The sequence below is a fragment of the Panicum virgatum genome, chromosome 9N (assembly GCF_016808335.1).
Source record: "Panicum virgatum strain AP13 chromosome 9N, P.virgatum_v5, whole genome shotgun sequence".
Taxonomy (NCBI): domain Eukaryota; kingdom Viridiplantae; phylum Streptophyta; class Magnoliopsida; order Poales; family Poaceae; genus Panicum; species Panicum virgatum.
Window position 1 is genome coordinate 53,429,177 of NC_053153.1, and position 71,237 is coordinate 53,500,413.

The 71,237-nt window shown below is 44.3% G+C and overlaps 4 protein-coding genes and 1 long non-coding RNA gene across 7 annotated transcripts; 3 read left to right on the plus strand and 2 right to left on the minus strand.

The window, feature by feature from the left end:
• Positions 1 to 16,403: 16,403 nt before the first annotated feature.
• Positions 16,404 to 18,078, plus strand: LOC120690514 (expansin-B3-like). Its single transcript, XM_039973192.1, has 4 exons — positions 16,404 to 16,710; positions 16,832 to 16,941; positions 17,073 to 17,257; positions 17,472 to 18,078. Exons 1-4 carry the CDS (start codon positions 16,512 to 16,514, stop codon positions 17,791 to 17,793), a joined length of 816 nt encoding a protein of 271 aa, XP_039829126.1. The 5' UTR covers positions 16,404 to 16,511; the 3' UTR covers positions 17,794 to 18,078.
• Positions 18,079 to 25,780: 7,702 nt separating this feature from the next.
• Positions 25,781 to 26,368, minus strand: LOC120690515. Its single transcript, XR_005681794.1, has 3 exons — positions 26,236 to 26,368; positions 26,017 to 26,123; positions 25,781 to 25,915 (listed from the first exon to the last, which is right to left on the minus strand). It is a non-coding gene; the product is annotated as an uncharacterized LOC120690515 (long non-coding RNA).
• A 2,590-nt stretch (positions 26,369 to 28,958) lies between these two features.
• On the minus strand, positions 28,959 to 31,492 carry LOC120689112. The gene is made up of 7 exons (XM_039971447.1): positions 30,787 to 31,492; positions 30,646 to 30,708; positions 30,513 to 30,566; positions 29,783 to 30,424; positions 29,511 to 29,684; positions 29,027 to 29,156; positions 28,959 to 28,984 (listed from the first exon to the last, which is right to left on the minus strand). The coding sequence occupies exons 1-7, from the start codon at positions 30,925 to 30,927 to the stop codon at positions 28,959 to 28,961; spliced, it is 1,230 nt and encodes a 409-aa protein (XP_039827381.1). The 5' UTR covers positions 30,928 to 31,492.
• Positions 31,493 to 39,392: 7,900 nt separating this feature from the next.
• LOC120690512 (expansin-B3-like) lies at positions 39,393 to 56,227 on the plus strand. Of its 3 annotated transcripts, none has more exons than XM_039973190.1 (5): positions 39,393 to 39,716; positions 53,292 to 53,401; positions 53,560 to 53,593; positions 55,124 to 55,274; positions 55,601 to 56,223. In XM_039973190.1, the coding sequence occupies exons 1-5, from the start codon at positions 39,530 to 39,532 to the stop codon at positions 55,920 to 55,922; spliced, it is 804 nt and encodes a 267-aa protein (XP_039829124.1). In that variant the 5' UTR covers positions 39,393 to 39,529; the 3' UTR covers positions 55,923 to 56,223. The 3 variants fall into 3 exon arrangements, with proteins under 3 accessions (XP_039829124.1, XP_039829123.1, XP_039829122.1); XM_039973188.1 differs by lacking the exon at positions 39,393 to 39,716 and adding an exon at positions 52,854 to 53,137 and having other exon boundaries at positions 55,601 to 56,227; XM_039973189.1 differs by lacking the exons at positions 53,292 to 53,401; positions 53,560 to 53,593; positions 55,124 to 55,274; positions 55,601 to 56,223 and adding exons at positions 39,829 to 39,938; positions 40,064 to 40,248; positions 40,603 to 41,243 and having other exon boundaries at positions 39,402 to 39,716.
• A 12,632-nt stretch (positions 56,228 to 68,859) lies between these two features.
• On the plus strand, positions 68,860 to 70,304 carry LOC120690513 (expansin-B2-like). Its single transcript, XM_039973191.1, has 3 exons — positions 68,860 to 69,135; positions 69,254 to 69,363; positions 69,532 to 70,304. The coding sequence occupies exons 1-3, from the start codon at positions 68,937 to 68,939 to the stop codon at positions 70,045 to 70,047; spliced, it is 825 nt and encodes a 274-aa protein (XP_039829125.1). The 5' UTR covers positions 68,860 to 68,936; the 3' UTR covers positions 70,048 to 70,304.
• Positions 70,305 to 71,237: the final 933 nt, after the last annotated feature.

A 71,237-nucleotide genomic window follows, 5' to 3' on the forward strand; every position in this document is an offset into this window, starting at 1 on the left:
TAGCAAAATTAATTAATGTTGTCTGACCCCATTAAATTTTAGTATAACATATTAAGAATAACATAGTTATTCCCGAATTACTAAAATAAATTCCAACATGTCCGCACTTCTACGAGGAGTACATGGGATAAAGAGCGTGGTCATAACCGAGAGCGCAACAATTCGAATTGATTAAAACCTTGCAATGGTGTACTACTTTACCCACACGATGCGAGGACCATGTGACTCACCCAACCCGATCACGCCGGGCAAGGGGTACTCACATCAACTGTTCCCAACAAGGCTCGATCATTGAAATTTTCACACCTAGCTTACACGTAGAGACTTAGTTCCACCGGGGACATCTCTAAACTTTCATACACATAGTTCCACCCGGGGACACACTAAGCCTCTCTGCATAGCCCTTAGCCACGTATCTAAGACTGCACATCAATGATCAAGTCAAAGAAGGTAATTGGCTTATCCGTACTATTATATTGGATATGTGGTAGCACGGAAAGGTGCTCAAAGCCGACGTCATCCACGGACGGTCCTCAAACGATCCAAGCGGACTTGCCCATGTGACTCCATTCACTAGACCCTACCATTCCACTCGAACCTCGAGGCTACCAAACACTTAACAACCAAACCGAACCGGTGCGATCAAGGATAACCGGTAAATGTGATCCTCCAAACTATTCCTGTCTAGCGAGCGATATAAATATTCTAAGCAGGGCTAAGCATCTGGTCAAGTTAAGTGATTAACTGACTAACTAGTGTCAAGAACAAGGATAACAAATCAAGGAAGGATAATGCACGCAGATAGGTACAAGAATGCAATACATACATAATATACATATAACCCCAACATTACCCGGTGAGATAACTATCTAACTCAGATTAAATAGGAGCAAGGAATCATGCTTACCTGCTTGCCTCGGTTAGCTTCGGGCTCGACCGCGAACGGGGCTCTGGGTTCCGGCTCGACGAACTCGGTGGGCTCCACGGGTTCGACCTCCGATGGTTCGGTCACTATGCATGAATGAAATGCATGCGTTAGTGCGATGCTATGCTTATGCATGAAATAAAATGCATGAGATGTTATGTGCGAAAAAATATACATGAAATAACATTTTGAATATGCAACCCTGACAAAACCGGAGGTTCCGGAATTTCAAACCGGACGTTCCGGTTGCAAAACCGGATGTTCCGGTTTTAAGCACTTGTCAGGCCAAAACCAGAAGTTCTGGTTTCTAAAACCGGCGGTTCCGGTTTCAGCCGGTCTTTGCCATGGCGTGCGTGGCGCGGTGTGGACGCGGCCACGGCGCGCGTGCGTGCACGTCGCGCACGGTGATGGCGGCGGCGGCGCGACGAGGTTGGCCGGAGCAGGCCAAGGGAGGCGCGCATAGCGAAGAGGAAGAGGCGGTGGACCTCACCGGCGACGGCGCGGACGGGGAGCGGCGGCGAGCGAGCGGCGTGGCGGCGAACGGCGGCTGCGGGCGGAGGGCGACGCCGGCGGCTCTGCACGGCGAGGGAAGGGGCCGGGTAAGGAAGGAAATCGGAGGAGGACGACGCAAGTAAGCTCCCCATGCGAGGAATTGGCGTGGCACTCACCGAGGACGACGAATCAGCGACGGCAACGGAGCTCGGGGGCGGCGGCTATGGCGGGTTGGGGCTAGGGATAGGGTTAGGGTTTGAGGGGAAGGGGCCGGTCGGGCTTTAAGGCGAGGAGAGGAGTGAGGGGGTGGCATGGCAGCCGAGGATGGCCGGCGCGTGTCGCGAGGATGGCCGGCGGCGGTGGCGACGTGCGGCGCGCCGCGATTCGTGCTCTGCCCACTGGAGCAGAGTAAAATTGGAGGTTCCGGTTTTTGAACCCGGAGCTTCCGGAATTTCAATTTTTCAACCCGGGATGTTACACACATGAACAGATCTGCTAACAGCTCTATGCACTTAACATAATACATGAAAATTACCACAAAATGGACATACATATTTAGGACAGGTAACCATAGTTTCAAATTTCACAAGTGTCAAGGATGCTCCCAGCGAACATGCAAGGATACATGTGTCTCATGTAGCTTTCACTTAGGACTTTCAGAGCACATATTAAGGACAGTTTAGGTATACACAAATTTGCAAAAGCATGAGCTAATCTTGAGACCCTACGGTTCAGCGCTTGCGTCGTCTTATCGCTCTACTGCCTGGAGTGTACTTGTTGGGTCGCTTCTGAGGCCTCACTGGCCGCCCACTCCCTGCACTTGCATCTGAAGGAGCATACGAAACTGATGTTAGAATAGGTTTCAGTATTTTACAAGACCAATTATTAATTGGACACGCCATTTTATCAGCACACCTATAAAATAGTAAGTCACAGCTAGCACTTGCAGGTATAACGAAGTTACTATCTAAAAAATGTAGGCAGATATAACTCATTATCATTGTATGGAGTTATGCCACTTTATAGCAGCAGAAATCAGAACCATGAAACTCAAGGAGTCTAAAAGTTCACACTAACAATGATAATTTGACATCCGAAACTAGCTTTACAAAACAGTTTCAAGAATTAGGGCAAAAATAGTTAAGCCTGACTTACAAAGTTCAGAAAAAGAGTTTACAGTTGAGACATGACCTTATTCTAAAATGACAATAATTCATTGCATATGAATAATGGAACTTTTACACATTCCAATCCTCTCCTTTCTTATGACCTCTCATATACCTACAATGTTATTGAAATATTAATCCTTATAGAATTCACCGCACTGTAACAAAACCGCCCAAATTAAACCAGTTTAAGTGCGCTAACTATCATCTTAAGCGTTAATCAAGTTACAACATTTAAAATCATTTATAAAGCACTATCCAAGTTAAATAAATAACTCAGTCATACATGCATTAATGAACTTGAAATTTTTACCATAGCACACACATCACAAGAAGAGCCTACCATAAAAATTTCACAACAATTGGAGTAGTACAACTAAAGATATGAATTTATCCTAACACGTACAAGAATATATATCTCCTGCATTGATCTACTTACAAGGATTCCAAAATATCTTCATTTGCTATTTTACAATTTTTACATAATTTATTATGGATTTTCAAAGCTTTAAGCAATTGGGTCCCTAGAAGACTATTCACCTGAGTCTATGACAGTGCAGAAAAGCCCCTGGGCTTGATCTATTGTTGCACAAGGTCCCTGGTCGCAATGTGGAACAGAGGAGCACAGGGAAACGACGATTCCAACAATGGGAGTGTTTTCCGGTGGCGAGGAAAGGGTGGGGGAGTACGAGGGACGCGAGAGCTACCTGTGGGTGGGCTCGGTTGGAGCTGGGATGGCCGGAGGAGGGCCTGCGGCGGAAGTAGTAGCTCGGATGGCGATGGCGACTTTGTTCAGGCGAGAGGTTGGCCAGTGGGGGTTGGTAAAGGGGTTGGGGAGGGTGAGGGTGATGCGTCGGAGCTCACCGCGGTCTCGAATCGGCGGGGAAATGGCCGGAGGGAAGGGATCGATGCACGGGCGAAGCTTCGAGCAGGAATAAAGGTGGCCGACCGGAGTGGGGGCCTTCAACTTCGCCGCTTCGTTCGCCGCCGCCAATGCCGCCCCCAACGCCGGCCGTTGCGCCGCCGCCACGGCACAAGCCGCCGACCGCGCACACGGCCCCGCCAAGGACACCAACGACTGGATCTGGTCGCCGCCAAGGACACCGTTCGGCCCCTGCCTGCCGGCCGCCAATGCCGCCCCCAACGCCGGCCGCGCGCCGCCACCGCGGCACAAGCCGCCGATAGCGCACATGGCCCTGCCAAGGACACCAAGGACTGGATCTGGTCGCCGCCACCTCTTTTTTTGGGGGGCAACAAGCGCGGGGATGATTTGGGGGGAAATGCGGACCGCGCAGACCCAGCAAAACGGAGTCAGAATTTAGGGTTTCGCGACTCCGCGCCAACGGCCCCGGCGCGGACATTATGCAATCCGGGCCCACAGCCAAACGGAGAAAGGTCCATTACGGGGGAGGAGCAGGGTTCACCAAATCGTCGGTAACCGGTCCGGACCGGTTTTGGTTTGGTCCGGTATGAAACCGGTCCAAATTCAAAATTTGAATTTGAATTAAAAAAATGAAAAATTCCTACAAATACTTCAAGGTGCGACGAATCTAATGGTGTCAATTTTTCTTCAAAATTCGTTAATTTAGTATAGTTTGCGGGGATTTGAAGTTAAATAAAAAAACGTGCATACAAAAGTAAACAAATACAATGTAAAAGTAGTACAAAAGAGGGTTGAAGGGTTCATTTAGACCAAAATATGTTATACAAACATTTATTTAGTATAGTTTGCGGGCATTTGAATTTAAACCAAAAAAGAAAAAAAATTGAATTTGACCGGTTACCAGTGAAACCGACCGGTTACCGGTCAAACCGGCCGGTAAACCGGTCTAACCGGCCGGTATACCGGTACGAACCGGTTGAACTGCGCCATTTGAATTCAAATTTGAATTTGACCAGTTTCTACCGGTAACCGATCAAACCGGTCCGGTAAACCGAAACCGGAGGCCGGCGGTTACCGCTAACCGGTCGGATATTTTAACCCTGGGGAGGAGACCCGCGCCAGGGCAATTGGCGCGGTAGTAGTGGGCCACGTCGGAACTCCAGCCAGTCAACATGCCAGGTAGACATTCAACGACAGGAGAACCACGCCAGATGCCTTGGCGCGAATGAAGTAACATTCAGCTTCAAATTAATTGGCGTATTTAGCGTGGATCAGATTTAAAAATAGTTTTATGAGCGGTCCACTATTAAAAATAATTTTACAAAAAGTAAAATGCACTGTGAGTACATGAACTTGTAGTGCTGTGTCAAATAGGTCCATAAACTTAGAAACCGGATATCTAGCCCCTCGAACTTTTGTATAATTTTTTTGGGCAACTTAACTTTATCAAATGAAAAAACTCACAGTGCATTTTACTCTTTTACAAAAGAGTCAAATGTGAAAAAAAAAACTCGGCTGGCGGGGAGGCGCATCCGGTTCGCTCCCGAACTACCCCGCTCGTGTTCCGACACCAAAAGTTCTCGGAACCTGACAGCTAGCCTCACTCGCCACCTGAAAACTCCCTTTCCGCAATGTGCCCTGCTGGGCTGCGCTGGGCTGGCTCCACGTTGCGCTCCAGTTCAGCATCCATGGTTTTGTTTGGTTGTGCAACAAAACTAGCGTGCATATTTTTCGAGAAGAAAATCTCATATGCATGAAGTACTAAATGAATTTTATTTGTAAAAGTTTTTTAGGGATGGATGTAACTTTTCGCGACGAATCTAATGATGGTATTTAATCGATGATTAATCCGACTTTGTTTGACACCGTAATTAGTGATCAAAGTTGTTACTATTCCTAATGCGGCCCAAACAAAAACAAGGCGCATAATACGCGAGCCCTCGCTAATCCCCGCCCAAATTCGACGTGACAGCTCCGCCGATCAGCCTATGGGTCAGTGGCCTGCGCCCGAGAGCAGCAAGCAGAGCACGTCCCCCGCGCCGCCTTTTTTACCCCGTTTGTCCTTGATCCGGCAGCGTCCTTGTCGTCCCACATGCCCGTAACAGGCCGCAAGCCCACAACGTATCGTTTGACCCGGGCCGGGAGCTTAATTCGGCTGGCAAACAGTGGTGTTAGGCGGACGAACTCGCCGGGCGTCACGCGTGATGCCGTCGTGAGCTAGCAGATGGGCTACCCTCCTCCAGCGACGCAAGCACCTGGGCTGGCTACCTGGGTGGTGGGTACGTACGTGTACGTACACTACACAGTACTAGCGGGCCCGGTCTACGGCATTAATGCGCGCCGCCAACCCTCTAAAACCGGGCCGGCCGCCGCGCGCCCGAACTGGCCGGGCAGGCCGGCAGGCATGGGTCGCGACGTCGGCGGCGACGATGCTTCAAGGACACGCAGGGGGAGGACGGGAGGAGATCGATCACCAGGCGAGCCGGGCAGCTGCTGCTAGCTTAGCTCGTAGTTGTAGCACTTCACCGGCTACACGACATCTGATCATCTCGCCGGCCGCCCCGAGCGCATCGATCCCGGAATTGCTCGCGATCGTTGCATGTATAGCTCGTGAGCATGGCGTGTGTGTGTCGGTTAGGTCGCTTTCCGGCCTCTTTTTCGGGAGCGATCTCGATCCCGATCGCTATGATCCGGGTGGGCGAGCAATGATACGGCCTCCGAGCGGATCACAGGCACCCAAACCCTTCACGGCATCTCCCTGGAGCAGCAATAATGCTCGCGCTCTCCCTGCTCGATCGCCGCTGGCTGCCGCTAGCTAGACACTCGGCAGCAGAGTTGGCGCCGCTCTGGTGCTTGCTCTTGGACGATCCACCGTCGTCCATGCGTGATCCCGGCGGTTGAACGTACGTAAATAGGCCACGTCGCTGCAACGCTCTACCGGCCGGGCACTGGGCAGGGGTCTGCTAGCTGAACCGATGGATGGATCCTGGATCGAGCTGCCTCTGCTGGTTCGGTCAGATCTGGAATCCGGATGCCTGCCTGGCTGCACATCGACGGCCGGACGGGTCGCGCGCGAGGAATGATTGGAGACTCTGGTTCGGTCTCCGGCAGCCCGGCGCACGCGATGCATGCGAGGACTACTCCTGCTGGTCGGCGGCGGCGGCAATCATGCAGCGCGCAACGCGGCCGTGCCGCGCGCGCGCGCGAATCATGCCACGGCATGGCTAGCTGTTGCGTACAGCCGTACGTACAGGAACAGTATCGATTCCAGCTCACTATAATACTGAGCCCCCTGCACCCGGCAATGATGCGCGGTGCCCGCGTAGCCAGCCGAGATGCCCGCCCTTGGCTGCTGTCGGCGGCACGGCGCTTGCTTGCCGCCGAATTATGCGACGGATCCATGCGTGCCGGTGCATCAACGCCCGGCTAGCTGGAGCTGGCCTCGTATCATTGCCGCAACCGGGCATTGCTGGCCTGCAGCGGCTGCATCCCACGCACGCAATGGCTACAGGACGGCAGCTGTTAGTAAGAATTTACAGGAGCGTCCGGGTTTCCTCAGCGACCGCCTGTGCCGGCATGTTCTTCTGCCAGCCGCGCCGCAGCCGTGTATTTCTGCATGGACATGATGATCGCGACGCCCGAAGGGAGAAGAAAGGAGGGGAAGCGCACATGGCGATGGGTGAGATTTGAGATAGGCGATGCGGATACGCGCGCCGGATGCGTCCACAGTTCGTCCGCGCGAGAGCGGTGTTCTAACGTGGCTGGGAGGACGTGGGTGGCGCATGTGACGTGCCAAACGACGATTCACAGGACGCCTCTCATCCCCCGACGCCGACGGACGCATCTCTACTAGTAGCCAGGGGCTGGTTTTCTGGTTATGTAAGCAGGAGAGGTGCTAGCGATCCACTGCTGAATCGTGATCTCAGCACGCGACGGGACGAAACTCTGCCGTCGCCGCGTCGCTACGAGCCACCAGGTTGCCGGGAGGCGGCGGCGGTGGTTGCCGCTGGCGAGCCTCGCATTGAATTTCATTTCGACATTTCCTACTACTTCCTTTTTTTTTTGCGCAGGCGTGTTCGGTAACCGAAGCATTGAATAGTGGCGATACGCAACAAAAGGACGCAGGATGTATGCCTGTCCTCCGTGCGCCCGCTGCAGCCCTTTCCTTGTCCCTTGCTCCTCGTATCTCGAGAGCAGCGTGACAGTTTCACTCCCCTCCACTGCCGGCGCGAGGCCTCACGCACGTCGCACTGGTCGCAGGGCGACGAGCTCGTGAGCGAATGAGTGCAGGGTTTGCAGCAGGGACAAGTGGCCGTGTTAAACTCGTTTCCCCCCCATACCGGTCTACGGGGTCCTTGCTTGAATTGCCGCGCCGGGACGGGAGGATGGGCTTGGCCGGCGTCGTCGTGGGGACAGGCGCTTCGCTTTCTACTACTCGTTTCTCCGTGAAAGCAGGAGCGGCAAAATGGGACGTCAATGGGGGAGCACGAATGCGGCCTAGGTGCTTTGCCATGGCCGCTACGGAGCAAGTAGTATTGGCCAGCAAAGTCCGGCATAATAACGTGGCCAAAGGTTGTTGCTAGCCCTTGCTTTGACTTTACCCAACCCGACATCGCCAATTATGCGGCCTGGTGAATGGACAACAGAAGGCAGACGAAATAGTGTAGTATTCTATATTTCTATATGGCCGGATAAAATCGTCGCCAACAAGGCCGAGCTCCTTGTCGAGGTGTCTTTAATTACATTGTAAAAATATAGTGTGGTTGCTAATGCTTGTAATAAAGTTGGTCTGATCCCTCCTTGTCGAGGATGGTGAAGCCGAATAATCTTTTCATTATGTAAAAAAACAAGGCCGAGCTCCGAAGAGCAAACCGGATAGGGGGCATCTCGAGGGTGCCCTCTCCGTTGGGCCCAGCAGACATGCACCACCACCAACCCGGCCGTGATTCACGGTGCGTCTGCCTGCGGGCGGCAGCGAGCAGATCAAGCAAGGCAATGGCCGGCCTCCTTGCTTTACCGGGCCATGCAGCATGAGTGGGGAAATCACCGGAACCAGCAGGCGGCCCACATGGCAGCCGCAGAACGGGGCGAGCCGGTTCGGCCGAGGCCCTCATGGTAGGCCGCGGGGGCTTCCTGCTCGCGGCATCGGACGGCTAGCAGCGGCACGGAGCTGGCGCTGGGGAAGAATCAACGGCGGATACATGAGGTGAGCTGAGGTCGGAGACTGTGCTCCGCCCGTCGCCGGCGCCGGGCCACCACTAACGGTTCCCTTTCTTGGGCCGGGTGCTCTGCGCCTGGGCCTTGCCGCCTTTATCCTGTTCCCACTCGCCGCGCGCCCTCTCGCCGCGCCGCCCACCGCGGCACCACCCCCACCACGCGGCGGTCCCACCGGTAAAGGGAAGGCCAGGCGGTAAATGTGAGTGCACATACTGCTGGCCTGCTGCCGTGGAGGAAAGGAAGGGATCCAATTTCTTTAAAAAAAGAGAGAGTAAAATGCATCGTGGAAATCTGAACTTGCAGCACTGTGTCAAATAGGTCCATAAATTTAAAAACCGGATATCTAGCCCCTCGAACTTGCGAACCCGTTCACCCCAGGTCCAATCCGGTTTTGCATGGAACTGTGCGGCTCGGATTTGGGATTTGGTGGTTTTGTTTTTTTCCTTTTCTAATTTATTTCAGCTGAATCTTTGAAAAATCATAACTCTTCGATACGACATCGTATAAACATGATGTTTATATGAAAATTGTAGCCCTCGACGAGATCTATAACTTTCTAATTTTGAGTTTTTTTCATTTGATGAAGTTAAGTTGCCCAAAAAATTATACAAAAGTACAACACCATAATAATCACGTACTTCTGTTTGTCGCATTAGAAAATTAATATATTTTTCTGTTTGTTGTCAAATGAAGGCACTTGTATACTAAAATTTTAGCACTCTAAAAGATCTAGATTTTTAGAGTTTTAAGTTTTTATATTTGAAGTTGTTAAGATGTCGATAAGACAGTATAAAGCAGCATATTAAGTACGCAAAAGACGTTAAGGCTTTATACTATTTTATCAACATCTTAACAACTTTAAATGTAAAAACTCAAAACTACAAGAATCTAGATCGTTAAAAGTATTAAAATTTTGCTATACAAAGTGTCTTCATTTGACAACAAACAAAAAATATATTAATTTTCTAATGCGACAAGCAAAAGTACCCGATTATTATGGTGCTGTAATTTTATATAATTTTTTTGAGCAGCTTAACATCGTCAAATGAAAAAATTCAAAACCAGAAAGTTGTAGATCTCATCGAGGGCTATAATTTTCATATAAAAATCATCTTCATCCGATGTCGTATCGAAGAGTTATGAGTTTTCAAAGATTCAGCTGAACTAAATTAGAAAAGAAAAAACAAAATCACGGTAACTGTAGCAATCCCGGGATTACTGTAGCACATCCCGGTCGCACAGTGCCATGCAAGCCATGCAAAACCGGGCTGGACCTGGGGTGAACGGGTTCGCAAGTTTGAGGGACTAGATGTCTGTTTTCTAAGTTCATGGATTTATTTGACACAGCGCTACAAGTTCAGATGCGCACGATGCATTTTACTCTAAGAAAAGAAATTTGGACGCCCCAGCTATAGGTAGCATTGACCTGTGCCGGTTTGTAGATTAGTCTCTGGCAGGGGTCAAGCATGTCGTGTGGAGATATAAGAGAACCTAGAACGATGCTCAGAAGGGAGTGAGTGAAGAACAGAAGAGGGTATGCGTGAACGGGTCCCCTCCGCGCACACGGCACGTGAGTGCACGTTCGTGGGGAATCTTGATAACTCGCATACACGCATCCAACGCGGGGGGATTGATTGCTGCTGCCGCCGGCAAAGCTCGCGAGCACGTATATTGCCGGCGATGTCTCGCTGACAGCGCGGCCCGCCGAGCTTGGGCCCCTTTCTTATCCGGACCGGCGGCGAGCAAGGGACATAGGGAAACGCGAGCCGTTGGGGCCGGCGGACACGTAGCCGGAGCGGATAGGGAGCGGGCGGGGCGGGAGGCCTCACACGTTGGATCGGATGCATGGAGTAGTGGATTGGGATGGCCCGACGATGGCGCGGCCGAGTGGCAGCTAGCCAGCGCTGCCGCGGCGCACGCACGGTCACATGGGGGCACCGGCGCGGCGGGGGCCATGTGGGGGTGGTTCCGCTCCGGCGTGGCCCTCGCCTCGCCGTGGCGCCGGGATGCGAGAACGCGATGGCGAGCGAGCGCAACGTGGTGGTTGCTGCGGCGGTGTCAGCCGTGCATGTGAAACCATCGTGCGCCCCCTGGCCGCCAGGGGCCGGCCGACTCCCCGCCGGCTTTTGACTTGTTTGCTTCGCTCTGGCTTTCCCGCGCTCCCGATGCTTGCTTGCTTGTGTCGGGACGATCCGCTGGCTCCTCCCTCTCCGTCACGCCAAATAGTTTAGAGTGGCCCCGCGAATTTCATCCGAGCCAGCAACTCAGCACCCTGCCGCGTCGCTTTCGGATTTCAGCCTCCAGCGAGCAACAGCCTTGGCAGGCAATTTGTGTTACCTGTTAGGCCCTGGCCACTCGCCGACTCGCGTCGTGTAATCTTGGATGGTTTGCTGGCAGCTTTGCGGGCTGCTGGCCTCATCACAAGCTCAGCGTGGAAACTTAAGTGATGTGCCCAATAATACGTGAACTCTAGTATCTTTTTTTTTTTTCCTGGAAGAACGCGAACTCTTTGCGGTTTGGCACTCAGAACTCTGAAGTCAGTTTACTTTTGGGCCGTTTCAGGTCCAACGAGCTCGAGCCTCTGGTGCGTAACATGGTCTAGGCCTAACAACGAGCTCAGATTTATATTTGGGCTGAAAAGTTAGGCCGATTTTGGAGCCCATGCATCTCGCATCATGTCTGGGAAGAGGATAACTAGACTCCGGTCCCACTTCCACGGCGTGGATCGCCCGCCGTAGGTGCGGTGAAAACCGGAAAGTGTCGGCGTGGACCACCCAGTCACTTTTTGTTTGGAAAAATTACATTTGTACCATTAAAAATCTCAAAGTTAGATATACTTACATGTTATTGATTCCTGTGAACCCCACATGTCAGTGAGATAACGATAGTAAATATCTAACTTTGAGATCTTTTAATAGTACAGATCCCAATTTCCCTTTTTGTTTTTATTTTCATTTTATCCCTCTTTTTTCTTATTGTATGTTTTATTTTCATGTTTCTGTTTCTTTTTATTTGTTTTAATCTATTATTTCATAATAGAAAAACATTTTGTCATTTCATTTTGTTTTTTATTTCTATTTTTCTAAATTTTAATCATTTTATTCATATTTTCCCTTTTATATTTATTATTTTTTCATAAAATTTTTATTTTTTAACAACACTTTTTCTTCCATAATTTTTCTTTCATTATTTTGTCTTCTCACATTTAGTATGTTTTTCTTCCTGTTTTTTCTCCTGTTTGTTGTGTAACTAATTTGTTTTCGCAATGTCAACTTATTTGTTCGCTTCTTAAATTTAATTGTTCGGCAATGTTGACTCATTTGTTCGCGATACTAATTTTTTAATTTACTTATATGATCAACTGTTCGTGATGTTTGATATTTTGTTCGTTGTACATTATTATTTCGCTATAGTGGAGGGATGAAAATCTAACTTTTTATTTACAAAAATTATGGGGTTACTTTAGACTAAAATAGACTAATAAACAAAAATAGAGAAATCCAGCCTTCAATCCAACAACTCTGATTATATTAACCATCGGATCTATTATCTTTCCTAATAAATTACCCACCTATGCCATTATGAAAATAGACTAAAATAACTCTGATTATTTTCATTTTATCCCTCCGTTTTTCTTGTCGTATGTTTTATTTTCATGTTTCTATTTTTTATTTCTTTTAATATATTATTTCATAATAGAATTTTTTTTGTCATTTCATTCTGTTTTTATTTCTATTTTTTCCCAAATTTTAATCATTTTATTCATATTCTCCCTTTTATATTTATTATTTTTTTCATAAAATTTTTATTTTTAACAACACTTTTTCTTCCATAATTTTTCTTTTATTATTTTGCCTTCTCACATTTAGTATGTTTTTCTTCCTGTTCTTTGTGTGTAACTAATTTGTTTTCGCAATGTTAACTTATTTGTTCGCTTCGTAGATTTAATTGTTCGGCAATGTTGACTCATTTGTTCGCGATACTGATTTTTTAATTTACTTATACGATCAACTGTTCGTGATGTTTGATATTTTATTCGTTATACTTTATTATTTCGCTGTAGTGGAGGGATGAAAATCTAACTTTTTATTTACAAAAATTATGGGGTTACTTTAGACTAAAATAGACTAATAAATAAAAATAGAGAAATCTAGCCATCAATCCAACAACTTTGATTATATTAACCATCAGATCTATTATCTTTCCTAATAAATTACCCATCTATTCCATTATGAAAATAGACTAAAATAACTCTGATTATTTTCATTTTATCCCTTCTTTTTTCTTGTCGTATGTTTTATTTTCATGTTTCTGTTTCTTTTTATTTGTTTTAATCTATTATTTCATAATAGAAAAACATTTTGTCATTTCATTCTGTTTTTTATTTCTATTTTTTCCAAATTTTAATCATTTTATTCATATTTTCTCTTTTATATTTATTATTTTTTAATAAAATTTTTATTTTCTTAACAGTACTTTTTCTTCCATAATTTTTCTTTCATTATTTTGCCTTCTCACATTTAGTATGTTTTTCTTCCTGTTTTCTCTCTCTTCCATTTTCATATTCCCTACTTGTATTTCCGGTAGAAATGGAAAATTTCTTGATAAGGTTATTTTTTGGTTGCCAACAGTACGGTAAGTTACTTTGCATTTTAATTGGTTCCGTGAGCTCATACAACCGATTTAAAATTTATAGATTCTTTTCTTTTATATCACTTTATTTTTAAATTTTTTAATAAAGGAATTATATATTTTATCACTGCAATACTTATATTTGTTATTATTTAAATTATTTCTTTTTACATGCAAATTCATTTGTTCGCAATCCTCCTTTCAGTGATACTAATTTTCCATTTGTTCTTCTCCTTTTATTTCTTCTTTCATATTTTGTCTAACAAACTAGGTAATTATGTAATAGAATTTCATATTTTATGCTTCATGTGAAATTATTTATTTGTGTGTAACTAATTTGTTTTCAAAATGTCAACTTATTTGTTCGCTTCGTAGATTTAATTGTTCGGCAATGTTGACTCATTTGTTCGCGATACTGATTTTTTAATTTACTTATACGATCAACTATTCGTGATGTTTGATATTTTGTTGGTTTTACATTATTATTTCGCTATAGTAGAGGGATGAAAATCTAACTTTTTATTTACAATGTAAAATTTTGATATTTTGTTTTTATTTACAATGAAAATAAAAAATCTATTTCGCTTAAAATTTGATTTTCATCCCTCCATTATAAACCCGCTTTTATAGTGGAGGGATGAAAATCAAATTTTTACGATAGTTGAGGAGGAAAAGTAGACTTTTTTCTTTAATAATTTGTGTCCCCATGTTTAGTACATCATGTACCGATGTTGTATGTGCTTAGTGTGCTGCTACGTTACGCCATGATCGCAGTCTCATGGACGGTCATTCGGAATCTAAGTACCCGTTCCTGCGTACTACGCTACTAGCAATATTTTCATCCATATTTATTCATATACTAGTCTATCAACTCGTGCTCCCACACGGACTAATTAGAATTAATATAAAAATAAGGTTAATAGTTATAATTATCTATCTCACTGCGTTTTTCATCTATTAAATATTCTTACACATACTCTAAAATATATTTATTATTATCTAATTACAATAGATTTTATTTTGCATCACACCTCCATATATATTCGATATATATTTAATTGAACTATTTGTTTGTAAATTGGTATTCTTGTCTCTTTCGTCATACATGAATATATGGTGGCATATACCGTGGGTAGTATTTTTGTATAAATAATATATTAATAATGATAGAAATAGTAATTTAAAATTTTACATTAGTGTACTTTAATATTTTTTATAATTATATAATTTACATTCATATTTAGGAGTAATTTAACTTGTAATAATAATGACATAATTTGATAACTTATATGCAAATTTATGGGGTATTTGTATTATTTTTGTAATGGCATGTGTGGGTAATTTACACAAAAATTATGGGGTTACTTTAGATTTGTTTATAATGGCAGAGGTGAGTAATTTAGATACATGTTTAGGGGGTTATTTTAATCTATTTTCATAGTGGCATAAATGAATAATTTATTAGAAAAGATAATAGATCCGATGGTTAATATAATTAGAGTTGTTGGATTAATGGCTGGATGTTTCTAATTTTTGTGAGAATTTATAGGATTTCTCTATTTTTTAGAGTGTCCACCTAAGATCCTAGGTGGCTTCATGTGGAGGCTTCAAAGGAGCCTTCAGGCATGTGTTGGGTAATTTACACAAAAATTATGGGGTTACTTTAGATTTGTTTATAATGGCAGATGTGGATAATTTAGATACATGTTTAGGGGGTTATTTTAGTCTATTTTCATAATGGCATAGGTGGGTAATTTATTAGAAAAGATAATAGATCCGATGGTTAATATAATCAGAGTTGTTGGATTGATGGCCGGATGTTTCTAACTTTTGTGAGAATTTATAGGATTTCTCTATTTTTTTAGAGTGTCCACTTAGGATCCTAGGTGGCTTCATGTGGAGGCTTCAAAGGACCCTCCAATTAGTAATAGTAAGATTGGTATACCCAATGCAAGCGCGTCGTGCCCGGTCCCCTTCTAATTCCTATGTCGTTCCCAGTCATAAAACATGAACATGGAGATAGCTGCATTTCATTCCTAGCCATAGGCGGTGAGGAAGTCAAGCGAGTGGAGACGTAAGGTAAGGCTTGAGTGCTTGACTGCAAGCAGGGCAAAGGGCACGCCTAGCAAGCTGTTCGATCGGGACATTGTTTGGCCAATTTCCTTAAATGGTGCAGCATCTCATTATAATTCTCATTAGAATATTCTCTCCAATTGGATTACCTCAACCTGTATGACTTGATTCAGTACACTGAATCAACACTCAGGGACCACCCTTCATTCAGGATCATCCCGTCACGTACCATTGGCATGATACACCAAACACTGTCTGCACTATGCATGTTCAACTTGGTGCAGCTACTGCCACCAAAAAACATTAGGATAGGAGTGAGGACATGCAGACTCGGTAACCTGCAAGACAGTTGCATCCCTAGAAAATTGAGGCCCATGCGTTTCCCGTGGCACAAACTTGTAGGGCGGCTTCTTCGACACACACAAACACATACCATTTTTTTACAAAAAAAAAACTGGATTCTGCATTCACTTTGCACCATACATTTCTTCCGATTTACGACGGACAGCAACATGCATGGTGTTCGCCGTATCGTTGGATTAGTATCAACTTCCAGAGAAACTGAAACGGATTTGGTAGCTCTCTTCTCTTCCTACCCAGCTCTGTATAGCGGTTACAGTAGCTACGCATCATTGAGGGATTAGGTACACAGAATCCATACAATGATTACCCAGCAATGATGGTGCCCTCCCATGATTCATTTGCAGACCTGTCTTTCCTTCTGTATCCGGCTGTGCGCGAATCTCCCCCGCTCATGGCACTGGGACAAAGCGTCTTGAAAATGTTCCGAAGGATCAGTGACACTGTTGATAAAATACGCAAAATGCCATAGCTGCCAAGAAGCCGTTACTTTTTTTAATAGTTCACTCGTGACCCTAAGCCTCTTCCCCCCATGATACGCCCTCCAGAGCCATGTGACCCCTACCAAAGCAAGGCGGGCGCAACGACCGCTGCGATGCGATGGCGATCGCGGCGCACTGGTTCGATTCTTTCCAGGCCTATAAATGACCCGGCAGCGTGCCCGTTCCTGACCATCCCAGCGCACAACTTCTTCTCCTGCCTGCCCTCCCAAGCTTGCGAGCTTGTCCGGCTTAGCTTGTAGCAGCGCTACCTAGCTAGTAAGATGGCATCCGCCATGATCGCCACGAAGGTGGCCTCACTTGCTGCCGCACTGATCTTCTCCCTCCTTGTCTCGTACGGCTCGTGCGCTAGGCCGCCGCCGGTGAACCTTAACGCCTCCGCCTTCACCGCCGACCCCAACTGGGAGGCCGCCAGGGCCACCTGGTACGGCGCGCCCACCGGCGCCGGACCATACGACGACGGTAAGTTCGTATGTACATGATCACCGATGGCCGTTGCCGGCGCGGCGGCGCATGGCGATCTCTTGCCGTGTTCATGAACGATCTACAAACTTGCATCCATTTGTGTACTGTGTTCATGCAGGTGGCGCCTGTGGATTCAAGAACGTGAACCTGCCGCCGTTCTCGTCCATGACGTCCTGCGGCAACCAGCCCCTGTTCAAGGACGGCAAGGGCTGCGGCTCCTGCTACCAGGTAGATTGATATACTGGTCATCAAACAAAGTTCAACCTACTGCCGCGGCCGTAAGCCCGTAAAGGAAACGGAAAGCTCGAGCACAGTTCTGAGTTTCGACCCACTCTGTTTTGTTACCTTTTTTTTCCCAGATACGATGCACCAAACACGCTGCCTGTTCCGGCAACGCGGAGACGGTGATCATCACCGACATGAACTACTACCCGGTGGCCAAGTACCACTTCGACCTCAGCGGCACGGCCTTCGGTGCCATGGCCAAGCCCGGCCGCAACGAAGAGCTCCGCCACGCCGGCATCATCGACATCCAGTTCAAGAGGTGGGTAACATGCGCCGCACGTTGCTCGGAGCCACAAGCCCCCACAATCTGCAGGCCCCACCTGAACAGAATATAGGCACTGCCACTGTCAATCTACTTGTGCTGCATGTGGATGGAGCCCTTGTAGATGCTCTGAAACTTTCTGCAGTTACTGTACCTGCTCCTAATCTTTGGAGGCCTGATGACTAGACTGATGGAAACATGTCACATGCAGGGTGCCCTGCAACTACCCCGGGCAGAAGGTGACCTTCCACGTCGAGGAGGGCTCCAACCCCATGTACCTGGCGGTGCTCGTCGAGTTCGAGGACGGCGACGGCGACGTGGTGCAGGTGGATCTGATGGAGGCCAACTCGAGGTCTTGGGCGCCGATGCGCGAGTCCTGGGGATCCATCTGGAGGATGGACTCCAACCACCGGCTGCAGGCGCCCTTCTCGCTGCGCGTCACCAACGAGTCCGGCAGGAAGCTGGTGGCCAGCCGGGTCATCCCGGCTAACTGGGCGCCCAATAACTACTACCGCTCCATCATCCAGTATTAGCCCTGCTACTGCGTGCATGCGCTCTGTAATTCCGGCGTCATTGGCCGGCTTAATTGTATATCATCGCTGCGTTTACTAGGTAGCACTCCAGTAATTAAGTGAGGCGCCGGAAGCCCGGCAATGCCGCCCGTAGGTGTTGTGTTTCAGCAAGTGTTGGCAGAGTAGGAGATGAGGAGGCCAGTTTGGATGTGCTTTCTCGCCCAGTGCCAATGTATTTTTCAATGTGATCAAGACTATAATTGGAAACTGGTTCTGTGTGGCATTCAGAACGGACACGCTTCGCCATACCCTTATGTTTGTGGCTCCTCTTGATTGTTCGGCACAAGTTGGCTATAAAAAAACCTTTATTCAGCAAAGATTATTTTGCTATTCCCTCCACTCATAACTATTACTTTCTTCTGTATCAAACCTGGATCTTAGAAAACCTTATAGTAGATTTGTCTCGAAAATAGTTTAATTTCGAAATAGTCAGTACTACTAGTCAAATTTCAAAATGGTGTTTCGGAAGACCATATATATGGCCTCTTGTCTAAACCCTAACTTACTTAAGGCATCCACAATGTGGTGAAAAAGTAGTCCTTAGAGCATGTATAATGGTTGGCGGGGAGCTTGTGTGGCAGAGGAGAGAGAGTCGAGCGGGGGCTCGCAAAACACCGGCTGAGGCTGGCGGAGACGTGCTGGGCGTTCTGCCATTGGCTGAGGAGCTAGCTAGCAGCGGGCCCATCACCATCCCACGCGCGTCCCAGCCAGCGGCTGGCGAAATCTATTAGGCTTGCTCTTAGGCAATAAATGCACTCTTACAGCCCACCCATATACATTGTGAAGTCAGTCTTTATAGCATTAACTCCAAAAGTCAACCATAGCCATATGACCTGGCCACAAGTAATAAAAAACATTTTTTTGCTACAACTCTTGCACAGCAAAGGTCACGGAGAGGGTCACCTGTGGGGACTCTTGTTTTCTACCTTGCCTGTATAAATTGTGGAGTTTACCATAGCTATAATAACCACTGGTGGGTCCCATCCATATGGACCAGTTGATCCATTAACATTGGTCTTGCCCTTAGGGGTTGTTTGGCATGGCTCAGTGAGGAGCTTTCACGTGAGCTCTTTCAGAAGCTGTATCAAACGGCTCTGACTCCAAACAGCTTTAGGTGATGTTTTCTAGTGTAATACAGTGGAACCGAAGCTGTTTTGGAGGAGCAACAATTTCTCCGGCTACTCCAAAGAAGTCCCTCAGGGAGCCGTGCCAAGCACCCCCCCCCTATCTTTTTCTCTTGTTCAGGAATAGAGGGTGTACTTTTCTTGTATCGAAGGCCTGGGGGGAGGGGAGGGGAGGTTCAGGGGTGGAGCTACGTGTTAACGTCGTTGTCAGCTGATAACGGCGACTTTATGCAAAACCAAAACCAGTGAGGAAATATTTTTCATTTATTGTATGCTGACACCGATTTAAAGCTGACACCGGTGGCTGGGGGGTTTATTATGCACTCTATTTTTTCCTGTACGATTTCTGTGTTGCAAACATGTACCTGTTGAGGGGAAGTCAGTACATGTACCATATACTCCACTAGGCTTTAAAGTATCTGGAGTCTGAAGTATCTGTGCATGTGGAGGTTCAACTAGAGTTTACAGATTATGAGATTAATTAGCACGGATCCATCATCAAGATGGTCCACGATGCTAAATGCTCCATAAACGCAGTCGCGCTCGCTGTGCAGCAAAAACATCTGTGCTTGGCCTAGTAGAGTTAGAGCAGTAGTTCAGGTGTCGACGAGTTTTCTTTTCCGGACACGGAGAAGATAAGCACGCAAGAGAAAAAGGAGGGCCCTGAATAATTTTCCCACCCCTATTGGTCATTCTGCTCGCCCAAACAAACAGTTAGCTCCGGAAGGATACAGAGGCAACTGACGCGTGATGTGTCCATGCGCATGTGCGAGGGCGGGCAGCCGGGATGCCGACGGCCGCGCCGCGCCGCACATTTGCATGTGAGGTGCGGGCCACCGCCGCGAAGGCAACGGCCGCCGGGCCCGGGCTGTCGAGCGAACCAGTGGCCGGCCGGCGGCGTGCAGAGTCGCAGAGCTCTCGCCATCCATCAGCCAAGGAGGCGCCGAGCGAGCGCGGATTTCCAGGGCCCGCGTCGTCGAGCTCGCATCAACCGTTGCCGGCTGGCTGGCCCCGTCGTCCATGGGTCTCGCCTGCCCCATCGTCCACGGTGTCTCCAGAGGCCAGGCGACCGGTGGAGCCGTGGCATTGTGGGAGATGTTTCGGCCGGTTGTGCGCGCAGCACGGCGGTATGGGCTGCTTGCCGAGCGGGCGGCGGTCACGGGATGCCTTACACTTCGATGTTGCTTCTGAAGAAAAACTGTGCACATACGTGATTGGCATGTTCAAATTCGCGCGATAAAGAAGGGGTCCGTCTATGGCTAACTTGAGTGATCTGAGACAGTCGAACACTCAAGTGTTTTGATCGTTTGTATCACCTAGAATTTGTCAAGGGAAAAACTGAGTGAAACATAGGGTGTCCTCACCTGAAATTTGTAACCATCCAATGTGAGATGACAACAAAAAAACCAGAAGAAAATAAATAAAAAAAAATATAAAATACAAAATACTATAAAAAAATAAACCAAATAAATAATAATAAAAAACAAAATACCACACAAAAACAAAAGAAGAAAAGAATAAAACAAAACTGAGAAACAAAATAAATAATAAAAAAATACCACACAAAAAAACAAAAGAATAAAAGAATAAAAAAAGCAAAATACAACACAAAAAAATTGACAACCAAAAAAACCAGAAGAAAATAAATAAAAAAGAATATAAAATACAAAATACTATAAAAAAATAAACCAAATAAATAATAATAAAAAACAAAATACCACACAAAAACAAAAGAAGAAAAGAATAAAACAAAACTGAGAAACAAAATAAATAATAAAAAAATACCACACAAAAAAACAAAAGAATAAAAGAATAAAAAAAGCAAAATACAACACAAAAAAATAAGAAAAGAAAAAATTAATTACAAGATAAAATTACGAAAAATATATATATAATTTCAAAAACAAAAACACAAAAAACCAAATACAAAAACCAAAATACCACACAAAAACAAAAGAAAATAAAAGAAAAAAGCCCAAACAAAAAGAAAAACAGAAACAGAGCCCACGCAAAACAATAGGTAGAAAAATAAATAGAAACCCAGTCCAAATCAGATAAATGGGGATAAACTAGCCGGTCCAAATCAAAAGAAATAACGAAAAATAGAAAACCAGCCCAATTAAATAAATGGGCCTCCAGATTATTGGGCTTGCCAAATTAACAGAGAAAAAGATCAACTTGCCGCACAAGAATAAGGTGTCCGGAAAAAAAAGGAAAAGAGCAGAGGAGTAGAAAAAAAGTACCTTTTCTGTTGGGGAACACGTGAATCCATCATCACAAGAACAAGAGGGTCTGGCGACTTCTGCTTCAAGGAGATCAAGATGAACCAGATCTCCCAGGAGCCACCAGACAAAGGGAATCGAAGCACCAAGTCTGGAACAGATGGCCAGAGAAGGATCTCCAACACATCAACACACCACATCAGGAGCAAACAACAAGTAAGTTAAACTAATTCAATTCAGATCAGTATGTACGAAGAAAAAAGGGTAGAGCCAAAGTTACTTTCATACATTATATCAGTTCTTGGTAGAATATAGGCTTTGATTCCTATGGAACAGAAAGCAGATATTACAATTTTATATTGAATTGCATGAACAAGTTTCAACGGCAGCAATGACTATTATTAGCAGAAATATATATGATAGCACAAATTGAAGCAACGTCAAGGGTAGAAAACAAGTTTGAAAAAAAACAAGGAAGATTCTGATCACACTATAGAGTATTAACTTTATTGAACTGAACTATTTTGCAGGAAGAAATAATAGTTGACACAAGAAGCACAAATTTGGAAGACCAAATGCAATCTGTTCGAGAATCACAGAAGGAGAACATAAAAGACATGCAAACAAATCGAAACAGCTATAATGAGGCAAGGATTTGTATAATATCCTTAAAGAGTAATCATAACTGTTATCTGACATTACAATAAAACTATTCTTTGACAGATTGAAGCCTATCAAGTGGAAAAAGCAAAGAATCTAATGACAGATAGTTCAATCTCAGAAGATATATTCAATGAGGTAGCAGATCTGAGATTTGAAAATATGAGCAACTCTGGAATGGTAAAAATACAGTGTCAACAAGTATTGTAAAACAGTGAGCAAATCAATTAGACAAATCATAACACTTTGTTTTGAACAGGGATTTTACACAGGATTGATGTTGGAACAAATAAGAAATTCTCAAGAAGAAGTCTGCAATGCAAGCAATGGTCAGGTATGAAAAATTTATAAAACAAGTACCAAAACTAAGTTACAGTGAGATTCCAAACAAATGACAGTTACACTAATAATGCAATTTTTTTTTGTGCATCTGACTATATCTATTAGGTAAAGGAAAGATCTTATATGGATATGCTCACAGGGAGCTTCAACTATGAGGTACACAAGTTGAAATCGGTGAAATGAACATATATTTAACAATTATAGAACAGAATTCAATTAACACTTAAGTGCAGGAGACACAACTTCAGAAACTGCGACAAGATGATGAAGGAATCGAGGAATTACTGAATTTACAGTTTTGGGAGACACCTATGACAAAAACTGGAAGATATGACGAACAAGAGGGTGGAACAAGTGCATCAGTAACAGTTGGGCAGGTAAAATAACAATTTCAAAATAAAAATGAAGTATTAATGCTAATGAAAATAATGATAAATAAAAACTAATCTATTGCAGATTGATGGAATCGAAAGAGAAGAAGATCAAGAAAGTGAATTGCTGAATGATGATGCTATATGCAATCAGGATCTCTTTGAATCAATGCAGTTAGAGCAGGTAAATGGAAATTAGTTTTACAATCAAAGCATTTGTCAATTCCTTCCTGAATTATTAAAGACCAAATTAAGAAATACGAGAGTTACAAAGTACATTCTACTAACAGATTGCTGGAGGACAAATCATGAAGACATTAGGAAGCAATGCTGGAAAAGAATTCAATGGTTCAGATGAAAATAAAAATGAGGCAGAACTGAATGGAAGTCAGGAACTCACCGAGGAAGAAGTGGAAGAATTCATTCGCAAAGAGCAGCAAGCGGCATCTGAAGGGAACAATGCAGATATTGACAGCAAGTACACACCTCAGATTGGAATGGAATTCAAAGACAGGGATGCAGCTCACCATTTCTTCTCATTCTATGGGTTCCTTGCAGGATTTGAAGTTGTGGTTGCACATGTTGCTAGAACATCAGCTAAGAAGAAGAACAATGAGATCTACAAACAAGAAATGAAATGTCATAGGTATGGGAAGCAATCAAAAAAGGAAGAACAGATAGAGCTGGCGGATGAAACATTGCTGCGAGAGGCAAGTAATGATGACAAAGCTAAAAGAAAAACAAATGTGCAAGTCAGAACTGATTGCAAATGTGTCATGGTGGTGAAAGAAATAGCAGGGATATGGAAAGTGATAAGACTGGATTTAGAGCACAACCATGAGTTAAGTCCAAAGGACAGAAACCAATTGTTCAGTGGGAGGAAATATATGACTGACATGGAGAAAGGCATAATAGGGACTTTAAATGATTACAACATTCCAACAAGGAAAATGATAGCTATACTATCATACCTAAGAGAAGGATTGATAGCTCTCCCATACAAGACAAAGGATGTACAAAATATGCGTACAAAAATTAACAGAGAAGTGACGGGCAATGATATGACTCAAGCAATGGAATATTTCAGGAAAAGGAAAATGCAAGATTCAACATTCTATTTCAGATTTCAAGTGGACAATGACATGAAAGTGAAAAATATCTTCTGGAGAGAAGGAATATCATTAAAGTGGTATGCGGAATATGGGGATTGTATTAGTTTTGACACAACTTACATGACTAATAGATATAATCTTCCTTTTGCACCGTTTGTTGGAATAACTGGACATGCACATACATGCTTGCTTGGTTGTGCCTTTCTGTCAGATGAAACAACAGAAACATTCAAGTGGATTTTTGAGACATTTCTTGAATCAATGGGGGGCAAGCATCCAAAATCGATCATAACTGATCAAGACAAAGCAATGAGGTCTGCGATAGAAAAGGTTTTTCCAAATTCAAAGCATAGAAATTGTTTTTTCCATATCAAATCAAAGTGCTACAACAAAAATCTGAGATGCTTTGCAGTCAATAAAGGACTACCAGAAAAATTTGAAGATATAGTCAACTTCTCGGTAACGGAAGATGAATTTGAGATGTTATGGCAGGGGATGATTGCAGAGTACAAACTCGAGAAGAACAAATATTTCAATAAAATGTGGGAGACAAGAAAAAGATTCATACCAGTGTACTTCAAAAATGATTTCTTCCCATTCATACAAAGCACCGGGAGGAGTGAAGGGACAAATGCTCGGTTCAAAGATAATGTCGGGCCTACATATAGCATAGTCAGTTTTCTGAGGGAGTACCAAAGAATTGTGGATACAATAAAGAATAAGGAAGAAATTGAGGACAATTTCAACAAGCAGAAAATGCCAAAGGAGATACAGTATGGTTACACTATTGAACAGCAAGCTGTGGAGTTATATAACAGGAACATATATATCAAATTTTCAAATCAGCTTAGGCAGACAGAAATGTACAAATACAAGGAAACAGAAAAGGGGCGGTGCTTTGAAGTATGGTATAAAGCAAATCAGCTGAAAAAGAGAGAGAGGATAAGGAAATATATAGTTCTTACTGACCTTACAGAGGGTTGTGAGGAATTCAGTTGCATTTGTGGAAAATTCAACAAGGACGGGATCCTATGTGCTCACATCCTGAAAGTGATAGTTGAAGAGGAAATTAATAAAATACCAGAGAAATATTTTATAGACCGCTGGAGGAAGAAGGAAAAGAAATTTCATATTCAAGAAGATATTGACGGGAATGCTACGCATGAATTGCTAAGGTTCAACATGCTGTCAAGAAAAGCTGCATTATTGACATCAAAAGGAGCAAAAACAAAAGAAGGGATGCAATACCTGGATGAAGAGTTTGAAAGACTGAACAAACATTTGGACTTCTTGTTGGAAGAGAAAGAAAGACAAACAACATTAGTGATAACTGAACAGTCAGAAATACATCACGATGATGGAGGATCAATTTCAAACAACGTGGGAGAGATAGTTATTCTTCAGGATCCAAAAAGGATACAGCAAAAGGGGAGACCAAAAAACCCAACAAGGTTAAAACCACTGGTGGAGCAGGAAAGGGCTAAAATGGCCAAGGCAGCAACAAAGGAGAACAAAAAACAACAACAAACATCAAGTAAGCCACATGTGTGAAAAAAATAGATATAGGGAAATAAAACTATTAACTGAAATATATTAATACAAACTGAATTTTGCAGGTCTAGTCGCGAAAAGCAAAAAGAGGGTCCGCACAGTGATCCAACCAGAAGCTGAAGGATCTTGAGACAAAAAGTAAATGGGAAAAGGAAGGAGAAGGAAGACATGAAGCATATTCAAAAAAATATATAGACAGCACAGACATGTATATAAAGGAGCAAAAGTCCATGTAATAGAGAGTTCATAGATTGGGGGGGGATCTGTTGCATTGACATTCATCTATTCTGTTACAAAAAGTTGTAAACCTGAGCACTACAGACTTGTGACGACTGAAAAAATAGTACTTAAAAATCTACTATGCTTCTACTAGCTTAAACATGGTATTATTTATCTAGGAACAATGCTGTCATTTTAATTATCCTGCAAAAAAATAGCATTACAAGCAAAATTAAAATCAGGAAGTATAAAAAATGGAAAAGATGGGAAAAGGATGAAAGATAGAGGTAGAGAAAAATATAACCGTTCTGAAATCAGTGACACGATGCTTCATTCCAGAATTTTTTGGTTGGAAAACCAAATCATTGGCAATCTTGATCCTTATATTTGGAATGTCCTTCTGACTGAATGTATAACGCAGAGCAGATATTCGTGAGGTCCAGTGTTCAATGAACATCATTGCATATATCCCGGAATCGGTGCTGCAGTGCAAAAATAGAGAGCAACATGAAAAACATTGAACAAAATCTCATAAAATACACTCAAAATGCACAAAAAATAATTAGAAATACTATGTACTAACTTGTTATCAAGAGGTTGTTCGGGGACGGCAGGGTATACAAAATCAAAATCATTGAAACCCATGTCCGCCTGCATGTACTTCTCCCAGTGATGCTGAAAAGATGATCTCTGTATAAAAAAATATTGAAGAAAGAAATTGTCATTACAAGATAAATGCGAAAATTCATAGATGATGTGGGAGGGGGATAAAAAATATAATAGGAAAAACAAGAATACTAACCAATCTTTCACGAATAAAAACTTGAAAATCATCATTTTGCTTATGCAAAGAGTCAAGGATGACATACTTTCTGTCCTTTAGATCGACTATGAATACAAACCAATGGTCTTCGAAGCAAGTTGGAAAGAACAACTGAAGTAGAACAAATTGAAGACAATTAAATGAAACAAAATAAAAATGAACAGGTATATATATTTTAAAAATTAGTTAAAAGTAATAAAAATACTAACCATATTAGAATGATTAAGAGGTCTGGCTTTGGAAGATTTAGTAAAAGCACGAGACAAAACCTGTTGATCTGCTTCATCATAGTCCTTCAACAGATTATCCTAACATATCAAAATTTAAAAATTAATAATGAATGAAAAGGAAGTAATTCAATAACAAACTCAAAAAAGGGCTTTAAAAAAATTGTTTGAGAACTTACAGCAATGTTTGGGAAGAAATAATGCCTCTTTAAACTGTCAGGATGGCCATTGGGCTTTTGGAACAGACTGAAGCAAAAAGCAGAAACAACAAAAAGACTTGATGAAACCACCAGGCTTCAATGAATCGCCAAGAGACCAGAACGTGCATCGAACTCCAAAGATATTAACAGCATCCTCACTGAAAAAAAGAATTTGAAAACAAAAATCAGGGAAAAAGACTTCACCAAAGGAACCTGCAGGCTTCATTAGGAGCAACAAGAAAAAAACTGAACAAATGAATATATAAATGGAATACAAACCATTGGTACTGAGATGAAGCCAATTTACAAATGATGTTATAATTCTCAACCTCAGACTTAGAAACAACAAAAACGTTAGAAGCAGGAACAAAGCCACTGTTTGAAATGGGGGCTGGTTTTGAAAACCTCCTCGGACCATGAATAGGCAATTTGCCACCAGTTATTAAATCAGATCTCCTATGTTGCTGAGAGAGTACAGAGAACTGATGATTGAAATGATGGCCAGAACAACCAGCATCTGAAGATATATTTGCATTGTTTCCAGATTTCTGAAGATTGGAATTATAAATCTCATCAGATCTTTTAGTCATTCGAATGACAGTGTCAGATAAAGTTGTCTCATCGATAATCTCGATATCTGGGCAGACCTGAAACAATCATAAAAAAGAACATACATTATTGAGAGCCAAAATATGAACAACAATTATTAGAATGTCAATACAGGAACATTAATGGGGAGAAAAAAAAAGAACATACTTTAGGAGATGATTTTTTATTTTCTTTGAAGCCACTGAACTTTGACCTTGGTGATGAATGAGGAGTGGAATCCAATGTTTGCATCACAATAGGAGTCTGGCAGATGGTTAAAAAAAGATAGGTAAAACAAAATTTAAAATACCAATTGAAGAAGGAGAAAAGAAAAATGGCATACTCTATGGGGAGAAGCAGGAGGGATATTCTCTTTTCCAGATGATTTCTACAGAAACGAGTAAAACAATACAAAGGGAATTAGGGAAAGATTGAAAAAAAACAAATAATTACAATTAAAAAAAGCTCATACCCGGTGAAATGAAAATCTACGCATTCCAGGAACTGGGGAGGGCGAAATTGAATCAGGGGCATATCTGTTTTCAATATCAATCAAGATAACATCACTAGGAGAATCCCCATCAACTTCAGAATTATCTGATTTCTTCAAACGTTTAGGACGATCAGAATTTGATGGATCAACAGGAGATTTTGTTGGGGCAGACTGTATTGGCTGAAGAGGTGTTGTAGAATCATGTTTTTGGCTTATAGAACGATATAGAGGATCTACAATTATATAAAAGTCAAAACATCAGATGAATGGGGGCAAGAAAAGGCAGCTATAGGGGGGCATTATAAAAAAAATATGAAAAAAAGAAGCTTCTAATATCCTAGCGACGAAGGGATGAAAAAGCTAACATGAACATATAGCTGAAAAACTATAGAACAAATAAAGCTGACTGTATATACAAACAAAGTCTATATACATATAAAAAGTTAACTATATATACAGATAAAGTTGCATGTACATACAGATAAAAAGGTGATACAGGCATTTGGGAGAAAAAAGGATAACACTATGGTAGAAAAACAAAAAATAGAAGAAAAAGAAACTTACGAGTAGGGGGATAGCCAAGTGGTGGAGGGACGAATCTTGGGGTCGTTTTGTGAACAGACAGGGGGGTGGATGAATCTAAAATGCAAAAAGAAGATGGGATGAAAAATTAACTGAATACTAAACATAACTACTGACCAAAAAAATATAACTAAATCAAAATTAACTAACTGTTTCTAGTCAACTTCTCCATAACTCTAGCAACACAGGGAGCATCAAGCTGGAAAAAGAAAATGTGCAAACATAGTAAGTTTTTTTAATATCCCTAATAAATAATAGAGTACCGAGACAAGAGAAAAGAAATTTACATTCACTTTCTGACTGTTGATATTTGGACAAGACAAATTGGGGGTGGGTAAAGGAACTGGTCTTTTCAAATCATGAACAGTAGTATCACCAGAGACAGGAGGAGAACAAATGACCTGATAAAAAAAATAAAAAAAGATTAAGATTAACTAAAATCATAAGGCATGAGTAACTTAAAATGACTAAAAAAGAATCAAAAAAGGGGGCTAGGTAATAACCTGTCCAACTCTAGTAGTTGCAACTGAACTAGAGTTATCATATTCGTTTGAGGTGTGTTGTTGGGAGCAGTGAACATGATCGATGGCATCTATATATATGAAAAAATAATTAAGAAGTTATAGAACAAACTAAAACTAGTAACAATGAGAATAAAGCATAATGAAAGAATAATTTACCTGGATATTTAACATTAGGAGAGTTCTGAAGTTGGGTGGCAGCATTAACATGTTGTGAACTGTCCTCTTTAATATTTTCATCACCAGTAGCAATAGTATCAGCAACAAGCTTCATAAGATCTAAAACCAACTGTTGTGATCGGGAGTCAATAGAGTAAGCATGAGTCAACAGTTTGCAAAAACAACTTTTCAGATTATCTGGCAAGGCATTAACGGAATGGACATCCAAATTAATGGATAAGCCAGAATTGAAACAATGATTTTGAATGAGTTTGCAAATATCCATCTTCAAGATTTCAGGGAGTGTGCAGCCAGCAAAAGTATCGAGCTTCTCTTTGAAATCATCACCGAATGAAAGAGAGGTGGGATTGCCAATGAACCTAAGATCCTATAAAAAAGAATATTTTGTTGCAAAGTAGAGAAAATAAAAAATAATAAAAAACAAACAAAATGTAAGATAAGTAAGTCTGAAAAAACATGATACCTTAGAAAAACATGTACGAGAAATGTCAAGAAGTGGGTGATACCCATAACAGCCAGGAGATTTCGAATCAAAATCTGCATAATCCCTAATCATTGAGCCTTTCCAAACACTAATACGAGGAACAGACAGGGGGACCTGACGAGCACCAAAATCAACATAATCCAAGTACAAAACCTAAAATACAAAAGAAGAAACAATTTGACAGAAATTAGAGAAGCAGATAACAAAGGTGAGAAAAAAAATTAAGAGAGATATGGATCAAATATACATACAGCCAAATAATAAAGGCAGCCGGGAAGAACTCCTCCATCAGAATGTTTAGCCTTGTTGAAGCTTTTGACACCATCAAGCAACCAGTCCAGCACAAAACCACACCAATCCAGATCCTTAGCATTACCAATGTCTTCAAAAATTCCAAAGTACTTTGGGCTAGGGGTCAATGATAAGTTTGAACAGAGAAAACTATTCATTGCCACCATAATGAAACATATGAAAACCTCTTCATCTGACAACACTTCATGATCAATGAGCTTTTTAGAAAAGAATGTAACAGGTGGGATCGACTGTTTCGCAAACTTAGACAAGACAATTGATTTCCCAAGAGATGGATCCGAAGGAAAACACTTGTTAGACAGTGGCAATCCAAGAACTAAATGCACTGATTCTTTGGTAAGAGAGATAACTTTGCCATTGAAAACAATATTAGCAGATCTGTAATTGACATGTCTAGCTACCCACTTCACAAATTTGCTTGGTACAAAACACCTATCAAACTGAAGTAGACTGCCAAAGCCAAAATCTTCAATAACCTTCCTATTCTCAGGTGTTAGAGATTCAACAACAGATGAGAAAGTGGAAACAGAAAATCTTGTGAAAGCATCTTTGCTAGGCTTGACAGAAATAGATTTAGTCTCCTAACAAAAGGAGAAAACAAAAATTATTCTAGGATGAGCTAAAAAATAAGAAGTTGAACAGAGTTAAAAAAAGAAAAAGAAAAGTTACCTCACGGCTAAGAGACAATGCCAGCTTCCTTTTCAAAATTTTGATATCCGCAAACTAAAAAAATAATTATAATGTAAAAAGCTAAGTTAAAAATAATAAGAAATAAAGAAATAAAAAAATAAAATGTACTCACATCCTTAAGAACTTCCTTATAAGCAGCTCGTTTGATTCTTTCATGATCGCCATCATGAGAATGCTGCAGACAAAAAAAATATAATTACATAACAAAAAAAATACATAGTAACGTTTATAAAAAAATAATAGCAGCACTTACATCAATTCCATGAGAAGCACAGCTATGGTTATCTTCTGAGTCAAAGATATCTTCAGAGCCAAATATATCTTCAGACTCAACGGAATCGCAATCTTGAGAACTGTCAATATTGATACAAACATTGGACCTCTTCCGAACCATCTGATAAAGAAAATAAAGAGAGCAAACATAAACACAGCGAACTGATATGAAGAAAATCAAAAGTTGTGCAACACTTATATGAGCTGAAGACCTAAAATAAGCATAGAACTGAATCTAATAGGTTATTCCAAACATCATACATGGAACTACACAAAGCCTACTATGGTATTAGCATAAAAAAGGAGTTTCAGAGATAAAAATGAACAACTGAAATAACCAAATTAAACAGAAGTACTCTATTAGCCGAGAAATTAAACAGTAACACATTACACTATATAGCAAAAATGAAGAAATTATAAATAAAAAAAGTAGGCTAGCAATAAATAGGTGTAAAAAATGCATCCTAAAATCTGCAGTGTGAGGGACAAATAAGCTTAGATGAATTTAAACTATAGCTACAAACAAGATTATCACAAATATTTGAAACAAAATATTTCTGTAACTAAACTCTATATGCAACCTATCATCACAACTGAAAAAATGCTTTGAATCACACAATAACAAGAAATATCCTAAAATCTGTATGCTGCACATGAAGGGAGGAAAAAGGTATTAAGCCAAAAGGCAGACCACATCAATCGGCAATAAACAAAAGTACTGGATCAAAATAATAAAAAAAATTCTATTCTAAATTAACATCAAGACAAATAGCAAAAAAAGAGCTAACTGAAAGAGAGAGAGAGATGGCCTCCGGCTCCAAAGCAGCAGCTGCAGGTTCGTGCTCTCCGCTTGCTGGCAAATCTGCTCTTCCCTCGGCTGCGTTACAAGGTCCAGGCACAACAAGGCCGGGTCCCAGGATCGAAGGGCACATGGAGCATGTATGAGAGAGAGAGAGAGAGGCAAAACACCATGGAGACAGAGGCACAGAGAACCGGAAACAGAGGAATGCAGGGAGAGAAGCAGTGGCAGCAGAGACAAAACGCCATGGCCCATGGAGAAGAAAAGGGGTGGCGGCGCATATGCAAACACAACCACAGGCATACCTGCGCCGTCTCCAGCCCAAAATCAATTCGGGAAGGCGCAAATCTAGGCCTTAAATCAATGGAAAAACTGACCCAAATCAATCACCGAGAAAGTCCTCGGATCTGAGAAAAAAGGATGGAGATAAAGGTGAGGACAACTGAACCAAACGATCCCATCGATCCATGTCGAGACCCCCGGCAACCTCCCCGACATCCGTGCCAGCAGCGGCCACCCCCCCTGCGCCGACAAAGTGCGCATCGCCATGGAGTCAACTCAAAACACACCTCAAAATCCCCCACGAAGTCAGAAAATGGAGAAACAAAGGGGGGGGGGGAGGGAGCAGACAACGAGAAGAAGGATCACAGCCAGGTAGAGATGGCAAGGACGAGGAAACTGACCTCCAAAATCGCCGGGGGCGAAGGGGAATCACCTGTGCTAAGCTACAGCAGAAGAAATCGCCTCTCCCTGGCGAAACCAGAAGGGGGGAACCAAAAATGAAAAATGAAAATAGAAGCAACGGGAATGTAGCCGGAAAAAAATGGCGCGGTTACGAATAAAAAATCCAAAACGATCTGACAACTTGGGTCCACGGGGCGGAGGTAAAAACAAGAAACAGCGTCGGTGTTGGGGGGCCACAAAGACAGGAGAGCGCCTAATACACAACGGAGGGAGGAGATCGATGAGAATTCAAATCGAATGGCTGCCAAAATCGAGTGACGGAGGAAACAGAATCACTCAAGTGACGCGTAGCTTTTCCTTAAAGAAGAAAGGTTCTAGAAATTCTCGCAATAATAAAAAAACATTCAGCCATCAATTCGGCATATTCAAATCATAATAGCCATTGGTACTACAAATTTTTTAACATATTCAAATCATAATAGCCATTGGTACTACAAAATTTTTATGATGTAGTACTCCTGTGTTGTACATGCTAATTTCTCTTTCATTGTAGCACAAAATCAAGCGAACCGCTTAGCTGGTTCTGGTTAAAATTGTCGTGGAAACGATAAACGCACAATCCTTTATGGGAACAAAACTGAATGGCTACGGTTGATATTTCACTAGCTGGAAAAATGTGTCAACTGAATTTTTAACTTTATTGCAACAACTTAACTAACATCCTCATATATTTAGGAGAAGCATGCCTACAAAATCATGTATGTTAAGCTTTGGACCATAATATTAAGAATAGAAGAATACTACTTCCTCCTTACCCAAAAGAATGCAACTCTCGCATCCCGAGAAGTTAAATAATTTTAAGTTTGATAATGTATATATAAAAATTACTAACATTTATGTGTCAAATAAATTTACAATAAACATATATTATATAAATTAATATAATGATACTTATTTTGTAATATAAATATCAATATAATTTTGTATAAATTTGGTTAAATTTGAAATTGTTTTACTCCTCAATAAGCGAGAGTGGCATTTCTTTTAGGAACAGAGAGAGTACTTCTAAGTTTTGTTGGCTTCCATATGAATTATGGGTGTGTGCAACTCAAATGTTCTGATGTAATTTTGATTATTAGCTATGGTCCTACTTTTTTCTATGAATTTTTGATACTTATGTCTATTAAAGTTACTAGCCGGTGTGGGAGTACCCGTTGATACACAAGTTTATCATAAACGAAAAGTCTCCCATGCAATTAACAAAAATAATTCATGTTATTTAGGGCTACATGCGATGGTTGCTAGATTTAAGGAATACAACAATCATGGGTGGGTGGAAATACCGCAAAATCTAATTCAACCATCTCTCACTAGAGCTGACACTAGCGGGCGATGCGCCCGACGTGCTCCACTCCACGCGGGTCATGCCTTCCTTTTAGTTTTTCTTCTCAACATATGAGTACTAACAATCATTACCATTGGAAGATCATTAGTATATATTTCTTTCCTTTCAATTTCCTGTATCTTTCTTATTTAACATTTGGGTAGCTACAACCATTAACTGTATATCTAATCAAATTCATATGTTTAAAAAGTTTATCTAGAAAGAGTTAGGAAGAAAGTTGTGCGGAATAAGTTTTGTGTATAAATTTACAATGACGTGCTTATTTGTACACATTATTTATAAAAGTTGTGCGGAGAAATTTTAATTATAATTGTACTCGTAAACTTTTGTTGGCACTATTCTTATGTGAATTTGTGATTAAAGATTATCACTATGAAATTATTTTAAAAATTATAAGGATAAATTATACCTAAAAATTTTGTTCAAAACTTCTCTAACAATAATTCCACTGAAAAGATATTATAAAAAATTTTGGATATAAAAGTTATACATAATAGTTTTATATACAACTTTATAACTTTCTAAAAAAATTGCGGAAAATAAAACTTTTTTAAAAAGGAAAGTTTGGAGCTGTCCAGTTCGCGAGCCTCCTGGCGCGCGCTCGCGAAATAGAAATTCCCGGAAATACCCTCTCATCTCCCTTCAAATAAATATACATGTGCATTAAGAATTTGATCCAAAGATCTACACATGCTGCATGTACTAGTGAATAGCATCGTTTGTGTGCTTTAAACTTGCAGCATATATGAGCATGCATGGGTTGCAATGAAAACATGTATGCATTGCCATGAGCCATTCAATGGCTTGCCATGAGCCAGTACTAACGAGTGAAGGAAGTGTTGTTAATAGTAACTAAATGGTTAAACTACTGGTCATTTGATCCACACGATTCTAATTTGGGGCCATGAATAGTATGCATCAAGTAGAGCATTTCCGTTTGACTGCATGCGTGTCAATTCGGAGCACAACCATGCATGTATAAATAGATGTCACCGGTAAGATAGCTGTAACTTCTTAGTCTCAGATGTATATGATTTAGACATTCAGAAAGGTCATGGTTTCAGTACCGACGGTTCTGTAGTTGACCTATTAGCACATTCTATTTTCTGAATTTTAAGCGGAAAGCAGAACACTTGCAGCGAAAAGCAGTTTCCTTTTAGATGTCAAATTCATTTTTTTTGGGAGAAGTCGTCCCTTGTTAAGCTCCGGAATTATTGCCGTGATCGTCACTAGAGACTCGCATCAAACTTTAATTTCAGTTTCACTCCAGTCACTTCAACTCTTCAAGGGACACCGGCCGCACAAAATTTAGCAAGGGAAGCTGCATGGTATAGAACTACAGACTCCCTCATACGGCACGAGCTTTAATTTCAACCATCTGGAAAGCCTTTAATTCAAACTTTTTGGGTAAGCTGCTGTGCTGAACAAAACTTATGTATACTTCTTTTTTCAAAAAAGGCACTGCACGTGTGTTCCGCAAAAGAAGCCAGAAGTACAAAAGAGGAAATCAACGCGAGTACATCGCAAATATTCTTTATATACTAATTTTCAAAAACGTTTCCTAAACGTAACTACACTTGCTGTGCATAAACAAGAAAGAGGGAAACTGAAAATTCAGTTCTCGAGAAGTTTCTTTTTACTAATTTGGAACACACACACAGAGACCTTTTCTCCCAATTGCCATCGAACGCTAGCTCAGTTAGTCTAGCGGTGCGCTTCGCACCCTGCGGGCTAGTGTTCGATCTCCTACTGTGTGAATTTGTTGGCCGGAGGTGGTTTAGTTTTGTTGGCCGGAGGTGGTTTAGTATATCTATGCGTTAAAAAAAAATCCCCTAACCCCCTGAACTTTAAAGCACAGGTCTAAGACCGGTCTAGTTCACGTGTGTTGCGGTGATGTGTTTGGGTGGAGTGGGGGTTCAAGGATTTTCTCGACCTGCGTGAGAGGTTGTCTTCTACCTTAATCACAATGTCTTCGGAGAGGTCTTACCCTAGCGGGTCGAGTTTTTTTATCTCCCAATTTCTTCTCGCTGTCCAAACATCTATTATTTATGAAACCAGCATGTTTGTCCAGAAAGTCTAGAAATTTTCACGTTAATCTAGAAAAACAGAAGAATTTATACCGTGGGAGTTTATGAAGATCTAACTGTCCAAAATAATAGGAGTACATATAAGATACAATTAACCAATAACTAATTTTAAAATTCAAAAATAAGAAAAAAAATAGGATATCATAAAAGAGTTCACACCGAATACAATTAGCAAATAGATAAATTTAGAATTTGAAAATAAGGAAACTGAATTAAGAATTGAGAGTCCATATCAAATATGATTAATAAATAACTAAATTTATAGAATTAAATTAATAAAATTACTAGTTGTTGAGAACCGCCGGAAAGAGACGAAGCAACTGACGCACGACGGAATCCAGGCGCATGTGCGCGCGAGCGAACCCGGACGTCGACGGCTGCGCGGGCGCGGCGTCGCGTGTCACCGGCATGTGAGGTGCGGGCCACCCCCTCCGGGGCTCCGGGCCCGGGCCCGGGCCCGGGCCGTTGAATATACCCGGCCGGGCGAACTCGTGGCGGCCGGCCGGCGCGGGGAATGCGCAGCGCGGCCACTGGCCAGACACCGTCCGCCGAGCGAGCGTTCTAGCCGCACCGGATTTCCCGGCCGCGGCCGGCCTACGCGCCGTGGCAGGATCGTGGTGGCTGAGCCTCCTCCCCTCGATCGCGTCGGGTCACGTCGGCTCCGCTGCGCCTCGCCGTCGTGGTGGTGGGTAGTGGCCGACCGACTGACTTTTACGTGCGTGGCAGTGTGGAGGATCGGATGTTCTTCTAGCTATAGGTTGCATTGCGCGCTAGTAGAATGCTAGCTGCGTACGCTTCACGAGAGCGCCGCAGCAGGGCCACAAATTATGACGGTAGCTTATGGTTGGTGTTGATTTGTTATGAGAAAAAAGTACTGCTGACTGGCTGGTGGCTGGTGTGATTTAGTATGAGAGAAAAAATACTACTGATTGGTTGGCTGACAAGCCAAACGAACAGAGTGATGTATTGGATTCCACGCATCGTGTGGCTTATAACACGTCAAACGCCACCCGTCCGACATAGTATAAGAGGAACCAATTTGCAGGATATTTTTCTGGAGTTGATCACAAGATTCTGGCGTTTATTTGCCCGTGGACGTACGATGGTGGAGCACCGCGCGCTGAACGAATGGCCGGCGCAAGTGCTAGCTCAATCATCTTCAATTCAAAACGCGCACATGCACGCGCCGCATATGTCCATGCACGCATGAAGAAAAAGGGTGCAATGCAACACCTCGTTTTCGCGCTACATGCTGACGCAGCACATGCCAATTTGTACTGGGGTTTGGTACTAGCCGGGAGACAAACCTGCACCGCTGCACGGTTAAGTTTGAACAATGAAGTGATACGTAAGAATTTTACTATTAATGCTCCTTTTGAACTCTCCATGTAAAGCCATTTAGAATCTTAAGTGAACACTCTAGAAAATAGAGAAATTTTAAACATTGTTAGAAAAATTAAAAACATTCGCCCATCAATCCGATAACTCTAATCATATTAGTTATTCAATCTGTTATCTTTTCTAATAAATTATTCATATATGCCATTATCAAAATAGACTAAAGAAATCCCTAAATATATATATATCTAAATTACCCGCCTCGGCCACTATAAAAAGAATATAAAGTAACCCACCAATCTTCATGTAAATTGCCCACTTATGCTATTATAAAAATAATGCAAACCTCCTAAATTTACATATAAATTATCCAATTATATAATTATTAAAAGTTAAAGTAACCCCCTAAATATGAATTTAAATTATATAATATAATTACAATAAAATATTAAAGCGCACCAATATAAAATTCTAAACTACTATTCTATCATTATTAACATATTATTTGTATTATTTTTATATAAAAATATTATCATGATATGTGTCACCATGTATTCATATATGATGAAAGAGACAAAACACTCACAAATCTATTGCACCTAGATAATGATAAATATGTATTTTAGAATATGTGTTAGAATATTTAATAGATGAAAGAATACGTGAGATGGATAATTATAATTATTAGCTATAAATTTTATTTTTATATTAATTCTAATTAGCCTGTGCAGCAGCACGAGTTGATAGGCTAGTGACTCCATGCATGGGTAAAGGAATGTCTCCAATTAGAATATGTTTGGATCAACTAATTGGTAGCTAATTTTAGCTCAGTGGATTCAAATGGAACCGGAACTGAAGTCCTTCTAACAACTATTTACTCCGTAAATAGCAACTACATAACTGGATTAGCTATATGATCCAAACGGGGCCTTCTACACTAGTGCAAAGGGGGAAAAATGTGTCGTCCTATGTATCCTTGTTCCCAGACCAACTAATAATATTTCAGTTCCTAATAGCACTTAGATCTAGTTGTCATATCTTCAACTGTCATTGACAAAATTAGTTGAATGTGTTACTTGGTACTCTCCCAAAATGGTTAAAACACTACTATGTTGGTTCGTACCAGAAGATCAACCTAACACAGTAACACTGGTGTTTGCTGTGCTGCTAAAGTTGAGAAGATATATGCATGCAAGTGTGTAGCTGGCGCTGTTGGTTATCTGCTGCCGGCCTCGTTTGGTTTCGCACGCTAGGATTTTAGCGTGCTTCTTCGAGTCTCCGCATGAAAGACCAAATGAAGTCTATTTGTAAAATTTTTTTAGGGATGGGTGTAACTTTTCGCGACGAATCTAATGACGATAACTAATCGATGATTTACTACAGTGATGCTACAGTACTATTCTCTAATCGCGCGGTCAAAGGCCTCATTAGATTCTTTAGGGTCACTAGCGCGGTGGTTCTGAAGTTGGTTTTGTAAACCGACTTTGTTTGACACCATAATTAGCAGTTAAAGTGTCACTATTCACTAGCATGCTACAAACCAAACGGGGCCTGTAAGGAACCACAGATCTCAACCGGCAGCCTGCTGGGCATGCAGTCGAACCTGTAAAGCGTAAAGAAACTGAACCCTTTCGTGTTTCGCATGTCCTAGCTATGTGAGGGCGGCTTCCCATTCTGCAGAGCGCGGCATCCTGCAACCACCAAGCATGGTTCTAATTTTTATTCACCGTATCATTGTACTCCTACTACTATCTATCAGTCATGTTGGTGTACTTGGTAGCATGGCCTATCGATTTTCTTATTAGAGGAAACTGAAACGGATTAGGTACGGGGCCTCTCCCAAACAACACATAATCAGCGATCTGGTACACAGAATAATCGTCGTTATGAGTGATGATTGCACCACCTGTACCAATAATGGTGTCCGTGTTCTAATAATGTACTGTGCAAAACTTTCCTGTATCCGGGTGTGCGCGAATCATCATCGAAGAGGCCGGGCTAGCTAGCTCGCACAAAAAAAAAAACAGTGCGGGCACAGGTACAAGGCACTGTCGACGACAATACACAACACATGGGACTGCCCATAACTGCCAAGAGTCCGTTTGCTTTTCTAATGGTGCACGCATGGCCCCAAGTCTCCGTTCCTCGCATGATTTGCTCCGGACCGGAGCCCATGTGACCCCTACCAAAGGGCGTCGGGTGCAACAGCCGTTGATGGCGATCGCGGCGCACTGCGTTCGTTTCCATCGAGTCTTTTCTCCTGCCTATAAATACCTCAGCAACGGTGCTCCTCTTCCCCAACCATCCAAACACTGAATCTTGTGTCTGTCTGCTCGGCACTAGCTAGCAGTAGCTACCTGCCTTCCTTCTTAGGCTTGGAGTAGGATTGTGCTTGCTGCTCTGAGCAAAGATGGCCTCCGCCTTCTCTTCCAAGGCTGCTGCACTTGCAGCACTAGTCTTCTCGCTCCTGGTCACTTACGGCTCGTGCGCTAGGCCGGTGAACTTCAACACCTCCGCCTTCACCGGCGATCCCAACTGGGAGGCCGCCAGGGCCACCTGGTACGGCGCGCCCACCGGCGCCGGTCCTGACGATGATGGTATGTCCCTGAACGATTGTCGGCCATGGAGCTCGCGTATACAGGTATATATTTTGTTTTTGGACGATCAATGAACTCTGCGTGCCGTGGCACCCATTTGTGTTGGATGCAGGTGGCGCCTGCGGGTTCAAGAATGTCAACCTGCCACCGTTCTCGGCCATGACGTCGTGCGGCAACGAGCCGCTGTTCAAGGACGGCAAGGGATGCGGCTCTTGCTACCAGGTACGTAGGCATGACTACATCGTCTCTGGCGTCGTGGGTAGAAAATGATACTGATCCGAAAGCTAATTCAGGTACAGTTTGTTTCAACTAATTAGGAACTCCATTTGTTGCTTCCCTTTCTTCAGATAAGATGTACCAACCACGCTGCGTGCTCCGGCAACCCGGAGACGGTGATCATCACCGACATGAACTACTACCCGGTGGCCAAATACCACTTCGACCTCAGCGGCACGGCCTTCGGCGCCATGGCCAAGCCCGGCCGCAACGACGAGCTCCGCCATGCCGGCATCATCGACATCCAGTTCAAGAGGTGGGCACCATGCATTGCATTGCTCGTTCGTTCTGCACAGAGCCGCGGAACATAATCATTTGCTCGACCGTCGATCTTACCTGTTTCAATTCTGTGGAGCCCTTGTACTTTATTATTTGTTCAACCGATTTTAACGACATGCTAAAAAAAACCGATTTTAACGACTATAGCCGGTTTTAAATGGGGGGCTGGGGCCCACATAGTTTCCCAGGAATACTGTACTGTAGTAATCTAGTACTTCCAGTTCACTCCTAATTTGGCGTCTGCATGAACTGTGGATCGACAAAGGTCTTCTGATGATTTCTGACGCCTAATCTAAGTTCAAACGTCTCACATGGCTTCTTGTTCCTGCAGGGTGCCCTGCAACTACCCCGGGCAGAAGGTGACGTTCCACGTCGAGGAGGGCTCGAACGCCGTCTACCTGGCGGTGCTCGTCGAGTTCGAGGACGGCGACGGCGACGTGGTGCAGGTGGACCTGATGGAGGCCAACTCCGGGTCGTGGGCGCCGATGCGCGAGTCCTGGGGATCCATCTGGAGGATGGACTCCAACCACCGGCTGCAGGCGCCCTTCTCGCTGCGCATCACCAACGAGTCCGGCAAGCAGCTGGTGGCCAGCAATGTCATCCCGGCCAACTGGGTGCCCAACACCTACTACCGCTCCATCATCCAGTACTAGCACTGCAGCCCATGCCCGTCATCTGGTGCTGCATGCCCACAATAATTCGGTCATTGATTTTTGGTTATTCGTCTGGTGCTATTTCGTTGTTGCATTGGATTGAGGTGCCTTAATTAACTAGTTAGTACCAGTAGGTAAGATATCAGGTGTCCGGCCGGCTATGCTGGCATTGGCAGTCGTAGTAGGAGTTGTCTGTACCTGTAAGAGAGATTGGCGAGTGGGAAATAGAGGAGGCAAGTTTGCTATTGTGCTTTCCCGCCCACTGTTAATGGTGTGAGATCAAGGATATAAATTATAAACACTCTTTGTGTACCAAAAAGCAATTACACCTCCTAGAATTTATAGGCTGATTAGTTCGCTTCCAAAATGTTGGCATGTCAAAATATGGACAAGCCTACAAACTTTAGCACTAGTTTGGTTGGAGGCAAGAAAAAGCAGCCCACCTAGTCAAGTGCTATTCTAAACTTGCCAAAATTTTGGGAAAAAAATTGATATGCCCACATTTTGGCATTGCAATATTTTAGTATTAAACCAAGCCACTACCGGAAACCGTACGTTTTGCCGTGTGCCAAAAGATTTGCCGTGGGTGAAACATCGGGCACACGGCAAAAGCAAAGTTTGCCGTGTGCCAGGAGAAACGGCTCACGGCAAAAGTATGGAACACGGCAAAAGCACCATTTGCTGTGAGCCACGAGACACGGCCCACGGCAAAGGGTGGCCCATGGCAAAGGCCCTTTGTCCCGTAGTGAGCAGAGGCCAGTTGTATTCAAGACATTGCAGCACGAAGAGTCTTATTCAACTTTGAGGTTCTTGTTCCTGCACGAGGACTCGGGGTGCTCTGGTTCCTGCTGGCTCATAAGAGAGAATTTTTTTGATAATATTATTTTAATAGTTAATCACAAAAATAAATGCCAATTTAGGAAAATTGCAAAAATAGATGCCTGTCGACTCTCCAAGAGCCGACAAGTCAGTAATCGGCTACTGCAGAGCCGATAGGTACCTGTCGGCTCTTTGTGGACCGACAGGCACCCAGCCACATGTGCACAGCCGTTGCCCGACTTGCCTGCGTGGCGCCAGCGAGGCCTGTCGGCGACATAGGCTCCTGTCGGCCCTTGGAGGGCCGACAGGTCCTATCGGACCGATAAGGCTGTTTATCGGCCTTTGGGCGGCCGACAGGCCTGTCGGCCTTTTTACCCAGCCTTTTCCCCTTCGCCGGCTCATTCACCGTGCCGCGCAGCCGTTTTACCCCGCTGCCGCTCGCTCCCGCGGCTCGCCGCCACCGCAGCGCCCTCCCGCGCCTCCCCGCCGCCGCTGGTCGCGCGCCTTCGCCACCGCCTCCGACCCCGCTCCCCTCTAGTCCGCCGCCGCCGCCGCCGGCGCCAACACCGTCCTGTCGGCTCGGCCGACGCCGGGTCGTTGGAGGGGGCCGGCGGGGGAGGTATTCGACGCCGGCCGCCCGGCCAATCCTCGGTATAATTCTTTTTCCTCTTTTACTATTTTTAAATTATAATATAGATTTAATAATAGTTGTAATAATATAGTTTATGTTGATTTAATGTGTTTTTGTAATTATAGTTTAATTATTTGGAACTATAGTTTAGATTTATTTATTAATGCTTAGGTATATATAATTCAGTAATGTTTAGGTATGTTTTAGGTATATTTTTAATTAAAGTATATGTAAATAATGTTTAGATATATTTTAGTTTTGATATATAATTTAGGTATATTTTAGGTTAATTTTAGGTATATGAATTCTTTAAATGAGGAATATTTTAACAATTTTTAGGTGTATTTGGACTATAGTTTAGGAATATTTTTCTGTACTGGGTTTTAAGTAAATCATGAAAATTTGAGGGGATTGTTCTGAATATTGAATACATATTCGAATGAATTAGAGTGTAGGTGTTTATAGATTGTCAGAACACCGATTCGATATGTCGTTTAACGTCAGATTCTATAATGCATTAGCAGGGATGAATTCGGAACTAGTAAATATCAGAGTTCATCATGGCAATGGGATCATCAATTATTGTGAGTCGGGGGTAGATTTAAGTCAGTTTCAGTATGTAGATACAACTGTGAGCAATCCAATACACATGAGACATGGGGATATGTTAGGTTGGATGCATAATTTTCTGCAAGTTGACCCAAGTCATTGGAGGATCAAAGTTTCTGGTGTAGTTCCAAGGTAGCGTGAGCATGGTTGGCACTGGGAATTGGCCGATATGAGGAACTCGAAATGTTGCCGTGGATTTGTCCATATGGCTACGAACACAATGAAATTCTCTCTTGTTGTGCTTGTGTAGCAATAATTGGCAAACTTAACTGCAAGAGAGAGTAGCATGAGCCATGCCGGTGCTGCATTAGAGGAGGTGGCTGAAACCAATTGGCCGCATGAAAATGCTACTGCAGAGGAGGTGGAGGTGCAGCCTGTGGTTGAACAACAAGATGAGTATGAAATTGAAGGAATTGGCGGTGACATGACTGCTGATCAGGGCGAGTTGGATGAGGCGATAGTTGATGAAATGGAGGTAGATGACGAGGAGTACAAAACCTTTGTTGAAGGTCGAGATACTCGACTATTCGACAATGATGATACCGTTCCCGAGGATTGGGGCAACTTTGACATGGATGGGCTCACAGTTAATGATGGCCATGACAGTAACTGGGTGTACAATAAAATCGAGATCCAAAGCTAACATGCCTTAGGTAATTCCAACAAACAACATTACATAAGCAGGCGGAAGAGGCTGCCGAAAATAAACACGCAACATATTGGCCGTGCAGCTACATTACTTATCAAGATAGCACGATTCATCCAAATTAGATGGAGCAGTACAACATCAATCATTCACGGCCAGTACTCTTATCACGTCCCACCCTGTCTGTTTTCCCACGCTCGCAGTTGCGTACATCTTCATCCACCTTCTTCAACCACTCCATATATTGCTGATCACGACGAGTGATCCACATGTCAATCCACTCATGGAAATGACACCAATGAGTATGCGTGTCATCACCCGCGTACTTTCGCAAACAAGAAACGATTCAAAATTATTAAAAATAACAAAACCACTAGACAAACATATTTAAAAATTAATCTATACCTGTGATGTTGCACCTCTTTTTTGGACTTCCTCGATATTCTTGCAACATCAATACCTCTAGCCAAAAGTCTCGTAATCACGAGATATGTTCGGAACACAACGCATCTGGCAATAGCAATCGGGTGGCTCTACACCTTTCGGCCGTACCTTGCAATCTATAATACATTTGTTGGGATCGTTAGGAAAGGGTCCTAAATTAGCCTCCATTTCCCGACGGAAAGCTGCCCGGGAGAATAAAGAGCTCATAGCCGTTTGTTTGGGCTAACTAAAAATATGTGAAACCTGAATTGCAAGCATGTGATCTCGGTAACCACATGCTCGCCTTTTATACACGCAGGACTACCTGCATCGTCCAAGCACTTTAAACACAGACATGACCTCTCACTGCTCCACAGTCGTCCACACTTCTGCATTCGCACGCTCCACAGCGCTCACTGCTCGCACTTCAAACACGGACACGACCTCTCACTACTCCTGACTTCTACCCTCGCACGCTCCACACCACTCACTCCTCCCACTTTAAACAACGACACGACCTCTCACTGCTCCTGACTTCAGCACTCGCACACTCCACAACGCTCACTGTTACCACTTTAAACACGGACACAACCTCTCACTGCTCCCGACTTCTGCCCTCGCATGCTCCACACCGCTCACTCCTCCCACTTTAAACAATGACACGATCTCTCACTGCTCCTGACTTCAGCACTCGCACGCTCCACAGCGCTCACTGCTACCACTTTAAACATGAACATGACCTCCCACTGCTATACGCCAGGATAGTAAAAGTTATGTCCGTTCACTGCGGCACACTACTGCACTCGCATGCTAGGACATGCAAAACAATCAATGAGCGTCCTTTGAACGTGACCTTATGTCACTTCACTTCATAGTCGAATCCAATGCACAATTAAATGAGGCCGACACAGCTGTGCAGCAGGAATGACAACTGTATGCATCCTATGTCGGCCACAACATTCAACACATTCATATTCGAATCCAATGCAACCTTCACACATTAAACACAAATAACGTACGGTTTTACATAATTCAACGCCCACAACACATGAAATGGCATGTGACGACCTCTTGAACACAATGGTAACAAGGTCCTGGACTAAAGCTAACATGCCTTAGGTAATTCTAACAAACAACAAATACTAACACAACATCGAGCGAACACGATATCTACCTCCTAATACTGCTCCCAATTAGCAAATTGTGTCGAACCGTCTCCATAGTATGCTCCCGTAGCAGGAGGTGGTGGCGGTGCTGGCGGATTGTTGTTGTGACACTGGCAGTTGAAATATGGAATAGTGCATGGATACTTCGGTGGGCTGGGACCTTTGTTCTCATCTTCCACCTCTTCGTTGTTGCCGCTGCTTACTTCCATTTCTAAATCCAAGATACGATTCTGCAAATAATAGATGTACTCGGCGTGAGGATGAATTGGGGGAGGATCGACCCATCGTACGAACCCGCAGTTCTCTGGAGCATTGGATGCCTGAAACACAAAAGATAATGTAAATTATACAATATATATTAAATATATCCAACACACCCTTAGTACTCAACATTACCCATGCTCGAGGGCACTTGAAGAAATGACGACCTCCATCCGTTCCCTCGGTGAGCATCTGCACTAAGCAATTCTCATCATGCATGTATTTTGGCCAATCTTATATACGGTTATCGTACCCTCTCAGCGGTGAATCTTTGGTGAAATCACTCCTGCTCTCAAACTGGAAACTCATACACTGCCTCTAGAAAATCCTCAGGGCCAATGGAACTGGGCCACACTATCGGTGGTCCTTTCCTAGCCCCTTTTTCTCTCCCCAACCTGAAACCCTTCCCACGAGATGATCCCCCACTAGCCATCTGTACTGCAGCTAATTTTTTGTTGCCACTAGCCTCCATCGATGCCTTTATATACGCAAAAGTGGGCCCTGGGACTTGTCGGCTGGTTGGCGGTCGACTAGGGGCGTGGCTATATGTCACCGCAGGTGACAATTGCAACATCCATCGCTTGAACAAATTAATTAGAACAGAATTTATGGGCCGTGAGCCCAATAACATACCAACACAAGCTGTTTGCATAGGTTAGCGGCTAAAGCGGAGGGAGATAGAATGCTTGCATGCAAGAGAGGACAATGACCATGACGTCACTCACATGCATGCAAAATCTAAAACTAAAAATAACTATAACTATTAAACTGTGCATCTAAATCAAATTTGAATTGCACAATTATCTTTCTTATGACAAGATCTTCAAAACAAGACCACACTTGGCTATATTTGCACGATAATTTTTAAAACTATTTTTTAACATTAAATAATTAATTTTAGATTCTGGGAGCAAATAATTTAGCAACATGAACAAATAATTATTTTTACGAACAAATTAATTAAATATAACAAACAAATAATAATATATAACGAACAAAATATTAAACATCGCGAACATTTGATTGTATATGATAAGTAATGAAAAATGAATATCGTGAACAACTAGATCAATGTGACGAAACAATTTAATCTACAAAAGGAACAAATAATTTGATGTTGTGAACAAATTAGTTACATGCACAAACAAGTTTATAAAGATAAATGTATCTATAATACAATCATATATATATCAAATAACATACAATTTATGAATCATTTCACACACACAAAAAGTAGTTTTATAAGGATATATACACGTGCTAAAATAAGTCTACGATGGGCAATGGTAATATAATATATGATTTTAGGTAAAGGGATCTATAAAAACAAAAAGGAAAGAAATAAATACGAAGAGAAAACAATAGGATATAAGGAAATTATCATTATTGAAATGAAAAGAGAAAAGTCAAAAAATAAAAAGAAAGAAAAGAAAAAGGAGTGAGGAAAAAAGAAAAACAAAGAGAAAAGAAGAAGGAAGAAAAGAGAATAAAAAGAAAGATGTATTTTACATGAAGTAATACCAGAGGATTATAGAAAGAAAACGAAAATAAGAATGAAAGGAAATGAAAACAAATAGAAGAGAAAAAGCAAAGAAAAGAAAAAAAGAAAGAAGACAAAAGAGACAAGGCGACGTCAGGCCGGGGCAGGTGCTCAATCGCGGGAACACACAACTTGATTGGCCCAATAAATTATTAGCACCGCACGGAGCCGAGCGCTAATGGGCCAAATATGGTAATAAAACAGCCCAGCAGCGGATAGCAATTTCTTCAAGCGATGGATGTTGAATATGTAGCACGAGCGATATATAGTCATAGGGGCCGACTAGGGCCTGTCGGCCCTTAGACAGCCGACAGGATCATGTTTGGGCCGACAGGCCCTCAGACCGTTATTGGGCCGATAGCGCAGTCAGTCCAACTGGGTCCTGTCGGATGTCCTTTTGGCGCCGACAGGTCCTTTTGGCGCCGACGGGCCGCGACCGCGTGGGGCGCGAGCGCCACATCAAATGCTACGTAAGCTGTCGGCCCTCGGATGGCCGATTACCCACCTGTCGGCTCTCTAAGAGCCGACGGGCACCTATTTTTATAATTTTCTCAAAATAGCATTTATTTTTACGATTAACTATTAAAATAATATTATTAAAAAAATGTTGGGGCAGGGCATCGCCGGCCAAGCGTGGCCGAAGATGCATGATCATCAGTAGGCGGAGCTGACAGTGGCAAGAAAATGCATGCCATCGCAAGGCCTAGTTGCCACGACAGGGGCTGGCGAGGCGGAAGGAGGGTGTGCAGCGTGGCGGCCCGAGCTCCGAGATGTAGATAATAACATGGAACAGTGATGGTAGAGAAGCACCGACTATGTAAATGTCAATTTTGAAGCCGTTGGTCATTCTCCTGGTTTTTTTAGTGATTATCCATCCGGACTTTAGAACTTTATCAGTTATATAATTCCTCCAGTCGCAAATAATCGAACCGTTTTGGACGTACATATGGTACTTTCGATGTTGTATATTTATAGAACATAGCTAAATTAAAGTAATGTTTTTTTGTGAAACTAATTTTCAAGACAAATCCACACTATTATTTTAAATATCTGTACTCAACACAACAAAATTAGTATGTAAATAGAGTTTGAAATGGCTGAGTACACGCAGTTCACGACTGGATGTGCTATTATTGATATCTAAGTCCCTATTTCAAATGCGAGAATCATCTTGATTCCTAAGGAAACTGAAATTTGTTTTCTGCGAAATTCTTTTGTCCCGACTAATCCTCACAGGATTGGTCCGTGGGTCATGCAAAATTCTCATATCCCAAATAGTTTTTCTTTGTTTGCATTTCCTGGATCTTCCATTATTCAGTCCAAGCTCCCAAGAATGCAGTGCAGCAGAGGAATCTGGTTCTGACTTTGCAGCCAGCAGTAAATAAGACTCGGGTCTTGTTTAGATGGACTCAAAATTCTAAAATTTTACAAGAGTCCCCATCACATCGAATCTTTGAAAACATGCATGAAGTATTAAATGTAGCTAAACAAAATAATTAATTACATAGTTTAACTATAATTTGCGAGACGAATCTTTTAAGCCTAGTTAACCCGTGGCGGGACAATAATTACCAAACACAAACGAAAATGTTACAATATTTTACACCAAAAAATTTTCGCATCTAAACAAGGCCTTGGATGTTGAGGAGGGGCAGCGTTTTGGTGCAGACGTTCCACCTTTCTGAATTGTAAAGCGAAAAGAACACTTGTTGGAGCGACATTTCGAGGGTTACGAGTGCATAGCAAAGGTTTCTTTCCTGTCTCCTGATGAGGCCTTTTGCTTACGGTACTCCATTCCAACAAGATACGGCAATCCTGTAAAGGAACGGCATCATTGTTCAGGCGCCGGCCAAACTGCCAAAGCATGCGGGGTACAACGAACGAGGCATGAGTACTTAACGGCCAGTGCGTTGGTTGAACGCAAAGGACGCTCATTCTAAAACAACACCAGAGAATCATCACTCGTCCGCTAGCTTTTCACCACTTTGGGAGCCGGCCAAGTCAACCTTTAGAGTGACCAAGCTAGACTGAATTCTCGCCGTAATTACTGGCGTCAAACTCTCACGCTTCAGTCACTTGCAATGACCGCACCCAATCAAGGAGAGCTACCGGGCTTCATACAGGCATTCTAACTGCTAGTACTGGGTGTTTCTAACTGATAGTACTGGGTGTTTGACAAGATTGTCCTGTCTGAATTGTGGCATCAGACACTAGGTTTCCTGAAAAAAGGGTCAACTAGTTCTGCTCGATCGAGCTGCTGATAAGTGATACGCATCATGGCGCTTGGTGGACAACAGAAACAGTGTCCGCTCTGTTGGCCCAGCGGTTCAGCCGTCGACAGCATTCCTTTTTCCGAGTCATCATAAAGAGAAGACCGGACCGAGAGATCGCGAAGGGAGCGCCTCGAACCATCCGTTTTATGTTCGGGCGTCCAAACAGCATCTCCGGAACGGAGGAAAGAGACGAAGTAACTGACGCACGGCGAATCCAGCGCGCATGTGCGCGCGCGGGGAATCGGATGCCGACGGGCCGACGGCTCTGCCGCATGCTTGCTCGCATCGCATGTGAGGTGCGGGCCGCCGCCGGGCCCCGTGCCGTCGTCCAACGAACCAGCGGCCGGCAAGCGGAACGCCGCGATCAGCCGATCACCACCACAACCTGCCCGGCCTTCGATCCCGCACCAGAACGCCTACCGCGCGCGCGGCCGGCTCGTGCTGCTCTGAACCTGGTGAGGTTGTGAGCTCTCGCTTCCGGGTTTCAGCGCTCAGCGTCAGCGTCACCACCGCGCGGCCCGGCCGGTCCCCCGGGGTCTCGTCGGCTGATCGGCTCTGTGGCCCGTGGCGGCTCGCGGTTGCGGGCGGACGGGCGACTTCTGGAGCCGCGGCGTTGCGGGGATGTCTTCGGTTGCGTGCGCACGGCGGCATGGGTTCCTCGTCATCACCCTGCGTACGCTTCACGAGATGAGTAGTGTTCCGCGGCGACGCTATCGGCTCTGCTCTGCTCCGTACTTCGGCTACGATCGATGTGATACCGACTTGTTGGTGTGCGGCCGGTCAGCAGGAACGGTTCTGGATCTAATTTCAGGTTTCTAGCAGCTTCTGCTTACATGCTGTGGCCTTTGTAGCTAGGTGCCCGCAGCAGAGACGGATGAGTTGCCGGTCAGAACACAATCTGCAAACAGCCCAGATTGCTGCCTATTTTTCAGAGGCTGATCCCAGGAACTCCTGCCGCTTTCGGCTTTCTTGCGTTCTCCGGTGGACGAAATGTTTGAACAGCCCAGTACACGCGCGAAACCGATTGGACGCGAGTGCTGGGCTCAGAGTACCAGGCCACCACTTGACTTGCTCGATTATTTCCGATCAGAAAACGCGCGCCACGCACGCGAGGCATATGTCACGCGTGAAAGAAAAGGAACCATCAAGCAAGTCCGATCCTGCACGCAGCATCACATGCCAGTTTGGACTTTGGAAGTGGCGGAGATCGTGCCAGCAAGTACAACGGTATCGACCATCAACCCGTGATGTTGCACCGCGAGCAATTTTAGGAGGAGCATAAGTTTTATAAAATTATAGATAATAGATTAAAATTTTTTACTACTTTTCACTACTAGAAAACAAGCCTTATGTCCACCCCAAAAGTACCGGTATAGAGATGAACCGGTACCTATACCGGTTCATCTCCATATCGGTACTTTTGGGGTGGACGAAATCTTTGAATGAGCCTTAGGTACTGGTTGATATTATCAACCGGTACCTAAGGCTCTCCATAGGTATCGGGTGGTAACTTTTATATTAGTATCGAGTGGTACCACCAACCGGTACCTTTAGACCAGCCTTAGGTACCGGTTGGTAGGCTCATCCATGGGTTACTTCAAAAGGAAAGCATCTCCTTCTCAATTAGAAGAATTGTGTAGCAGAGATGGTAAAGGAGCAACGCGCAAGGCTAGAGGTCGCGAATTCAAATCCCAGCCAAAGAGAATATTTTTTCGTGAATTTTGAAGGCCTTAGGTATCTGTTAATTTACCCGGTACCAAAAGCTCGAGGCTTTGGTACCACTTTCGGGGTACCGGTTCAAAAAAACCGGTACCAAAGGGCATCTGCAACCGGTGCCTTAAGGCATTTTTCTAGTAGTGTTTTTTTTGTCATGGAGTATTAACAGAATTTAAATGTATTGCTATTATAACTGCTATGTGACTCATTATCTTAATGGAACACTTTTTCATGAATTCTATGAAACTGACAATCTCACTACATACTATATGCATTTCTAGTTTGCACAGTGGCGCATATACTTTGCATATGCTTTTCATAATTTTTTAGAATAAAGGAAATATATCCGGCCTCTATAACCGTACACAACCAAGATTTTGCATCACTCTCAGCACATAAGTTGATGGTAAATAATATGGAAATGACCACACAAAATGGAAGGAAAAATATGCATCACCTTTTCATATATATTACTAATAACGTAGGTATGCACACAGTTTGGCTGCAAAATTAGGTTATTTGTAATATTGAAAAATAGGATTAATTTAATTGCAGATTTTCCGCAAACACTTGTATCCAGTCCATATGAGCACATCCGAAAAATTGAGCCGAGTATCTTAAGTATCACTAAAAGAGAAAATAGATGTAAACGTACATGCTAAGTCAGAGACACAAATATGAGTGCATAGGTTTTAATTTGCCCCCAAGAAAAGAGAAGTCTCCATGCTGCAACAGAAAAAAAAATCAGAGCTTTCAAACAATTTATAATTTTGTAACTGCAAAAACTATTTTAGCCTTGGCAACCCACATCAGTGCCATGTCACCAAAACCACTCTAGATTTGAGACAAGGTTGAAAAGTGAATGATTTTAGTTTAGGAACATATCAGGTGCAAACCAACCTCTTCATGCAAACCGTGCACACTTCAATATGGGCCACCAGATCAACATTCATGGGGCAGCGTACAGGAAGTGGGAGGGGGATTTGCAAAAATGTGATTAGAGGCGGGTGGTTAATTATAAAATTACTCAATCTCTTCATGCTCCTTGGATGTTGATTTGGTGGCCCAAATTGAAGTTTATACGGTTTGCACGAAAAAATTGTTTTGCACCTGATATGTTCCAGTTCAGGGTTGAAAAGTAAATGATTTGGTAGTTGAAGGCTGTAAAAGAAATTGATTATTTGGTTCACATGTCCTACAAATCTTAGGGCGCGCGGTTTCTCCATTCACGTCACAAGGTATCTCAACCACCAAGGATTTCCTAAGCATGAACATTATACTGACCATATCTTGTAACTTCACTACATATATCTCATCAATATGGCATATCGTATCACTTTGCTTACAGGGAGCTAAAACGGATTAGGTACCTATCTTCAATTCCAGCACAGCTTCTTCCTACGATTAACTGATTCGGTACACAAACTAACTAATGATGGCGTTGGTAACAATGATTATCATCATACACATGAATTGGTTGCAAAGCTGCCTTCTAATTATCGTCGGTAGAGAACTGCGCATTTCTGAAGAGAAGAGAGTGTCAAAATTTCACAAGAAACAGCAGGTCCTTTTCATACTTACTGTATATAACATGCGAATATGCGATAACTGTCAAGGAGCCGTTACTTTTTTATTTTTTTAAAACAGTGCAGGGCATGACCCGTGGTAGCCTCTCCATTCCTCCCATGATTTGCTCCGGAGCCATGTGACCCCTACCAAAGGACGTCGTCCGGTGCAACGGCCGCGGATGGCGATCGCAGGCGCGCTGCGTTTGTTTCGATTCTCTCTTAGTTTCCCGCCTATAAATATCCCGGCAAAGCAAGGTGCTCCTCCCCGACCATCGAAACACAGAGCTTCTTGTCTGTCTGTCTGTCCAGTGCTAGCAACCAACGAGCTAGTAGCTAGCTAGTAAGAGACGACGATGGCGTCCATGATCGCCGGCTCGTCCAAAGTGGTTGCACTCGGTGCACTGATGATCACGATCTTCTCCCTCCTTGTCTCGTACGGCTCGTGCGCTAGGCCGCCGCCGGTGAGCTTTAACGCCTCCGCCTTCACGGCCGACCCCAACTGGGAGGCCGCCAGGGCCACCTGGTACGGCGCGCCCACCGGAGCCGGCCCCGACGACGATGGTACGTAATACATATGCACATGATCACCAACTTAAGCAGAGGTCCGGAATTTTTCAAGTGTTGTTGTATCAATTTGATGTAACAGTACTTGAAATTAATAAAATTTTCCTTTTTAAAAAAAACTTAAGCTTGCATCCATTTCCTGTGCGTGCAGGTGGCGCCTGCGGGTTCAAGAACGTCAACCTGCCGCCGTTCTCGGCCATGACATCGTGCGGCAACGAGCCGCTGTTCAAGGACGGCAAGGGCTGCGGCTCCTGCTACCAGGTAGTACATTACTTGGTCAGAGATGCTATTTCCAGGACGGCACGTTGTGCTGTCGTCTGCCCTGGTCGAAAGGAAATGGAGATAGACTGAGGAAAAAACTAGATTTAGGCACAGTTTTGCCGCCTAACTCTCCTTCAAATGTTGCTGACATTTTTCAGATAAGATGTACCAACCACCCTGCGTGCTCCGGCAACCCGGTGTAACGAACATGGCACCATTTTATGCATTTCGAGTGATTTTGGTGATCGAATGACAACACAACACTTGGACTAATATGACTGTTAAGATGATCATTCTCAGGCTTTTAGGTTCAAGTGATGACAAAGAGAAAGAGAAAATAGGCGTAGCAAGGCCCGAAGGGCAGCCCCTACGGGGGTTCCGCTACCCGGTTAGCGGACGGGGGTCGAGGGGGAGCCGCCCCTCGCGGGTCTCAGGGCAGCGCCCTGAAAGCTCTTCGGATCAGGAGCACCGGAAGAACCGACGCCAGGGGCACCGGTGCATCCGACGCTTGTCGGAAGAACCGACGCTACGATGTTTGGTGCAGGAGGAAATCGAAGCCAAGTCAGCCTACAGTCACCGGTTGAACCGACTGTCCAAGAAAGGGCATCGGTGCATTGGCCGTTCTTTGTACCAGAGACGATGTCAAGTGCACAGGAGAAGTTTCTTCAGCACCGGTTCAACCGACGGGGCATCGGTGCATACCACCGGTGTAATGACGTCAGCGTCCAGGAGAAGATTCCTTCAGCACCGGTTGAACCGGTGAGGCATCGGTGCAAAGCATCGGTTCAACCGGTGGTCTCTGCGTCAGCCGACAGGAGTCCAATGGCTACTTTGTGTTATGAGTGACCGGATGAACCGACGCTACCCCGCCAAGAGGCATCGGTTCTTCCGGTGGTACGCAGATTTTCAGCTAACCGTTGGAGCAATGGCTACAAGACTTGGTGGCCTATATATACGCCTCACCCCGGCCATTTGAAGTTTGCTGGAGTCCCAAGACACCTCATACACATCCAAGAACATCTCCAAGCCATACAAGAGCTCATAGATCATATCCTTAGCTTATAGCACTAGCTTTGTAAAGTTTGAGTGCTAGATTAGCTCTTAGTGAGTGTGATTGCAAGGCCCTGAGCCTTTGTGCTGTGGTTCTCTAGTGAACCAAAGCAAGAGCTTGGTGCGCCGGCACCTTGGAGCGTGAAGCTCGCCGGCAACGTCATCGACCCTCCGACTTGGTGTGGAGCGGCGACGACACTTTGTGCGGGGGACGTGGAGACCCCCATCCTTTGTGGAGAACCTCCTTAGTGGAACCCGGGGCTAAGGTGACCGTGATTGTGTTCACGGAAGAGACTTGGTGACCGAGTAGCAGTACTCTTAGTGAGTGCTACAACAACGTGGATGTAGGTGTGCCTTTGTGGCTAACCGAACCACAGGATAAACACCCGCGTCAAGAGTTTGCTATCTCCTATCCCTCTCTTTAAGCTTCCGCATTTCATACTAGCAATTTGTGTGCCTTTACTTTCATAGAATAATTTCTTGATAGGAAAGGCTATAGGTTGCTAAACTCTTTTGGGATAGGGGTTTCACACTAGAACAACCTAGTTGCACATCTAGATAGCATGTTTTAGTTTAAGCTTTGTGCAAACTAGTTGGAGCCATAGGTTTAAGTTTTTATTAGTACCTAATTCACCCCCTCCCCCTCTTAGTCTAGAGCACCCGATCACTTTCACCCGGAGACGGTGATCATCACCGACATGAACTACTACCCGGTGGCCAAGTACCACTTCGACCTCAGCGGCACGGCCTTCGGCGCCATGGCCAAGCCCGGCCGCAACGACGAGCTCCGCCACGCTGGCATCATCGACATCCAGTTCAAGAGGTCTGTAACACACGCACCGCTCGTTTCATGGAATCACAGACCGACCAAATAATGTAGTACAGTAGACCCTGCACGAACAGAATCATATCTTTGACGACCGTCTATCTACCTACGTTGCCGTGGAGCCCTTGTACTTTTGCCCAGTTTTGTCCAACTAACTTTAACTAACGACAACGACCAGATTAAGCAGATTCGATCGCAACAAAAATTAGCAGCACTTCCTCCACTTCACAATCAATTTGGCGTTTGTGCATGGCCGCTGCTGATCGACCACAAGCCTGATCCAAATCCAAACGTCTCATATGCTGGCTTTGTTCGTCGTGTAGGGTGCCCTGCGACTACCCCGGGCAGAAGGTGACCTTCCACGTCGAGGAGGGCTCCAACCCCGTCTACTTCGCCGTACTCGTCGAGTACGAGGACGGCGACGGCGACGCGGTGCAGGTGGACCTCATGGAGGCCGGCTCCGTGTCGTGGACGCCGATGCGCGAGTCGTGGGGATCCATCTGGAGGCTGGACTCGAACCACCGGCTGCAGGCGCCCTTCTCGCTGCGCATCACCAACGAGTCCGGCAAGCAGCTGGTGGCCAGCAACGTCATCCCGGCCAACTGGGTGCCCAACACCTACTACCGCTCCATCGTCCAGTACTAGCAACCAACGACGATCGTCTCTGCTGCTGCTGGGCACGGCAGTGGATACGATGATAGTTCGAGATCATTATTTGCTTGGTACTGTATCGTTTGCATGGGATTGATGATGTGCCTTCTTAATTAGTTATTGATTAATTAGGTGGTGGTGTTTGTGCGCGTGAGTGTGTCTCTGTGTCGGAGATTTGACGACTGGGAAATGGAGCGAGGAGGCAAGGTTTGCATGTTCTTTCCCGCCCATTGTCAATGTTTGTACCAGTGTGATCAAGATTGTAAATTATTAAGAGTACTTTGTGTGTTAGATAGTAAGTACGCGTGCTTCTATATGTTTTTTCAAATTTAAATTTTCAGCATAATTATTGACAACACTATTTTGTGTGCCATATTTATCTATTATCTTATTATTTGGCCAACAAACAGAGCCTCCACGTTCGTTCTCAAGGTCTAAAAATTCCCACATTATTAAGAGAAAAATAGAAAAATAAAAATTACCCACCACTGCTATTATGATAAAATTAGCCTAAAATACCCCTATGCCTAATAAAAAATTACCCACCAATACCATTATAAAAAATTAAATATAAAATATAAATTAGCTATGTACCAGTTACAAACATATACTATTAATAAAAACTAAAACTAACAACAATCAATCAAAATAAAACAAAAATAAGAATAATTATATGCGTAATATTATTAAAGCTCAACAAATCAAATTGCTATTACAGATAGATCATATTTGAATTATTTTAACCAACAATAAGATTTACGATAATGAATAGGGTGATGTATGGTAAAAAATAGTATAATCTTTAAGTAAGGATACAACGACATGCAAATTTTTGAATTTTCAATACTAGCCGCGCAAATGTGCGGGCTGTACGCCTAGTTATCTTATTATTTGGCCAATAATCAAAGCCTCCATGTTCGCTCTCAAGGTCTAGAAATTCCGACGTTAATCGGAGAAAAAAATAAAAAATAAAATTACCCACCACTGACATTATGAAAAATTAGCCTAAAATACTCATATACATGTTTATAAATTACCCACCGGTGCCATTAAAATATATTTCTATTTATAAATATAAATCTATCCATCGTTTTACATATCAAGCTACATATCGTACATACCTATAGAATACTAGCTACACAAATAATTAACATGTTTTAACACACACATTTTATTATATTACCAAAATCCAAATGCACATTCACGATTATATTATTATCAGTCAAAATAAATAAGATAATTCTAGGCTTTGAACTATATTAGACTACCACCTGGCCTGTAGTGATCATGATGAGAGGATGGCCAAAGTTGGGCTAGTGATGAAGATCACAGAGTTGGAGGCTAAGAACAAGGGTAAGCGCCACGCCGCAAGCTTCTTCATCCAACAGAAACTAGGCCATAGAGGCATGACGCCATGCAACAGACGACAAAATTAAACATAGTAGCAATAGACGACCAAGAGGATCATAAGCTAGCAAAAGAATAACTGAGTCAGTTGAACTGAGCAGTGGACAACATTACTGTAAGAGCTGACAGATAAGAAACATGTTACTACTGGCGAATGGTAGTAGGTAAGATCGAGGAGATAGGCAGTCGTGACAGGATTAAGGTTGTGCGCTTGCCATGCGACCATATCTCTGATAAAGAAAGATGTAGGCAAAAGAAGGCACCACTGCACTAGCAGCAGAATAGCACTCTTGATTACTGAAGCAAGTAGCATGTGATGAGAAAAAATTAAGTTTATGAATAATAATTAGAAAAAAATGCAAGATATATTTACAATATCAATCATAGCTGAGCAAATGCGCAGGTCACCTCACTAGTTTGATATAATCATACAGCAAAAGGCTGGTTTTTTTTGTCACATTTTCTGTGATTTTCTAATATAAGACCCAATTTAATTAAATGTGAGAATCCTCTCGATTCATGAGAAAATCAAAATATTTCTTATGAAATTCCTGGATAGCATACAAGCCTCTCATTATTTTATTCTTTAGATGCACTAAATTGTGTGAAAAGGCACTATTAGTGTAGTTGTAGAATCGTGGGTACATGACTTCCCCGACTATGATTCAAATCCTACATGTTTATGGTGGTGTTTGTTTCATGAGTCTTTTCCATAGGTCTCTGGATTTTATGAGTCTAAAAACCCAAACAGGAGGGTCTAACAGACTCTAAAAGGCGGTTGGAGTCTAAACAATAAAAAGACCCGTGCTTTTTGGGTCTTTTAGACCCAGATTCTAGCATACCCATGCGGGCCCCACCCGTTTCCCCACTCCTCTGCGCCTCCTCCCCGCAACAAGCCGCCAGCGCCGCCGACGCCGCCCGCACCCGCGCAAGGCCCCCGCCCCGCGCAAGGTCTCGCCGCCGCCCCCGAACCCTAGATCCACGCCGCCGCCCTCGCAAGGTCTCGCTGCCGCCGCCCGCACAAGGCCTCGCCGCCGGCGAATCGACCCGCTCCGGCTCCCCCTCCTGCTACTCCACCCCGTCGAACCGGCGGCCGCGGCGCGCGGGACGGCGGCGGCGCGCACGTCACTCGGCGGCGTCGGCAACAGCTGCGGCGGCCTCCGCCTTGGGCTCCGCATCGACCTTGGCGGCGATTGCGGCGGCGTCGTGCTCGGCGACCTCGAGCAGGAAGCTGCCGCCCTCGTCGTCTACGATGACCTGGAGCGGCTGCGAGCCGAGCCCCTCGGCGCGACGAGCATGATGCGGCGGGGAGCGGCGCCGGCTGGGCAGACCCGAAGCCATGGCCTTGGAGCGCACGGCCCGGCGCCGCGTCTACTTGAGTCCCGGCCGGCGCACGGAGGATGGGGCCGCGGCCGAGCTTGGCGCGTCGCCGGGGGCAGGGCCACTCGCCGCAAGGAGCTCTGCTGCCGGGGTTCCGCGCGAGGGAGGAAGGGCGCCGGAGTCCGCCGCAGCTGCCCCGCCGCGGCCGCCGCCGGCCAAGGAGGGAGCGAAGGGACCGCCGCAGCCGGCCGAGGAGAGGGAGGGGCAGTTTTGTACTTTGACAGCTTTATTTAATAATCTTTAGATCCTCTAGTCTCTAAAACCAAACAAGGTGTGTCTAAAAGCTTTAACCCAGGGACTTAAACTAGTCCTGAGATTTTTAGAAACCAAACAGAGTCTATGTATATAAGTTTAATAGCTGATTGCGTGCCTGATGAAGGCCGCCGGCCGGAGGTTGTGCCTTAATTTCGTCTGAAAAAAAAACTAGAGGAGTTGATAATGTTTTGCTACCCAACAACAGTGGTACCCTGTAAAGAGTCATGACTTCTTCCGTCAATAAACACACCCTAAACGACTTTGACTTCCGAGTCAGACAATTAAGGTTTGGACGTTCAGAAAAAGGGCTGTGTTTCATCATTTCAGTAGTCCAACGTTCTGCGGCTGACATAACACGTACCACCTGCACCTCTTCTGAACTCTAGCGCTGCTAGTCTCCTGCCCTTTTTCTGATGGCACTCCATTCCCGCAGATTTGGCAATCCGGGAAAGGAACACCATCATAATTCCTGCAACGGCCAAAGCAGTACTAATAAATTACAGTGACTAGCTAGCTGTGCGTTGACTGAACGCAAAGGATGCTAATCCTCCAGCACAGGTCTCTTTCAGCCCAAAGCCGGCCCTTTAATTTTCATTGTCCCCCGTTACAAAAGTAGTATAAGGCCAGTCTCAATATAGTTTAATCTACCGTGTGACACAAACGATCCATCGCTTTTCCACTATTGATGAGGAGCTAGGCAGCCAGCCGGCGAAGTCGCCGCCGGCCGCATGAAGTGGCCGGCCGGGACTGGATTCTTGCCGTAATTACTGGGGTCAAACTGTGCTCCTCCGGCCACTTCCGATAACCGCGCCAAATTAAGGAACAGGGTACACATGCAGACCCTTGCTCGGATCCTGTTTAGTTTCAATAAGTCTTCGAACTTATAAGCCAAAAAATAAAATAAGCTACTTAGAGCAACTCCAAAAGCACATGTATCCCACCCCTAATATCCTTTTAAGGGAGAAAAATAAAAAAATAGAAGTCCAACAACTCCCTCAAAACTTTCCTAATCTTTTCTTGTTGCGAACCCCGTCCGTCTCGCCGTGCATATTTTCGCTTCTCCGCTGCGCCCCCAATCGGCCCGCGACCCTCCTTTGTCGCGCGCGAGTATCCGTTCCCATGACCTTTTTTATTTTGCCACGCCCGAGTTCGTGGAAAGCTACTGTGGCGGCGAGGGCTGCCGCCTGCGCAAGCGGTACATGCAGCCACCACGGCCAACTGCTCTGTCCGGCCGGCACGGCAAAACTGAAGTTGGAGCTCCCGGACCTGTTGCTGCTCCACCTATCAAAGGCTACCGCCCAACCTGCTGCTCATCCATGCAGAAGTTCCTGGCGGCGGCGCTGGAGGTGGTGGTGCCTAGTGCGTGAGGGTAGTTAGATGTAGTCCAACTAATGGGCCCAATTATGATGACGTGGTCTGTTTTAAAATATTAGGAGTAGTTATTAGCGTTCTGCTGTGGATTAATATATTTTTAGGAAGAGAAACTTTTGAGATAGCCCCCAATACATTGTTTTGGGGAAAATTTTTTTAGAAAACTCTTGGAGTTGCTCTTATTTTGCCAAACACTAGAGATTTATAAACTAGGTACTTATAAGTCATAAGCAAGTGCACCTCTACTTAAAGTAAAATAAGTTACTTTTTTTTTGCAGCAAATGCTAACTTATAAGTAAGGATGGCAGCGGATCGGGTTCGGGGCGGGTATCCGCGGATTTCGGATTTGCGGATTTCGGGTTCGGTTTCTAGTTTAGACCTGCGGATTTGCGGGTTCGGGTACCCGAAATTATTCGAATTTGGGGCGGATTCTTAAATTAACCCGCAGAGCTCTATTGGGGCCTCGAAATCTTCGGCCCAGTAAAAACCCATCTAGCATCCCTAGCAATATATGCCAGAATCTTATCCGTTCACCCCCACCCCCAACCTCCCGACTAGGGTTGAAAACGGTCGGGATATATCCCGTTCCGTTCCGCTCCGATTTCTACATTTTACCGGCTCGTTTTCGTATTTTCGAACAAATTCGGAATCAGTACGAAATACGGGATGTCAAATTTGAAAACGGGTCGAAAACGGTTTGCCCTGTATCCCGATCGTTTCCGTATTTCCCGTATTTGATCGGGATATCCCGTTTTCATAAATTCGAAATATCCCATTTTTTACAGCCCAAATCCACATCCCTTGAGGCCTTGACGGCCCAGCCCAAATCGATCTAGGGTAAATGGCTCACACGGTCACACCACGCCCCCGCCTCCCTCCGGTCCACCCGGCTCCCAGCCTCCTCTCGGGCGCCGCCAGGCCGCCGGCCCCTCCTCTCGACCCCCGCCTCCCTCCAGTCAACCCGGCTCCCTGCCTCCTCTCGGGCGCCGCCGGCCCCTCCTCTCGACCCTCGCCTCCCTCCAGTCGACCCGGCTCCCTGCCTCCTCTCGGGCACCGCCAGGCCGCCGGCCCCTTGCCCCCTCCTCTCGGTCGCGACTTGCGAGCCGCCTCCCTGCCTCCTCTCGGGCGCCGCCAGGCCGGCCGGCGATCCTCCCTGAGACGGCCCCTCCTCTAATCCTCCCTGCGACGGCCCGCACCAAGCCTTGTGCTGCGCCGAGCAGAGGCTCGCCGTGGGCGCCGTGGGAGCCTCCTCCGGTCCTCCCCCACACGGCCGGCGAGGTCTCACTGCCAATCCCTCCTCCGGTCCTCCCCAGACGGCCGCGAGGCCTCACTGCCGACGTGCACGGCTGAAGGACGTTGCATCCTGCAACCACGATGGATCCGTCGCCTCGTCCGGGAAGGGGCAGGGTAAAGACCAAGAGCGTCCGCCGTATTCTCGATCCGTCGCCGCCCCAGCCAGCGTCTAACTCAGGTTCTGTCCTCGGTTGTGAATTAGAAGTGATCTGCTAGTATGCTGCTTGTGCTGTGCTGTGATTGTGCTGCTTGTGATCCGTCGCCGTATGCTGCCTGTGATGTGAATTAGAAGTGATCCGTCGCCGTATGCTGCCTGTGATGTGAATTAGAAGTGATCTCCTAGTATGTGCTTGTGCTGTGCTTGGTAGTGGTATTGATTTTGCTTTTTTTGTTGTTGCTCTTGGTAGGATCCAAGTCTGAAAGGGCTGCAACTGAAAGTGTCGCAGCTAGTTCAACTCCAGCATCATCATCAGTAAATGTCGAAACAAGCGGCAGTGGGGTTGGCAGTGGCACACAAGCTATGGATGTGCAGATAGATGAACATAATGTTGCACCTGCTACTCGAGCTCCAGAAGTATTTGTTGTGGATGACCAAGAGGATGAGGAAGACAAAGATCAAATCCACCTTACCGGTAAAAGGAAGAAGAAGTGCACATCTGATGTCTGGAACTATTTTACCAAAAAAATTGAGATTGTAGAGGTGGATGGAAAGCAGTACGAGCAGTTGTGGGGGTACTGTGATTTCCCAAAATGCAAGCAGAGGTACAGAGCTGAGGGAAACCATGGGACGACTGGATTCAAGAACCATTTGAGGTCTGCGCATGGTATTGTGAAAGGACAGCAGCAGCTCAATGTTGGTAAGGATGTTGGTACTGAAATTACTCATATTCAACCTCACAAATATGACCAAGAAGCTAGCTTAAAGAAATTAAATTTGGCAATAACCATGCATGAATATCCTTTCAATATTGTTGAGCATGAGTATCTTGTTGATTTCATAAAATCTCTCCGTCCTAGCTTCCCGATAAAGTCTCGTGTCACAATTAGGAAAGAAATAATGGAGAATTTTTTGTCAAGTCTGGAGGATCTTCTCGCTGTCTTGCTCTAGATGTAGAGGTAAGGACTAAAAAGGACCCAGTGGCATACAATTTAGAGGTATCTTTAAGTCATTATCCCATAAGTTTATTTTTTTTAAAGAAATCATTATCCGAGAACAAGAGTCCCCTTTCTGCAATAAACTATCAATATTGGAAAAATATATACTACCTTATTGAAAGATGTTTATTGGAGGACCACTGGAGATGCTCTTAATCAACCACACTTGATAAAAGGAAATGAGGAACAAGAACAAGAGTCAAAGAGTCTTATGTAATTTAGCTGAGACTACAAGAAAAAAGGTTCATACTGCTCAGAGTTGTATGTATCCATCTGGCACAATGCAGTTTCGCAAGCACAGAATATCACACATGGAAGAGCAGGGGTTAAGTCACCATGTAAATAAAGCTACGACCACCTAAATGAGTCCTGCAGATTTAAATTTACATACTAGGCTAGTAGCAAGGCCTCAGGAGAGACAGCGGTGCTCAGATAGCACATGCTAGGCTCCTGCTAATCTAGAGAGCAAACCATCGAGCTAGGATAAGCCAAAAACTCCCCAGCTAGAAAATGATTCTAAGCCGAAGAGGCAAAATCTTACAAGCCAAAGCACTTGGAGAACTACAAAACTAGATATTCTGGACATAATCAGAATATGGATTGTGTTTCTATCATTATTTTTGTATGTGTGAATCAATTCAATAAAATTGTGTTTCTACCATTATTTTTGTCAAGTCTGGAGGATCTTCTTGCTGTCTTGCTCTAGATGCTAGATCTGACTATTTAATTTTGTAGGACAAAAACAAGGAGGGGGATGAGAAACAGAATGAAGATGGAGATATGGAAAGTGATCCGGATATCATGAATGATGAAGATGAGCTGTAGCCTACTGTACCTTTTAATCAAGATGCTTGTGTTCGTTTGAGACTTTTGTTTTATTCTATACGTGGAACAAATTAAACTATTTGTTTCTGAGATTCTCTCCTTTGCACTACTATGTGTGAAGTGTGGTCGTGTCGTGGCTGTGAACAAATTAAACTACTTGTGCTATTAATATTTGTCTAGTGTTTTCGTGTATGCATGTCAAGTTTGTCGGATGATTGGGTACAATACTGGGTCGGTGTTTCCGTTTTGCCTTTCCGTAGACCGTTCGCTTTCGACACATTTCTGTTCGAATTGGTTCGTTTTCGAAATACCGTGAGTCCGTATTCGTATTCGTGTTCGACTTGTTCGTTTTCGATATCGTTTTCGTATTAAAATGTAAAAGTGAAAACGGTAAAGGGTTTATCCCGACCGATCCCGACCGCTTTCAACCCTACTCCCGACCTCCCTGTAGCGGGCTTGCGGCGCTGCTCCCACCCCCCTCCCATGAGTCCACGACTCCGCGCCGGATCCCGTCCAGACTCCAGGTCTCCTGCCCACCGCCGCGCTCTAGACTCCAGCACGCCACCGCCCCCGTCGCCGGTCGCCCCGTCCTCGATCCGCAGCCGCAGCGCCCCAGGACCGGAGCCAGGAGGACCCCAACGCCCCACGCCGACGCGCCCCTGGACGGACTTGTGGTGGCAGAGGAGCACCGCGCACGCGCACACCGTCTGCTGGGCACTAGCAGAAGACGCCCGGTGGCCGGAGGCGCACGGCCGGCGCCGAGCGAGCAGCTCGCATATGCTGGCGGAGGCCGCCCGCGCCCCGCAGCCCGCTCCGCACGGCGCCCGGCCGGCCGCACTAGCGAGCAGTGACCTCGCCGGCCTAGGCGACTCGCCAGACGCCCAGACTGTGACCTCACCAGGAGTGCATCAAAATCAGGTTTCAGGTTATGCATTGGGTTTCGGATATCCGCGGGTTTTGATTTTGTTCATGAATTTGCACTCAAATCGGAGTTCGGGTCGGGTTTGGGTTTTGAGTTCGGGTTTCGATTTTGGGTGTCCAGACACTCCATCCGAACCGAACCCGACCCGTTGCCATCCATACTTATAAGTCACTACAACCAAACCAAAAGGGTTTAATAAATAAGTCACTGACTTACCAAACCAAAGGGGTTTAATAAATAAGTCACTGACTTAATAAGTTAGTTGACTTATTGGAACCAAACATGATCTAATAGGCTTCTGATTAGCCTTGCTGGGTATTCTCGTTTTAGTACAACAACGATCGCTGTAAAACGAGGCGTCAGCATGTGGGTTCTAGGTTCGCGGAGAAAATGGAAAATGCTCGTGAAATCGACAAAAAGGAAAAAAAAACGATGTGCTGTGTCCAGCAGTTGAGATGTTGAAAAGTTTTACTTTTCCGGTCCGTTGCATAATGAGACACATACACTACTCCGTTATATACTACGTAAGGCGCAAAACAACGAGTCCTCAACTAACCCATTCCTGTCTTTTGGGCTTGCGGAAAGTATCTGGGACCAAGCATGTCACCGGCCGACGGGCCTGGGCTGCTAACTTCAACCGAGCGAGGCCTTAGGCGCCTTAGGCCTCGCATAGAATTTCTGGCCTTCTGGATCCCGCACTCAATTTGGGCCGACCTGAGTTCTCTCTCTCTATATAGTTATGTTCTTGTTCTTCTTCGATTGATGTTAGCAGCGGAACTGAGCGGGCTGGCAGGGCCCTCCTCCTGATAGAAAAATCAAGGCATATTATATAATTTGTTGATGTAATTAGATTAAGTTTATGTAGAAAATTAATGCAAAATTAAAAGAAGGACTGATTTTTCTTTGGCCGAATAGCCTATTTCGTCCTCGAACTTTTAGTTGAGGGTCAACACCATCTCTAAAGTTTCAGAATGACTGTGTCAATCCTCAAGCATTTTCATGCAGCTCTTGTTCTTCGTTCTACGTGTCTTGCCACGTTAGCATACCATATCGGCACCCAAGTATTCATGTTTTTTAGCAGCAACATATATTGGTTTACATATACTTAAAGATGATACAACAAAATTTTAGATTGTGTCTAAATGAAATTTTCACAAAAAGTATTTTTATGCGTATAATAAATATATTCAAATCAACTCCTTCCTTAAAGATTGTACATTATTTTATTTTCATCAAGGTGAACCTTTCATAATATTGATGTTTTTTATGAACCATAGATGCCACGTAGCAAGAAGGATCATTATGGATATTTAAAGAATCACAGATCGAGATCGTTTTTGCTTAACCAAAGAAGGACCCTTCTTTTTACTAATAATACAACAAAACAAAAAATGGATCTCGATCATAAAGGGATAGGTCTCATTTTCTATACAGTGTTTTACCGCTTTTGTCACCATGAAAGTAGTTGAACGTGTTCAACCCAGGAAAATATACTTCTCAAATAAAACCAACATTTCAAAGTTGACGTTCCTCCTCTTTGATTGCATAAAGCCATCTGGAGCATATCACCTTCTTTCTCCTATGTTGAACTGGCAGCACTACTTAGGTGAGTTGGCAAGGAAACCATGCGCTAGGCAAGAGGTCTTGGAATCGAATCCCGTGGTGTGCAAAAAAAATTTTAACGTAAGGCACCTTTTGTCCCGGTTCTGCCACCAGGCTTTTGTCCCGGAAGCCTTGTCCCGGTTTCAAAATCAGGACAAAAGCCAGTTTGGAACCGGGACAAGAACCGGGACAAAAGCAAATTTTTTAACGTCAGGCACCTTTTGTCCCGGTTCTGCCACCAGGCTTCCGGGACAAAAGCCAGTTTGGAACCGGGACAAGAACTGGGACAAAAGGCAGTTTGGAACCGGGACAAAAGGCTGAATCTGTAGTAGTGAGCCAGTAGTCAATCCGGCGCACGTCCAGATAAATTGATGTGCGCGATTCCATGCTAGCTTCCGTTCTGGCTGGGTCAACCCGAGTTTCCGCTGCCCGTTTCCCGGGTGGTGCTTCTTCGTGCTAGCTATACTCCGTAGTTGCTTCCGTTCAGTTTGCCGGTGGACGAGAAATGTGTTTGAACGACGACCAGCAGCTGATGAGCAAGTGCCAGTCTTATCACTGATCAGCACGTTCGACAGTCAGCCGAGGAACGCGAGGGCGGACGCCACGGCATATGTCAGGCGTGAGGAAAAAGGAGGCAGCATCACGTTCTCCATCTCCTGCTTGCTTGTAGTTGCAGCACATCGTTATTTGCAATTTGCAAATGGTGGCAAAGATGGAGGAGGCTGCACAGCACTGCGAGATCGCAACGCAACCGTACGTGCAGCCGGTGGGAGATCACTACTGCTGCACAGCACAGCACATACATCGATCATATCCATGCATGCACAACGTACGCCGCGTTCCGCTGGGCGCATACCGTACGTCTACGCTACGCATTTTCGGCTTATCGCCGCCGATCGATCGATCGATCGACTATTCGACTACGATCCGCATGGATAACGAAAATAAAAGCGCCCGCCACCGGAGTATCTGGGATCAACATGCTGGCCCAATCTTGAGTGCAATTCCTTGCCTTTTCCCATGTTGCAAAATGCTAGAATTGAATGTTAAATAATGAAACAATCCTGATCGCCCTGATCGGGTACAGATCCAAGTTGACGAGATGCGTGCGAGTCCTCTCAATTATGATCCGGCGTCCGGCGATAAACTAATAATCGAGAGATATATATAATCATAAAATACATATGGTGGCCGATGAGCCGAACACGCACACTCAAGAATTGAGGGTCCTCGGATGAGAAATCAGCTGCTGCGCAGGTTGTGCCTCGCATGGCCTGCGCAGTGCACAGCGGCTTCTCCATTCACACTTGCATGCATGCATGTGGAAGTTGTAACTACCATAGCACTTTGAGACATACATATACACCGAAACGTGTATCAAACCATCAACCGAAACGTGTTTATGGACAAATAAGTATAGTCTCTTTTTTATAAAGACAAACGAGCTAGTTCATTGTATTTGTCTAACTAGGCGTATAGCCCGCGCATTTGCGCGGCTAGTATTGACAATTTAAAAATTTGCACGTCGTTGTATCCTTACTTAAAGATTATACTATTTTTTACCATACATCACCCTGTTCATTATCGTAAATTATGTCTATTGTTGGTTAAAACAATTCAAATATGATCTGATCTACCTATAATACCAATTTGATTTGTTGAGCTTTAATAATATTATGCATATAATTATTATATATTTTTGTTTTATTTTGATTGATTGTTGTTAGCTTTAGATTTTATTAATAGTATATGTTTGTAACTGATACATAGCTAAATGGAATTTATATTTAATTTTTCATAATTGCATTAGTGGGTGATTTTTAATTAGGCACAGGAGTATTTTAGGCTAATGTTTATCATAATGCAGTGGTGGGTATTTTTTATTTTTTTTATTTTTCTCCGATTAACGTGCGAATTTCTAGGCCTTGAGAACGAACGTGGAGGCTCCATTTGTTGGCCAAATAATAAGATAATAGATTAGCCTATAACAATAGAACAATAGTAGACCGTAACGATCGATTTGCTGCATGATTGCTTCCAATGATACGGAGATTACTGTCTGGGTGTATCCATCTGATCCACCAGATCACCACCAGCCGTCTGGTTTTCAGTTGATTGTGCTCCAACGAATACGATTTACTAGCCCAGCACTTCTAGATGTGCCAATATAAATACTATAATCCAACCGATCTGCATCAGTTTTGGATCGGACAGTCAGTTAATTTGGCCATACTTTATTTGCATCCCGATGCGTGCCATAGTCAAGGTCAACTGCTCGTTGCCTCCTACTATCAGTGTAGGGCCCACCTTCACCGATACGTGGTCCCGGCCGTTGTTGTTGGATCCCGACCCGACGACGCTTCGCATTTCTCCGACGAGATCGATCAGTTGGGAACCATCGGCTGGCGCGGGGCCCCGCCGCACCGGCGTACGGTAGGGGAGCCGCCCAGCGTACGATCATGTGGGTAATGCCAAGAAACGCATTTATTTTGTAATGGCAGACTGGCACGCGGACCGAGTACTCGGTTTCCACCATGATTACCTCTCCATGAATAGATACGGTGGCCATGTGACCCTCTACATCTAATGATCTACTAATAGCCTCGGCACGACCGATACATGTGGCGACGACTACTACCGATGCCCAACTGCATGCTCAAACTCCTCTGCCTCGGCTATAAGAACACCGGAAGTCTCGACCCTTTCCATCACCACCAAACAGGGAAACACAAAGCACATCCTGAAATCCAACAAGTACATACCAGTAGCTTAGTAGAAGCTGATAGATCATCGATATAATGGCCGCCGCCCAGGCAGCTGCTGCACTCGCCGTTGTTGGGTTCCTCGCCGTGCTGGTCGCGCATGGCGGCGTTCGAGCACAGCCGGCGAACGACACCTCCGCCGCCGTCCGCCAACTCCTCGGCTACGGCGACGGCTGGCTCCCGGCCAAGGCCACCTGGTACGGCTCGCCCAACGGCGCCGGCCCCGACGACAACGGTATGTACGCGTTGCTCTCTGTTTCTGTCGTGTTAACAAGCTGGTTTGTGGTTTCGCATGCATGCCATCCGAGCAGCAATGCCGTGCCTGACATTGTCTTATGCGTCCGGTTCTGCAGGTGGCGCGTGTGGCTTCAAGGGCACCAACCAGTACCCGTTCATGTCCATGACGTCGTGCGGCAACGAGCCCCTGTTCCAGGACGGACAGGGCTGTGGCGCGTGCTACGAGGTAATTACGGTTAAATTACCAGTCCACTTGTCCGGAGCATTTAATTCTGATCATCAAAAGTACAGTACTCTTCCTCGAAGTTGACAATTCTGCATTGTTACTTGAATTCGTGAGGTCAAACTCAACATGAAGCATAACGCATCTTTTCACGTTCTGCTTAAACTTCAGATAAAGTGCACCAGTAACGACAACCCCGCTTGCTCCGGCCAGCCCGAGAGGGTGATGATCACGGACATGAACTACTACCCGGTGGCCAGGTACCACTTCGACCTCAGCGGCACGGCCTTCGGCGCCCTTGCAATGCCGGGCCTCAACGACAGGCTCCGCCATGCCGGCATCATCGACATCCAGTTCAGTAGGGTGCCCTGCGACAACCGGGGGCTCACCGTCAACTTCCACGTGGAGGACGGCTCCAACCCTGTCTACCTCGCCGTGCTGGTCCAGTACGCAAACAATGCGGGAACCGTGCTGCAGATGGACCTCCTCGAGTCCGGCTCGAGCTACTGGACACCGATGCGCCGCTCCTGGGGCTCCGTCTGGCGCCTCGACTCCAACCATCAGTTGCGGGCGCCCTTCTCGCTGCGCATCCGCGGCGAGTCTGGCCAGACTTTGATGGCCTACAACGTCATCCCGGCCAACTGGAGGCCCAACACTGACTACCGCTCCTACGTCCAGTTTACCTAAGCGACCCATCACTTCTAAACATATCTACGGTTCGGTTGTTGATTTGTTTGGAATCGTGTCATTGCAAATTCGTTTTGCAATGGGTTTGAAGATTTTCAGTGACATGTTGTCTTTTGTGTGTGTGCACTTGCATTGGGTCGCGTGTGAAATGGAGGAGGCAGAGTGTTTTATTCATGTATGCTCTCCTGTCCACCGACGAAAGTGTATACATGCAGTATGTGCTTGATGAATAGAGAGATACAGTGTGTAACCAATAATTCGCGGGATATGCCTCGTCAACGGATTATTATTGTTAACTACTTTATCGATCACATATTTCTTATTATTCTAGTCCATGCGGATTCAGGCCACAATATAGGATATTGTGAGCTATTTGGTCTACCCTCGATTCCTCTGCCTTTTCCGTAGTGCCGCTCACAATGCATTTAAGAGGCTAGAGGATAGAGACCTATTTATAGACTCAACTTCCAGGTGTCACAAATATATTATATATATATATTCTTCCACCTGTGTTCCGAAAAACCGTGTGACTCCTGAACCATGTCACCAACCACGATCAGACATGCCAATTTTACGAGTCTTAAATATAATAGTCCCAAGCACACATGCGTGAGTCATGTGCCATGATCAGTTGTATATATATGAGATCAATTCCAATCTGATCATGTGGGCTAACAGCCTGCAGAGCCGATCCTGCAAAACGAACCCAGCAATTCCATCGTGCTGTACCCGGGTCAAACACGTACGTACTTAATAAATATTTCAGTAGAGTTGATCTCAATTAATTCCTCTACTGTATTCCAGCACAGATGTCCTCGGCGCCTCGAGTACAAATTCCACGAGTTAAATTCCACATCAATAATTCCTATCACATGCATCAATGAATAATTCCACATTGAGGTAGACAATATCCATAATATAAATAATATGAATAAATGTTGTAAGCCACATATAAGAAAATCCAACATCTCCCACTTGGCTAAAACATTTCAATCAATAAACCGAAGTCCCATGTCTCTAACATGCTTAGAAAATAATTCCTGACTAAGTGGCTTAGTCGGTGGATCCGCAACCATACTAGTACTAGGCAAATAAACCAAACGAACAATCTTCAGCCTATTTATTACACCACGAATATAATGATACCTTCCCTCAATGTGTTTACTTTTGCTATGAAACTTTGGATCTTT

Bases quoted from the DNA above. Each gene is read 5' to 3' on its own strand.
- LOC120690514 (XM_039973192.1), top strand. From the start codon at position 16,512: ATGGCATCCGCCATGATCGCCACGAAGGTGGCCTCACTTGCTGCCGCA. The intron at 16,942-17,072 runs GTAGATTGATAT...TTTTTTTCCCAG, and splicing joins GCTGCGGCTCCTGCTACCAG to ATACGATGCACCAAACACGC. The intron at 17,258-17,471 runs GTGGGTAACATG...TGTCACATGCAG, and splicing joins ATCGACATCCAGTTCAAGAG to GGTGCCCTGCAACTACCCCG.
- LOC120689112 (XM_039971447.1), bottom strand. From the start codon at position 30,927: ATGGTTCGGAAGAGGTCCAATGTTTGTATCAATATTGACAGTTCTCAA. The intron at 29,157-29,510 runs GTATCATGTTTT...CGATCACAACAG, and splicing joins CTCGTACATGTTTTTCTAAG to TTGGTTTTAGATCTTATGAA. The intron at 28,985-29,026 runs GTAAATTATTCT...CATTGTTACTAG, and splicing joins TCCTAATGTTAAATATCCAG to TTTTAGTTTGTTCTATAACT.
- LOC120690512 (XM_039973188.1), top strand. From the start codon at position 52,930: ATGGCGTCCATGATCGCCGGCTCGTCCAAAGTGGTTGCACTCGGTGCA. The intron at 53,138-53,291 runs GTACGTAATACA...CTGTGCGTGCAG, and splicing joins AGCCGGCCCCGACGACGATG to GTGGCGCCTGCGGGTTCAAG. The intron at 55,275-55,600 runs GTCTGTAACACA...TTCGTCGTGTAG, and splicing joins ATCGACATCCAGTTCAAGAG to GGTGCCCTGCGACTACCCCG.
- LOC120690513 (XM_039973191.1), top strand. From the start codon at position 68,937: ATGGCCGCCGCCCAGGCAGCTGCTGCACTCGCCGTTGTTGGGTTCCTC. The intron at 69,136-69,253 runs GTATGTACGCGT...CCGGTTCTGCAG, and splicing joins CGCCGGCCCCGACGACAACG to GTGGCGCGTGTGGCTTCAAG. The intron at 69,364-69,531 runs GTAATTACGGTT...CTTAAACTTCAG, and splicing joins GCTGTGGCGCGTGCTACGAG to ATAAAGTGCACCAGTAACGA.